The sequence below is a fragment of the Symphalangus syndactylus genome, chromosome 10 (assembly GCF_028878055.3).
Source record: "Symphalangus syndactylus isolate Jambi chromosome 10, NHGRI_mSymSyn1-v2.1_pri, whole genome shotgun sequence".
Classification (NCBI taxonomy): Eukaryota; Metazoa; Chordata; class Mammalia; order Primates; family Hylobatidae; genus Symphalangus; species Symphalangus syndactylus.
This window is the reverse complement of record NC_072432.2, coordinates 113,343,203-113,415,291: the sequence shown is the minus strand read 5'-3', so window position 1 is coordinate 113,415,291 and position 72,089 is coordinate 113,343,203. Positions and strand designations below refer to the sequence as shown.

At 44.0% G+C, this 72,089-nt stretch overlaps 1 long non-coding RNA gene across 1 annotated transcript; it reads right to left on the bottom strand.

Annotated features, from left to right (window-relative positions):
- Nucleotides 1–15,107: 15,107 nt before the first annotated feature.
- On the bottom strand, nt 15,108–56,031 carry LOC134731601 (uncharacterized). The gene is made up of 4 exons (XR_010114016.1): nt 55,898–56,031; nt 53,253–53,299; nt 32,477–32,575; nt 15,108–15,192 (listed from the first exon to the last, which is right to left on the bottom strand). It is a non-coding gene; the product is annotated as an uncharacterized lncRNA (long non-coding RNA).
- Between the last annotated feature and the right edge of the window lie 16,058 nt (nt 56,032–72,089).

Here is a 72,089-nt window from a genome sequence, read left to right as displayed (position 1 = left end):
GCCCTAATGTCAGAGAAGCTCTGGTGGGTGTCTAAATCCTGGTAGAACAACAGTAGCTACCCAGGACCTCTTAATCTTCTGAATGCATATTCTTATGAATCTCATGGCAATGGCACCTAGCCAGTTTGCATAGAACAGGGACTTGCTGGACAAAGCAGCTGTCGTGCTGGTAACAACAAGGAGACTTCATAACGACATCGGAACCAGACAGTGGTGCTCCACAGTGGACAGGCCACAAAAGCCCCGCTGTTGTGTGCTGCTTCCTAGGAGCCTCCAGAAGATGGAATGTCTGGTGACCTGATTTCCTAGCACACGAGCTGTATGTTTGAGACTGGGTCTAGGGAGGTAAAAGGGGATGTGTGGCCTCTGGATGGAAGGTCTGCTCTTGAGGCCAGTGTTTCTCACTGGAGATGATGGGAACCACGAGCATTTGTCTAGGCTTTCATGGAATTGCTGGTCTATTGACTTCACCAATAGAGTAGACAAGCCTCTTTTGCAAGTGTAATGGAAGCACCGTAACCCCCCCCCCCACCCCACCCCACCCCCTTCCTGGGAGGCGGAGGGTCTCACCAGGTGGAAGACCATAACGCAGTGTAAGGAAAGACCTCTTCTTGGAGCAGAAAGCGCTGAGGGGCTCCAGGGTAAAGAGAGGAATGGAGGAGTGGGCACCTGAGCACATCACAGGGTAATTATAGGATTCGCTGAGATCCGCTCACTTGTTTGTCCGTTCATTCATTGATTCTTTCACTCAGCATCTCCTACACCGTGCCACTCTGTGAAAGGTTCCAGGGCCACTGCAGGAACTAACGCAGACACCACAGCCCCCATCCTCATAAAACTCACAGTCCGAATGGGAGCACAGAGAGCCAAGAGGAAAACCACAGCAGACAGTGAAGCCCGTTGAGATGAGGGCAGAAAGGGGACCTGGAGTGGGTAATGCTGCTGCCTACCCCCAAGGGATCCTCATTAGGAAGACACAGTCAAAATTGGGGCTGGAGGAAATGGGGTCATGTGGCCTCTGGATGGGAGGGTTGCACTTGAGGCCAGTGCAGGAATCACTCCTCACTCCCCTCAATTCATTTCTCCAATATCTCTTGACCACATCAGCCATTATTTTTGTCCCCAGCACACTGGCCTCTTTCCTATTCCTCACACACGCCAGGTAACTTGTGACTGGGAGCCTTTGTGCCCGCTGTTCTCTCTGCCTGGAATACGATCCCCCAGACATCAGGGTGGTTTGCCCCCATCTTCCCCAGGTCCTGGCACAAATCTCTCCTCCGTGAGGCTTTCCTGTACAGCCTGTGTCAATTGCAGGGAATAATTAGACATACTGCAATGTGGATGAACTTTGAGGACATCATGCCAGGCGAAAGAAGCCAAACCCGAAAGGATTTATACTGCATGATCCCATTTATAGTACCTGGAGGAGTCGGATTCATAGAAACTGGGAGTGGTGACCCCTAGGGGCTGGAGGAGGTGGAGGGAGGAATGTTACTGTTTCATAGGTAGATTTTTAGTTTGGGATAATGAAAAAGATTCTAGAAATGAATGGTGAGGATGGTTGCATAACAATGTGAATGTGCTTAATGCCACTGCACATGTAAAAATGGTTAAGGTGGGCCTGGGGTGGTGGCTCACGCCTATAATCCCAGCACTTTGGGAGGCCAAGGCAGGTGGCTCACCTGAGGTCAGGCGTTGGAGACCAGCCTGACCAATATGATGAAACCCCATTTCTACTAAAAATATAAAAATTAGTCGGGCATGGTGGTGTGCACCTGTAATCCCAGCTACTTGGGAGGCTGAGACAGGAGAATCACTTGAACCCGGGAGGTGGACATTGCAGTGAGCCAAGATCGTGCCATTGCACTCCAGCCTGAGCAACAAGAGCAAATCTCTGTCTCAAAAAAAAAAAAAAAAAAAAAATGGTTAAGGTGGCAGCCAGGTGCAGTGGTTCACACCTGTAATCCTATCAGTTTGGGAGGCCAAGGCTGGAGGATGACTTGAGGTCACAGGCTCAACACCAGCCTGGGCAGCATAAGGAGACCCTGTTTCTATGGAAAAAAAAATTAATTAGCCAGTCATGGTGGCAGGCTCCTGTAGTTCCAGCTACTTAGGAGGCTGAGGTGGGTGGATCACTGGAGCTCCGGAGATGGAGGCTACAGTGAGCTATGATCACACCACTGCCCTTTAGCCTGGATGATAGAATAAGACCCTGACTTAAAAAAAAATTAAGTTTAAGTGGTAAATTTTTGGTTATGTATATTTTACCACAATAAAAAATGCTGCATAAAAAAGTAATAAGTAGGAGTGAACCTTGCAAAAGGACTGAGTGGATGACAATGTGGAGATGACGGGAAGGAAAGGAGGATGGGTTCCGGCACTGGGAACACCATGAGCCCAGGGCTGGAGGCGAGAGACTGGGCACACCTGGGGCTTTGTTCTGTTCTCTTCTACTCTGGCTAGCCGAGAACAGAGTTGGCCAGGGAAGAAAAGTTTAGGGCAAGAAATGAGGCATAAAATTGAACTGAGGCCAGATCCATAACCTTGCTGTGGAGTGTGGACTTCTTCCTCCATCAAATGGGTAAATGCTGAGAGCATTTATCAAGAATGTGAAATGATCAGAATTACATTATTTAAAGACCACTTAGGCAAATGAGCTGAAGTAGGGCATGAAGAGTGGGGAGGCCAGTGAGGAGGCCTCTGCAGAAGTCGTGGCAAGAGACAGCGGCAGCAGGGACTCATGTGGATCCAGAGAAGGTGGAGACTCAGGTCTGGGCTCAGTAGGTGTTTAGGAGGCAGAATGAATCACCTATGTGATATATCAGACATGAGGTGTGAGATGGGGAGAGGAGCCCATGTTTCTCCCATGGACCTGAGTTACATGGCAACACCATTCCCAGAGCCCAGACAAAGGAGAAAGACAGACACATGGCAGGATCAGTGTTGAAGTCCCAGGGTTGTCATCCCTGGGGAAATGGCTTGTAAGTCTGGTCACAGTGGTGGGTGGTTCTAGGAGAGAGTTACAGGCTGGAGACAAACATTAGAATGACCAATAGAGACAGATAGAGATATGTAATAGAAATAGAGATGGAGATATACAAACAGTGAAGGGAGGCCTGAGATAAATGAGCCCATCCCAGGGGTGGGGGAATAAGCCCTAGACCACGTCTCAGGGATGGGCCTCAGTACAGACCCCCAGGAAAATGGTCAGCTGCAGGTGCACTCATCCCTGCCCAGGTATACAATATTCTCTTATATCCTGCTCCTGCCCTATTCAGTTTGACAGACTCAAAGGCATGCTAGCCTTTGAAACAGGATACTTTCTCTCTTCAGATGAGCAGTTGTCTTAGTTTCCACAGGATGCTATAATAAAATACTAGAGACTGTGTGGTTTAAACAATAGTAATTAATTTCTCATAGTTCTGGAGGCTGGGAAGTCCAAGATCAAGGTGCCAATAAGGTGGGTTTCATTCCGAGGCCTCTTTTCTTGGCTTGTAGGTTGCCATGATCCCTGTGTGTCCATGTGACCTCTTATTTGTGTGAAAAGGAGAGAGATAGAAAGAGAGAGAGTGAGAGAGCTCTTGTGTGTTTGACTCCATCATAAACTCACCCTCAGGGCCTCACTGAAAGCTAATTACCTCTCCAAAGCCCCACCTTCAAATACCATCCTATTAGGGGTTAGGGCTTCAACATAAGCATTTTGGAAGAACACAGTTCTGTTCACAGCATCAGTATTTCCTCTCCCTCTCACATCAGAAGAACTCTTAGTTTTTTTACATTGGTTGAGTTCTTTTCTGTGAAGCAGCTGATGTACTTTCCCACTGAAGTCATCGCTATCCAACACACACTTAGACACCCCATTCTATGCACACAGTGTGTGGACATCCCCAAAACCAAGTACAAGAACATAAAACTATGTTTCTCTAGAGAATCAGGGGAAACACTGGTGGCTCGGGATCCACAGGGTTCCCAGAGTCAAGACATTGTCTCATACAGGGGTCCTCACCCCCAGGCCACAGACCAGTACCAGTCAGTGGCCTGTTAGGAACCAGGCCGCACAGCAGGAGGTGAGTGGCAGGCTAGCGAGCATTACTGCCTGAGCTCCACCTCCTCTCAGATCAGTGGTCGAGTTAAATTCTCATAGGAGCTGAACCCTATTGTGAACTGCACATGCAAAGGATGTAGGCTGTGAGCTTCTTATGAGAACCTAATGCCTGATCTGAGTTGGAACAGTTTCATCCCAAAACCATCCCCCACCCCCCATCCATGGAAAAACTGTCTTCCACAAAACCAGTCCATGGTGCCAAAAAGGTTGGGGACCACTGGTCTTATGGTAGCAAAGTCTAGCAGCCTTGGGTGAGAAGCCAGGGTTGAGAAGATAGAAAAGCTGAGGCAAGAGGAAGAAAGAGCCCTGACCTTGTAGAGACCCAACCACGACTTGAAATCCTAATTCTGCTATTTACACCCTTAATAGCTCCGTGTTCCGGGTTTCTTATGAAAAAATAGGAATCAGCATGTGTCTTAGTCTGTTCAGGCTGCCATAACAAAATACTCTCAACTGGGTGGATTGTAAACAATAAAAATTGTATTCTCACAGTTCTGGAGGATGGGAAGTCCAAGATCCAGGCATCAGCAGATTGGGTGTCTGGTGAGGGCTCACGTCCTCATAGATGACATCTTCTTACTATGTCCCCACATGCCGGAAGGGGCCAGGGGTCTCTCTGAAGCCTTTCATAAGGACACTAATCCCATTCATGAGGTCTCTGCCTCCGTGATCTAATCATCTCCCAGAGTCTGCACCTCTTAATACCATCATCTTGAGGGACAGGACTTCAATATTTGAATTTGGGTGGGGACATAAACATTCAGACCACAGCACTATTGTTTCTTCATATAAACACAATTAGACGTGAATGAGAAAATGGAAGTATATGCAAAAGTGCAGTGCCTGAGCCTTCTCAAGTTCGTTCAGCAATTCATTCAGTAAATATTTGCTGCTCATGTAGCGCCAAGCACCAAGGATGCCCTGATCCAAGCCAGCGTCAACATACTTATGTTCTAGAGAAATTCAATAAGGTTTTTCTAAGAGGCAGGTTCTTGCTCTGTCACCCAGGCTGCAGTGCAGTGGTGCGATCATAGCTCACTGCAGCCTCAAATTCCTGAGCTCAAACGATCCTCCGGCCTCGGCCTCCTGAGTAGTTGGACTAAACATTCTGTACACCACCATGCTCAGCTAACATTTTGTATTATTTTTTGTAGAGGCAGCGTCTTACCATGTTGCCCAGGCTGGTCTCAAACTCCTGGCCTCAAGCGATCTTCCCACCTTGACTTCTCAAAGTGCTGGGATTACAGATATAAGCCATCATGCCCAGCAAAGGTTTTCTTTATCTTCCTTAGAGTGTAAAGAAGTCACTGATTTGTTTCAGCCAGTTTCCATGGTCCCAAATAAAAGTGTGACCTTGGGAGCAATGTGTCATGTACATCTCCTAATCCAACCTTTGCTTTCTGGGTGCTTCAGGGTTGATCCTTACACTGACCCTAGGCTCCAACGAACTCCTTCTCAGCCTCCTTACTATGCAAGAAGGCTGACATTTTTCTGACCACCGTCTGTCCTAGGGCACCCAAATCTCTAACTTCCTGGCCTGTCCCACCTCCTTTCTTCAAAGCCTGACTAGCTGATTGAATTAATCTACTTATTATATTGCAGCCTCCCTGAGGCCAGGGAATTTTGTGCAAGGTATTCACTTCTATTTCCCTAGTATCTAGTTCTGAGCATGAGGCAGGCACCCAAAGAACGCTCAAATCACCGCATGTTCCTCCCATGTCGAGACACTGGATAGCTGAGAACAGCTCAGCTTGTTGAAGGTCTGCCTTCAACAAGAGGATATGTGAACCGAGCTGTCAGTGCTGGGATCGGACCATTAGCCAGAGGTAGTGTGTGGAAAGGGAGCCTCCGACCCCTGCCAGACACAGCTGCTGCTCCTCCTGTGCAAAACACCTGTCTGTGTGCCTGAGCTGAGCCAGCCGTGGTGAAGGCAAAGCAGCACCCATGAGAATCAGAAGGTTTGAAAGGAATCTCTTCTCCCCACGCCTCCTCCTTGCTTCACTTAACCAAAGAAAAATAACCGTGATATGGATAGGAGTCCATGAGGCTCTAAGATGTGCTCTCTGCTTTCCGTATACTTCTCGGGAGACACCATCGTCACTCTCCTGGACAATTAGAGCTCACTCTGGAAGGGCAGGGACTGGAGAGCAGGAGTGAGGCTGACCTTCTGTGCACTGGGTAGAAATCCAGTTCTCCCACCAACTGGCCACGTGTCCTGGAGCAACCCACCACTGCTCTTGGCCTCAGTTTCCTCAAATGTAATGAGAAAGCAAAGGGCTTCTCTGAGAATTAAATGAATGTGATCACATATTTGATGGCGAAGATGAAGTCTGACAGCCAGAATGACACCAGGCTCAATCAGTGTGTGCTTCTGTCCATGTGCCAGGCAGATGGAAAGTGTTCAATCTAGAGGAAGTCTAGAACTATAATTTTTTGCAAAATTATCTTGTTGGTATTTGACCTTGTCTATGCTGCTAGGTCAATAGAATACAGAATCTAGGACAGTCGTGTTTTTGTCCAGCATAGAAGGTATTTAATAAATTCATTAAGGAATTAAATGAATGAACTAACTTTATCTTTTGCTACTCTGTCACCCAGACTCTTAGACGCAGAAACACGGCCTTCTTACTGTTCCACATTCATATCTAGCTCAACTACCACCATGACTCCATTTCCTATGAACCAAACAGTAAGTATCTAATATTCCCCTATGTTGTGTTCAGCACCATTTGGGGGCCCGTGGGAAATAAAAAAGAAAAAGAAAATATAACCCTATCCCCCATGGAATTTATAATATGTTTGGGGTGGGGAATGACATCTACCCAAGATAAATGTCAAGTGGACAGGGTGAGCAGTAAGTGTTGGAGGAGGAGAACTGGGATGAATGAGGTTTCTTGAAGGTTGGAGTATTTGAACTGGGTCTGGAAGGATGTATGGCCTCAGGTTCCCCAAGTAAATATCACCTTAATATGAGACCTTTTCTTCGATCACCCAGTTGCCCCTGACACAGTTGAAGCTTGTAGCCTTTAAATATAAAGCCAAGTGGTGCAATTTAGAATAATACACAAGTTTGAATTGAAGTATTACGGCAGACAATTAATTGCCTGCTCAATATCTGTTGTTGCCCTCTCTTTGACAGAATCTCAAACCTGTTTGAGGGTGGCAATGTGCCCAAGTAAAAACACTCACTTTCCAACTCTATCCCAGGCAAGGATGTCTATGTAACCCAGAACTAGATGATGAGATAAAGCAGAAATTAGCAGGTGGGGCTTTTAAGCAAGGGTAATATTAAAAATAAATAAATAACCACCAATTATAAAAGATGCCAGATATGAACTACGGGTAAATATAGCCCGCTTCCAGGAAAGGAACAGGCTCAGTGTCATGTGCTCTGCCACTTTGCCCTCTCCCTTCTTACTGCCTGGAATGTGATCCGATGCCTGAAGGCACAGCAGCCACCCTGCAATGGAAAATAAAAGCTAAAGATATGAAAGATGATGGAGCAGGAAGAAAGAGAAGGAGTCTGAGCCTTCAGTGGCCTATTTGAGCAGCTGCTCGTGAGGACCACCTATTTCCAAAGCTCATGTTGCACTGCATAAATTGACCTCTTATTTATGAAGGCCTCTCTTAGGTTTTCTGTTGCTTGCACCCGAATGGAATCCTAGACTTCAATGCCATGTTTAAAGTCTAAGAGTGTGACCAGCTTTTAATATACACATAGGAAAAGGATTTGAGTCTTACTTGGTATTTGAGCTGTTCAGCCTCTTGATGCCTAGCTTGTCTCACTAAGAATAATCCCAACCACCAGATGACTACAGAATAGATGACCTGACAGGGTTCAGCATGTACCTAGTTTATGTTGTTACTGCTGCATCTTCTAAGTTCCACTGACAAGTGTGCAGTCTTGTCCAATAAAACAAGAAAGGGTGTAATTTGACTTGTGAGCTGCAGGTTTTCAAGACGAAATATTCTTCTCTACTGTCAAGGTGTGCCGAACCTTGCCTAGAGTGCTGAGAAATTATAACTCAGAACTTTCTTCTTTGGTTAGAAACCTGTTTTCTTCTCCACTTGGTCTTCAGAGGCCAGGAGGTAGCTTGCTTTGACTTACTTGTATTCTGCCCATTCTTTGTGAGTCTGTGTCTCACGGAAACGTCCACACAAATGGAGATAGACCAACCCAGTTATAGAAAAGGAAAAAGACATTTTAGGGGACAGTGGCCAAAGGCATAGACATAGAAAACGTAGGTCTGTGCATATGTGCCACATTTTCTTAATCCAGTCTATCATTGTTGGACATTTGGCTTGGTTCCAAGTCTTTGCTATTGTGAATAGTGCCACAATAAACATACGTGTGCATGTGTCTTTATAGCAGCATGATTTCTAATCCTGGAATACTATGCAGCCATAAAAAATGATGAGTTCATGTCCTTTGTAGGGACATGGATGAAGCTGGAAACAATCATTCTCAGCAAACTATCCCAAGGGCAAAAAACCAAACACCGCATGTTCTCACTCATAGGTGGGAATTGAACAATGAGAACACATGGACACAGGAAGGGGAACATCACACACCAGGGCCTGTTGTGGGGTGGGGGGAGCGGGGAGGGATAGCAATAGGAGATATACCTAATGTTAAATGATGAGTTAATGGGTGCAGCACACCAACATGGCACATGTATACATATGTAACTAACCTGCACGTTGTGCACATGTACCCTAAAACTTAAAGTATAATTTTAAAAAAAAAATAAAACTTAGGTCTGTGCAGGGGAACTTGAGTAGAACAGTCTTGCTAGGGTGAGAAGAACACTTCTAGGATCTTTGAGAAAGAAGCTGAGAAGATAAGCTAGAACTAGATTGTTGGGTGCTAGGCTGAAAAGACTGAGCGTTATCACACAGTAAGGAAAGAAAAAACTTAGAATTGTAGAGTTCTATTCAGGTTTCAAAACATTTTCACCTATTTAAGTCCTCTTGATCTTCAAGATCCCCTCTGAAGTGTGTGTAGCACTAGTTGCTCTATCTTTGCTTGAGGGAAAGAGCTTGGAGAAGTTAAATGAGTTATCCAATGACACACAACTAGAAATAGTAGATTAAGACCCAAATCAGGTCCTTAGCTTCTTAATCCAGTGTTCTTTTCATTCTACCCTGCTGAGAATGGGAATGGCATGACTTTTGTAAGCACGAATTTATGCAGACACCAGGAGGTAAATGTGGAGACGGTGAGACCACACAGTGTGCTTTTCTAATAGTTCAGGGTTAGGTGAAAAGGGCTTGAATTAAACATGTGTCAAGGATGCAATAAAAGAGAGGGAAGAAGACAAGAATTCTGGTCAGGAAGAACCAGCAGTGCAGGAGAAGCTCTCTTACTCAATGTCCACTCAACCAACTCTCCACATATACCAGTATTCTCCCTGCTGTCCTTAAAACAGTTGACATCCATGGCCAAATGATGCTTGTGATGAGTAGAAAACCACCCAGTGTTCCAAGCCTTCTGTTTCCATCAGTTGACTTTGTTCCCAAACTTGTTTATTCCAGTTATTATTGTCATTGCAATGATTTAATTTAATTAAATATTACAAATGTTATTGTTATGTAAACCAAGTCAGATATTCAGAAATAGTCAAAAAAGATGAGTCACTCAAATGAACTGTTCAGATTCCTTTGTAAAGTCTTTAGTTCTTACTCTGCTTTTAAAAAACCTGAAAATCTTAGCTCATGCATTAAAGATATGGGTTACGCAAAAAAGCAGTCACAGAAATACAGCCAGCAGACTCACACTCAAAGAAAGGCCTTGACCCTACATCAAAAGATTGACTTCCTTTCATTAAAATTAAAGGTTTCACAAATGTAAGTAGCATTTCTTAATTGTAATTTAATTCTTTTTCAATTAATTGGCTATTAATTCTGGTCATGTGGCATGAAAGGGTGCTTTTGTAGTTAGAATCACAGAAAGTCGGCTGAAAGGAACCAACCCCAGGGCTTCTTTAACTCTTACACACATCAGAATCTCCTGATGGGCTTGGTAAAATACAAATTGCTAGGTCCTACCCAAGATGTTTGATTCAATGATTGTGAGAAGGGGCCCGATAATTGACTATTCTAACACATTTTCAGGTGAAGTTGATGCTGCTGGTCTGGGGACCACACTTTGAGAACCATGGAACCCATCCATCACTGCAGAGTTCTGAGGTGTGGAGATTTAAAGGGGTTCCCTCATGTACACACAGTGGGCTAACAGGAGAGCCGAAGTTAGCATCAAGATCTTCCCATTGCCTCCTGCTGTCAAAACAAATAATATAACGCTCATGATAGATTACATGTGACCACAATTGCCTTGACACTCTTCCCATCCACAGGTGCGGTCTTTGTCCCTTCCCCTTGACTAGAGGGTGGTTCTGGGATTGCGTCACCAGTAATATAGGGCAGAAATGGTGCTGTGGTTGTTTCCAGACCCAGCCTTGAGAGAGTATCAGGTTCTGCTTACTGTCTCTTGGAATTTTCACTCTGAGAGCTCCGAGCTCCCATTTAAAAGCTCTGACCACCTTGAGGTCACCATGCTGAAAAACCCACGCATAAGCACTCTGGTCAATGGTTCTAGCTGATCTCTCTTTCCAGCCATGCTCAACAAGGAGACAGACACAAAAATGCAGCCACCACATGCTGTCCAGATCTGCATTGTCCAGTGAACACCAGTGAATGCTTCCATGAATGCCATGTGAGACAGAGAAACTATTCGGCCAGGATTCCTGACCTGCAAAATTATAAGGTATAATAGACCAGTTGTTTTAAGCCACTAAGTTTGGGAGTAGTTTGTTACACAGCCATAGATAACTGGAATGATATTGAAAAGACAAAAGCCATTGAGAACCTGAAATTCTATACACAGGCTGAACTTAGAGACAAAAGCAATCTATATGAAACTTAATCATAGGTGACTGATTAGATATAGGTGTCTAGTGAGAGAAAAAGGGAGAATTGCCTGAGTTCTTTTGCCTAGGAGACTGTAAGTACACTGACAACAGGTACCAAAAGAAAGAGTCCAGAGCCAGGGTTAATTAGAGAAGACATAGGTCTAAAGAGGTTCAGATGTGGGCAGTGCAATTGTGAGTTACAATTTTAGACATTTCAGGTCCCCAAGTCAGAAGGCCAAGCCCCCATTTCCATTCCCTGAAGTCTTTCAGGGACCCTCTCAGTTTCCACATCTGATCTTTTACCCTGCTCAATTCCTACCCACACCCTTCCTCCATAAATTCAAATAGCCCTTCTTGTCTGGGTGAGTCATTTCAGCACTTCATCGTGGACTGGTGTGCATTTTAATTTGATGTTTTCATCTGCCTCTCCCCAGCATAATTGTAAACTCATAATGAACACGGTTTGCCTTTTACTTTCTCCTCAATGCTCTACAGTCCTGTGGACACTACTGGTGTCCCTGACACTCAGCTGAGCGGAAACTGTGTAAATTGACTTATGTTCCAATAGCAGCAACTGGCGAGATATGGGTTGGAGGGAGGGCACCCAGGGTTGGGATCTTCTTGATGTTAGTTTCTTGCTTTCTAGCAACTTCAGGGAAGTCAGTCTCTGAAGGGGACCACCTTGAAGAACAATACTCATGTCAGTATAATACATTCTGGGCTGTTTGCAGAAATATCACTCTTATGTGTGGCTATGAACCTACACACTCTGAGAGCTCCGAGCTCCTGTTTAAAAGCTCTGACCACCTTGAGGTCACCATGCTGAAAAACCCACGCATAAAAAACAAAAAAAAAACCTCTAAAAAAAACCACGCATAAAAAAACCTCTAAACCCTTACTGTTTTATCTGTTTGACAATTCAGTTCGATTTCCCTTGTTCTAGTACTCTGAATTGGTATTCTCACCAGAACTACGTCTTCTCCCCACCATGTTGATATTGATGATCCTATAAGATACTAAGAGACCTTCAACCCTATTAAATCGGTCAATCAGCAAATGCTTTTTGATCTTCCTACTCTGTCAAGCAGTGTTCTCTTGAGAAAACAAAAGAAATACAAGGTACCATGGGGGCTGAAAGGAAGAAAGTTCACACACAACTGAGGATCAATCAGGGCATGCTTCCTGGAGGAGGTGGTGTGTGAAGGTGATCTGAAAAAATGAACAGAATTTAGTCAACAGAAGTGTTGGGGGTAGGTGTTCATGGATCTCACAGGGCATTTATCCTCAGATAAAAAGAACGTGAGGTAATACAGGTGGAGGCACACGGGCATGTGCAGAAAAGTCCATTGGTTGGAGTCATCTATGTGATGCCTTAGACACCAGGGCAATGAGTTTGGCTTGAATTTGCTGAACTGTAAGAAGATATTGAGTTTTTAAATTTTGTATTATTTATGTATTTATTTATGTATGTATGTATTTATGTATGTATTTATTTATTTATGTTTGGAGATAGGATCTCGCTGTGTCACCCAGGCTGGAGTGCAATGGCACAGTCATAGGTCACTGCAACGTCAAACTCCTGGGCTCAAGGGATACTCCTATCTCAGCCTCCCAAGTAGATGGGACCACAGGCACATGCATCATACCTGGCTGATTTTCTTTTCAATTCTTTTTTGTTTTGTTTTGCAAAGACAGTATCTTGCTCTGTTGTCCAGGTTGGTCTTGAACTCCTGACCTCAAGTGATCCTCATGTCCTGACCTCTCATAGTGCTGGGATTACAGCTGCGAGCCACCACACCTGGTCAAAAGCTATTGAGTTTTTTGAGAGTGAACAGACAAGATTCCATTCACGTTTTTATATTCTCCGCAGTCCCTAACATTATGCCTTCCATGTGGTCAGCAATTATCAAATATTTGTTGATTGATCAATGAACTGCCAAAGCCATTTGGATGCACTGCTGGAGTCTGTATTTTCCCCAAGACTTGATTCTCCACTTTCTTCTCCCATGTTCAGGCAACATTTATTCTAGGAAATGGCTCTAGCTTTAAAGACAAAGGAGAAGAAAAACTCCCAGTAAAACAGAGATCGTCAAAGCAGAACCATTTCTAAGTGAAATGATTTCTTCCTACCCAAACTTTACCGCAAGGCCCCATTAAAGAGCTGCAGAGCCCCAGCATGGAAGCACTATAAATTACAAGACTCCTGAAATCAGGAACAGAGAGTCACAATTCCCACTGGAGTTTGCTGTGCATTTCTTTTTGCAAAGCATCCAAAGCAGGTTGAAATCCTGGCTGAGGAGCTTGCGGAAAGAAAGAGCTCAGGCAAAGGGCAAAGGCATTAAATAATATACAGATTTTCACAAAAGATCATTTCTGCTTAAATAGCTGACTGGTCACGTTGGTGACCAGGTTTGGCAAGGAAGGAGGCTGGCGCTGCTGACAGTGGAGAGCACGGGGCTGATGCAATCGACGGGGACACAGTGACCGTCGTTTAAATGCCCCAAATTGAAAGTCCAAATTTCTAGGAGGTATAAGGTGAAGACAATTTATCGTAGTTGTATTAACTCTCATAAAAGCACTTCTACCTGCTCTCTGATACAATCATCTATCCAGTGGTATAAGTTAAGATATAAGTTGAGCAGCATAAGTTAAAATTCCAGACATCCCTATACTACTCCAGGAGTGGTTTCCCCACTTTCAAAGTTTCAGAAACCAGCTCTTCCAGGAGAGTCTCTACAATAACAAAGGGCTCATTTCCACCGAATGGAACACCAGCTGGTTTTAGGGAGAGGAGGACTAACAACAGCAGCTAGATCCAGCTGCATGACTTGATTCAGCCTTGCAAATAACTACCTGCCCATTCACCCAAGGCAAACACAGATTTATACTGAATGCTGAGTGAGTGGAAAAGAGTGATGACTCACTTTCACTGTATGACCTTTCTAATTTCACAAGGAGAAAGCAGACAGTTTAAAAGGAAGAGCAATTTGTCTTCTGCTGAATTTTCTTGTATGAAGTCTGAATTCCTCTGACTAATACTCAAGGAACTACCTTCCAAGGCAAGTGTCCCACCACTTGTTAACTGAGTCTACACTTTTTGGCATCCTCTTCTGCCCCCAATACAACACGCCTGCTTCTGTTTCTTTACTCATGATGTTCTCCTCTCTGTTTTCCAAATCCAGCTCTCTCAAGGTCAAAATTCACCTCTTCTATAAAACCTTCAACTATGACTCTTCCCATGAGCTTTCACAGTCTCACCAAAGCAAGGCAGACCACTGTTTGTTTTCCTCTAATTGAGGAGCTTACAATTTTTATTTATCTCTAAATTGTAATCTCCTTAAAGGGGAGATCTGTGACTTTTTATCTATGTGTGACAATTAGCACTGTGGCCTGCAAATGGAGAGCTCAATGGACACTTGTTCATAGCAGGGCCAATCTATGTGTTTAACTTACTAGCTTGCAGAAGCCAGCAGATAGTTGGGGCTCATTTGAAATCCAGCTCATTTGAAGAGTTAAGAGCCTTTAAGCTAACCATGGTCTGACCATCCCCACAATCCCATCTTTTTATATTTTATTTTATTGGTTGTTGTTATCATTGCCATTGCTATTCCTTTATTTGATGAAGAAAAAGAAGACAGAGAAGGAGGAAGAGGAGGAGAAGAAAGAGAAGACCTGACATGTCCTGGGAATTTACTAAATACCATGCACTATTTTCAGCACTTTACCATATTACCTCATTTATTCCTCATTGCAATTATAGCAGAAAGTATTTCCACCTTACTGATGAGGAAACGGAGCCACAGAATATTAGTAACATGCCCAAGATCATTTCACAATGAAGGGTAGAGTTGGGATTTGAGTCCAAGCAATCTGACTCCAGAGCTTGAGCTCTGAGTGGTACCTCGTCCCTCACACCGGGTTTCACCAAGTTTGTGAAGCACATAGAATGACAGGGAAGTCATAACCCTTTCCCTGCAGGCATTAGAAATTATTTAGCACTTTATTTTTTCTAAGTACTTTCACCTGCATTAACTCATTTGCTCTTGCCAAGAGACCTCTGTGGAAGGTAGGTTGAGCATTTCTATACTTACGAATAGATGGGGAAATGGATGCCTTGCCCTAGAGTACAAATGGGTGTGTAGAGCCAGGAAGTCATGGATGCATAATGACAGGAAGCTAGAGGAGAGAGGAGAGCCACAATTAAACAAGTCAGCCATTCATTTTATAGCAAAGCAGTTGAGCTACCAAGACGTGACATGCTTATGATTGTGCAGCAAATGAGTAGAAAAACATGTCTAGACTGGAATTTTGTGACTTCTAGTCCACGGCTTTCCATTGCGGCATCATGGTCCTGAGTGTGATTCCCAAAACAAATGGTGAAAATGACATCCTGGTCAAATGTGTTGGGACCTACTGTGGATCGTGTCTGCCCCTTGGAGAGGCATGATGCATGGGCTTTGAAAAATCATGCAAAGCTGTTCATAAACTAACCAAGGATATTTTTAACACCTTTCATTAATATCGTTTTGCAGAACTAGTATACTATGGAAGTCAACTTGGGAAACAATGCAGAACAGATACATTGGTATATGCACATATAAATAATTACAATTCTTTTCTTTCAGCTCTTGGACCAGATATAAAATGAAAAGAAAAATAGTTCCTCTTCATTCTCCCTTCTTATCTCCTAAACACCCCCTCCCACCACCAAATCTACACATTCCATTCCTCTATCACACAATAAAACATATATAGGAAAAAATTTCAACCCACTTAGATGAAACATGAAACATAATGGAAAATTCACTCTCTAAAGAAAGAACACCTGTACTCCTGCCTACACACACACACACACACACACACACATACATTGGTACCATCCCCACTGTTCCTTTGGGATTTGCTTGTTTATAGAAGATTATATTACTCTGCTCAGGCTGCCATAACAAAATATCACAGACTGGGTAGCTTAAACAACAGATATTTATTTCTTACAGTTCTGGAGGCTGGGAAGTCAGTCAATGATCAAGGTGCCAGCAAGGTAGATTTTATTCTGAGGCCTCTTTTCTTGGCTTGTAGGGGGCCAGCATCTCACTGTGTGCTCACAGGACCTCTCCTTCACGTACCTACAAATCAGGGTCCCACCCTTATGATCATTTAACCTCAATTACTTCTTCCTAGACCCTGTCTTCAAATACAGTCACATCAGGGATTGGGGCTTTGACATAGGAATTTTTTTCAGGAGGAACCTAGTTTTGTTCATAACAACGATAGAGAATGTAATAATAACATCGAAGCAGGTTGTGTAGATGGTGACCCGAGATGATCTCTTAGAGGTAAATAGAATTTGATATTTAAGACTAAAGATAGAAACTTGGGCAAATTATCCACACATTGCTGCCTCACATCCTTTTCACAAGTTGAGGGCTGCAATAAAGGATTTCAATGGATCATAATAGCTACATCTGAAAATGTTAATCCATTATGAGCAGAAACAAGGTGGAAAATGCATATTGAGATATGGACAGCTGGCCTGGTGTGGTGGCTCACACCTGTAATCCCAGGGCTTTGGGAGGCCGAAGTGGGGAGATCATTTGAAGCCAGGAGCTCGAGACCAGCCTGGGCAACACAGCAAGACTCTGTCTCTACAGAAAATAAAATTAGCCAGGTGTGGTGGCCTGCACCTGTAGTCCCAGCTACTGGAGAGGCTGAAGCAAGAGGATTGCTTGAAGCCCAGGAGTTCGAGGTGTCAGTGAGCTATGATCATGCCAGGCATTCCAGCCTGGGCAACAAAGCAAGACCCTGTCTAAAAAAAATAAATAAATAAAAGATAAACAATTGACATCTGTTCCTTTGAGCACCTGTTTGTGGCAGGGGTGGACAAGAAACCAGAAGTGGAATGGAAGGAGGATGAACTCTCCAAGGACAAACCTGCCTTCCAGTGAGGGTTGGGGAGCTGTCTCCCCTGCCCAGGTGCCAACCACACTCTCTTGTCTTCTTGTGGGTGGCCTGAACTAAGCCCAGTGACCACAACTTCTCCATCCATCTTTCCATCTCCCCTCAAACTCCAAGACAGCAGGCAGTGCGAGGACACACGCAGCCTCTCCCCCAGCTTCACCGCCACCCACCCACCTGCAAGTGCAGCCAAGCCAGGCAGAAAGAGGAGGGAAGGGCATGTGAGCTGGGAAAGGGCACAGCTCTCCGGGGGTCTGAGGGTGGCATTCGAGACATTGGTAAGAAGGACCTCACTGATCACTTCCTTCCTCATTATTTCAGGATTATTGTAATTTTATGCAAACACTCCTTCTTCTCCACGCAGCTTCTGACGGCCACAGTTCTTGTTCGGTGCTGGCCCCCAGCAATGCTAATAAACGGCTTCCGGATCATTTTTATTCATTTTGCACATTTCACTCACAGTACTTCATGTGACTTATGTAGCCCCTGCAGCTCATATTTCTATTTGAATTGCAGGGCAAGTAGTGAGTTTTAACATTCCAACTGCACACCCATTCTTCTTTCCCTCAAAATGAAAGATCATTTGAACTTTGAATTGCATTAGCATGACATTTTTCTACTAAATTACCCTGGCTGCACTCAACAGCCTGAAAAGAAACAAACCTCTTTTAACTCTATAGGCTATGTGAGTGAATAAATACCAGAGGAAACGCCAGCAGAGAGGAGGAGGGAACCACAGCCTGGCAAGTCTTGGACACTCCCTGTGCCGTGGAGAGCCCATCTGTGATGCTGGCCTGGCAGACTGGGGGCCACTGCTGTCCCCCTACCATGCCAGGCCATGGCCGGGGCATTTGAATGCATGTAGCAGAAAATGAATGGTTCTCAGCAGCTGTTGCTTTGTGAAAAATGAGGTGTAGCTTCTCATATCATTTTTTAAAAGTAATAATGTTTGCTTTTTCTTGTATTATAATTGCAGGCAATATTCATTGTGGGAAATCTGGAAAGCACAAAAAAGAATAAAGAAAATGAAAACCACCCCTACTCTTGCCATTTAGATAAATGATAACTTTCAGGGATATATTTTTGCAATTCCTTTTGAGGGAGTGGATGAAGTCCTATTTATATATGTGCATAGCATCCTTTTGTTTATCTTGCATAAATTAGGATATATATTTATGATTTGAATCTTTCTCCAACTTGACATTTCCTTGTGAGCATTTTCCCATTTCTTTAAGAATCATGATTTGCAACGATTGTACAATATTTTATCATAGGAGTGGATGCCATTTTTATTGGTATACATTAACGTCACTTCCAAGGTTTGCATTTAAAATGCTGTGATAAACATGTTGTTGCACTTAATGAATATGATAAGTGATCATAGTTACCACTTCCTGAGTTCCTACTATGTGCCAACCATGGTAATAGACTCTTCCCAGAGGGCATAGTATATATTATAGTAATTTAACATATAATCATAATATATATTAACCCTTGTCATTTCCCTTAGAGGTGGTCATTATTCTCCACAATTTATAGGCAAAAAAAAGTGAGGTACAGAGGTTAACTAACTGGTTCAAAGCCATCAGGGAAGAAGGAAACAATTCCCGGATTTGACCCCAGCATTCTCTGAGTCCAGTGTCTGTACTCTTTCACCTACATCCTGGGGTGTTACTACCACGCACTCCCATTTCCTTCTCTGAAAGTTGTAGGAAAAGTTGTCCAAGACCACTTAAATAAAAACCCAGCTCTGCCACAGAAGTCTATGTAGAGTCAGAGTCAGATCTGAGTACCAGGAACTCAGCAGGAGTTTGAGATTTGCCTCAGTACAGGGATTTATTTTCTGGATACATGTTGTGCATGATAAAGATTCTGCTTTGGGCAATTGCAGACACAGGATCCTCAGCTTCTCACTGTCTGCAGCAGGGACCACATTTAGTGAAGGGCATCATAGCCTCTCAGAGCCACTTGGACTGAGTCTTCAGGCCACATGGACTGCTGGTTGCAGGGTGAGCTCCAAGACAAAAATTTAGAGAGAAAAATAAATTGCATCTTCTCAATGCTTGTTAACAAGAAAACTCAGTGATACACTTGACATTTTCTGTTGAAGGAGGTCATATGGACCACCTTGCAGGATGATATATAAATATCATATTCCTACTAAATGAGTTGATGAGGATAAGTGATCTTCAGTATATGACTGGATACATCGCAGTAACTCTGGCAAAGACACATGGATTCATCTGCTTTCATGAAGCTCCATGACAAAGCAGTAGTTCTTAGCCCTGTCCTCCTCTCAAAGATCTGTGTGAGGCAACCTTAGCCTCCGGGTGGAATAGAAACAAGATCCACCAGTCTCTCTACATCTTTACAACCCTATAAATGTGAGGTCTTGATTTGAACTCCATGGCTACACATTCCACACAGTGTGCAGGCACCAGATGTGGCAGATACATTCTAATAATTCACAAACTGCCTGCAGGGCTCCAGGACAGCTTAACTATGCATCAGCCCTGGGTTAGAGCCATTTAGGCTGCCTCTTTATTCCTCTCCCAAATTTTGTAAGATAGGGAGTAACATTTGGTACAGAAACATAAACTTCTCCTGAGCCAGGCAGGGAAACACTCCTTGAAATGCCACTCCACTGCTTTCAGGAGAGAAACATAGCGAGCAGCATGTTTACATGGGAGCAGGGACCTGCAGTGGAACCTCAGCTAGTCATGTGGCCTCAGGTCAGTGAGTGACCTTATCTGAACCTCAGTTTCTTCATCTGCAAAACTACTAGTTCATCTGTTAATTTAATTTTATTCCTTTACTGACTCCTTGCTATGATAACAACAGGCACCATCTGTTGGATGGTATGTGCTAGCATAGTAATAGGTGCTGTTCAAACACCAAGCAATAAAACAGGCACTGTGTCTGCCTTCGTGGAGTTTGCTATCAGGTGGGAATTCACAGAGGAGACATACGTGATCATATGTAAACAAGTGAGTATATAAACACACATCGGGATGAGCACTGTTAGGCAAATGAACAGAATGCAACTCAGAATGCAACACATTGCACTTGGTAAGAATGCATTGGCGAGACTCCATCTCAAAAAAAAAAAAGAAATTAAATTTTATGTACTGATCATATATCCTGTGTCCCATGATTATTTCCTGAACTTTTTCATAGATTCCATAGGATTTTCTTCTTAGATGATTATGGTTGTCTATGAAATAAGACAGGTTTACTTTTTTTTTTTTGAAACAGAGTCTTGGTCTGTTGCCCAGGCTGGAGTGCAGTGGCACGATCTCAGCTCAGTGCAACCTCTGCCTCCTGGGTTCAAGCAATTCTCCTGCCTCAGCCTTCCATGTAGCTGGGATTACAGGCACACACCACCATGCCCAGCTAGTTATTGTATTTTTAGTAGAGACAGGCTTCACCATGTTGCCCAGGCTGGTCTTGAACTCCTGACCTCAAGCAATCCACCCGCCTCAGCCTCTCAAAGTGTTGGGATTACAGGCATAAGCCACCACACCTGGCCAGGTTTACTTCTTCTTTTATGATCTAGGTATGTTTTATTTCTTTTTCTTGCCTTATTGCCTTGACAAATTCTTCAGTACAGTGTTGAATAAAAGTAGTGAACATAAACATCCTTAACTTTTTCACTGATCTTAGGAGGAAGACATTCAGTCTTTCAGTCTTTCATCATTAAATGCAATGTCTGCTGTAGGTTTCTCCTGGACATCTTTTATTAGGTTGAGGAAATACCTTGCCATTCCTAGGTTGCTGAGAGGTTTTTTTTTTTTATCAGAAATAGATGCTAGATTTTGGTAGTGTTTTCTCTGTATTCATCAAGATAATCAGGTGGCTTTTTTCCTTTAAACTAGTCAACATAAAGAATTGCATTGATTGATTTTCAAATGTTAAACCAGCCTTTCTTATTATCATTTATATTTTCCTGCTTCATAATTTTTTGTCAAATGCAAGACACTAAAATATTTACCATGTTTGTGCTGGATATTTTTATGTGCTTATTAAAATTATTGATCTTTGTATTGGGATGCAGTTAAGTTCATTGGAAACAGTTTGATCCTTTTATGTCTTGCTTTTAAGCTTTGTTAAGTGAGACCAGAGTGACATTAGGTCTAGGTCTAATTTTCTCCTATTACTATATCAAACCTTTCTGAGTACTCTACCCAAACTCCGACAAATTATGACTGTTTTCAGTCTGGCTGCTATGAACAAGAACAATTCCCAACACTCTTTGCCCCCTAGAGTATATTCCACTAATTTGGGGAGGTGGTATCTGATCTTTGACAAAACTGACACACACAAGCAGTGGGGAAAAGACACCCTATTTAATAAATGGTGTTGAGAAAACTGGCTAGCCAAATGCAGAAAACTGAAACTGGACCCCTTCCTTACACCTTATACAAAAATCAGCTCAAGATCCAGGAAACAACAGATGCTGGAGAGGTTGTGGAAAAATAGGAACACTTTTACACTGTTGGTGGGAGTGTAAATTAGTTCAACCATTGTGTAAGACAGTGTGGCGATTCCTCAAGGTTCTAGAACTAGAAATACCATTTGACCCAGCAATCCCATTACTGGGCATATACCCAAAGGATTATAAATCATTCTACAATAAAGACGCATGCACCCATATGTTTATTGTGGCACTATTCACAATAGCAAAGACTTGGAACCAACCCAAATGTCCATCAATGACAGACTGGATTAAGAAAATGTGGCACATATACACCATGGAATACTATGCAGCCATAAAAAAGGATGAGTTCATGTCCTTTGCAGGGATATGGATGAAGCTGGAAACCATCATTCTCAGCAAACTATCACAAGATCAAAAAACCAAACACCACATGTTTTCACCAATAAGTGGGAGATGAATAATGAGAACACACGGACACAGGGAGGGGAACATCACATACCAGGGCCTGCGGGGAGTAGGGGACTAGGGGAGGGACAACATTAGGAGAAATATCTAATGTAGGTGATGGGTTGATGGGTGCAGCAAACCACCATGGCATGTGTATACCTATGTAACAAAACTGCACGTTCTGCACATGTAACCCAGAACTTAAAGTATAATAATTTTTAAAAATGAGGGGTGGTATTTTTCTCTGCCCTTGAGTAGTGTGCTCACATATCTGCAACCATCGGTGCTCTGCTGAAGCCTTGAGTGGGACTCTGTAGCCCTCCAGAGTCCTAATCTGACCCTCTTCTCTCGGGCCCTCTGCCCTGCTATTCTAGTCTCCTTGGCCTCCCCAGATTTCCAGTTCCCGCCCCTCAACTCAACCTCTACCCTGTTTCTCCTTCCTTGTGCTACAGCCTGGAAATTTTCTCAAGCTGAGGCAACCCTACAGCAATTGTTGTTGCCCATCTCGCGCAGATCACTGTCACTTGTTGCCTGTTGTCCAATGTGTTGAAAACTTGTTTCATACATGTTGTCCAGTTTGTAGTTGTTTCAGGAGGAAAGGTTAACAATGGGACATTGACTACACAGAAAACATTATAATCAGTCAGTGGCAGACAGAAGCAATGATGGACAATAGAAGGGACAGAGATTATGTGAACACCAACAGAGGAACCACAAGGATGACCAACAGAGAAGAGCCGCCAACCCACCATGAGTAATCACATAAATTCTTCTCTCTTTCCCCCAGCTCAATTCCAACGAATAAGTAAAGGGAAGATGGAGAGAACCACAACAGCCAGTCAGGGTAGCAGATAACAACAGCCCTCCACCCCAAACCACTGGAGTCACGCTTCACCTACAAGGAGATGAGGTGAGGTTTGAATCAAAACTTCAAGCCTTTAAATGGATAGAACTAAAACTCAGCAACCCATGTCATTTTTATTTTTAAATGAACAAAAATTATGAAAGTGGATTTAGATATATTAAGGAAGCCCACTTCCCTGTGGAAAAGAAGGTTTCAAGAAAACACAATTTAGCAGCTATTGAAAATACATAGGTAATTTATGGCTACACTTCAACAAGCTAAGACATCTCAATCAAATCAGTTATACATATACCAGTTCAACTTCTTTGAAAAATAATATGACAATAAATTTATCAAGAGTAATAAAAGTTTACATGCTTTGATCAATAGTGTGCTGGTAAGTCAGCTCTCCATAAACTAAACAAAAATTAGATTTGTAGCGTTTGCTAATTTGTGTGACCTAAATATTTCTACCTCTCACAGCTTATTTTAAGGGAACTTTCTGAACACATAATTGGCAAGAGATTTGCAAAATGAGATCTCACAAGCTGGTATGACCTAGCGCCAACATACACTGCCTTTGATCCTCCTCCTAGACATTAATCCCAAAGAAATAAAATGATTTTTCTGCATCTATTGAGATGGTTGTAAGATCTTTATCCTTCACTCTGTTAACGTGGTGTATGACACTTACTGATTTGCATATGTTGAAACTTCTTTGCATCCCAGGAATAAATGGCACTTAATCATATTGTATGATCCTTTTAATGCGCTGTAGAGTTCAGTATGCTAGTATTTTGTTGAGAAGTTTTGCATCTATGTTCATCAACGATATTGGCCTGTAATTTTCTTTCCTGGTAGTACCCTTATCTGGCTCTGGTATCAGGGTAATGCTGGGCTCATAAAATGAATTTGGAAGTGTTCCCTCCTCTTCAATTTCTGGAAGAGTTTGACAAGGATTGGTATTAATTATTCTTTAAATGCTTGGTAGAATTCACCAGTGAAGCCATGTGTTCCTGGGTCTTTCTTTTTTGGGAGGTTTTTGATTACTAATTCAATCTTCTTAGTCATTAATAGTCTGTTTAAATGTTCTGTTTCTTCATGATTCAGTCTTGGTAGGTTATATGAATTCATTCATTTCCTCTAGGTTATCCAATTTGTTTGTGTATAATTGTTCATAAAAGTCTCTTATGATTCTTTGTATTTCTGTAATATCAGTTGTAATGACTCCTCTTTATTTCTGATTTTGTTTATTTGAATCTTTTCTTTTTTCGTTAGTCTAGCTAGAGGCTTGTCAATTAAATTTTTTTTTTCAAAAAAAAAGCACTTTTATTTATCTTTCCTATCATTTTTCTCATCTCTATATCATTGATTTCTGTTCTGATCTTTGTTATTTCTTTCCTGTTAACTTTGGGTTTTAATATAATGGAACATCCCTTCATGATAAAAACTCTCAACAAATTGGGTATAAAAGGAGTGTACCTCAACATTATAAAGGCCATATGTGGCAAGCCCACAGCTAACATCATACTCAAGGGTAAAAAGCTGAAAATATTTCCTCTAAGATTAGGAACAAGGCAAAGGTGCCCACTCTCATCCCTTCTATTTAACATAGTGCTAGAAATCCTAGACAGAACAGTTTTTTTTTTTTTTTCAGAGACAGGATCTCACCCTGTTGCCTAGGCTGAAGTATAGTGGCATAATCATAGCTCACTGCAGCCTCAAACTCCTGGGCTCAAATGATCCTCCCAAGTAGCTGGGACTACTGGCATGTTCCACTATGCCCAGCTAATTTTTTATTTTTTGTAGAGACGAGATCCGGTATGTTGCCCAGGCTGATCTCGGACTCCTGGCCTTAAGATACCCTTCTGCCTCAGTCTCCCAAAGTCCTGAGATTATAGGCATGAGCCACTGCACCCTGCCTATGCAGAGCAATTAAGCAAGAAAAATAATTGCAAGACATCCAAATCAGAATGGAAGAAGTTAAATTGTCTCTGTTTGCACATGACATAGAAAACCCTAAAGATCCTGCCAAAAAACTGTTATAATTACTAAACGAATTCAGTAAAGTTATAGGATACAAACTCAACATGCAAAAATCAGATGAGTTTGTATACACTAACAATGAAATATCTGAAAAAGAAATTAAGAAAACAATCCCATTTAGAATAGCATCAGAAAGAATAAAATAGGAATAAATTTAGGAGATGAATGACCTGTACACTAAAAGCTATAAAACATTGATGAAAGTAATTGAAGAAGACACAAATAAATGGAAAGATATTCTGTGTTCAAGGATTAAATAAATTAACATTGTTAAAATGTCCATACTATCCAAAGCAATCTACAGATTCAACGTAATTTCTATCAAAATTCTAATGGCTTCTTTCACAGAAATAGAAAAAAAAATTCTAAAATTTATGTGGAACCACAAAAGACCCCAAATCATTAAAGCAATCTTGAGAAAGAATAACAAAGCTGTGGGCATCACATTTCCTGGTTTCAAATTATATTACAAGGTTAGAGTAATCAAAACAGTATGGTACTAGCATGAAAACAGACACATTTACCAACAGAACAGAATAGAGGCCCAGAAGTAAACTCACATACATGGTCAACTAATCTTGGACAAAGGTGCCAAGTCTACGCAATGGAAAAAGGATAGTCTTTTCAATAAATTGTGTTGGGAAACTGGATATTCACATGAAAAAGAATGAAATTGGACCATTTTGCCATAGAAAAAAATCAACTCAAAAATGGAAAAAATATTTCAAAGGCCTGAAACTCCTAGAAGAGAACATAAAGAGAAAGCTCCTTGACATTGGTCTTAACAATGATTTTTGTGAATATGATACCAAAAGTAAAGGCAACGTAAACAAAATTAAACAGGTGGGACTACAACTAATTTAAAAGTTTCTGCACAGCAGAGAAAACAACCAAATGAAAAGGTAATCAATGGAATGGAAGAAAATACTTGCAAATCACATGTGTAATAAGGGGTTAACATCCAAAATGTATAAGGAATTCAAACAACTCAACAGCAAATAATAATAATAATAACCCAAATTTTTAAATGAGCAAAGAAGACATACAAATGGCCAACAGATATATGTTTTTAAATGCTCATAATCACTAATCATCAGGGAAAACCACAATGAGATATCACCTTATACCTGTTAGGATGGTTATATCAAAAAGTCAAAAGATAACAAGTGTTGGTGAGGATGCAGGGAAAAGGGAGCCTTTGTCCACTGTTAGTGGAAATATAAATAGTACATTCATTATGGAAAACAGTTTAGAGGTTGCTCAAAAAATTTAAAATAAAAGTACTGTTTGATCCAACATCCCACTTCTGACATAGCAAAAGGAAATGAAATCATGATCTTGAAGAGTTAGCTGCACTACCGTGTTCTCTGCAGTATTATTCATAATAGCTAAAATATGAAAACAACTTGTGTCTATTGACAGATGAATGAATGAAAGAAATGTAATATATATAACTATATAATAGAATATTATTCAGCCTTTTAAAAAAAGAAAATTCTGCCATTTGCAACAACATGGATGAACCTGGAAGACATTAAGTTAAGTGAAATAAGCCAGACACAGGAAGATAAATACTGAAAAATATCATTTACATGCAATATCTAAAAAGGTCAAACTCATAAAAGCAGAGAGTAGTATGGCAGTTACCGGGGCAGTGGGTAGGGGAAATAAGATGTTTCTGAAAGGGCACAAAATTCCACTTATAAGATGAATGAGTTATGGAGCTATAATATATAACATGTTGACTATAGTTAGTAATACTATATTGTATACTTAAAGTTTGCTAAAAGAGTAGATCTTAAACATTCTCACCACAAAAAAAGTGGGGGAAGCATACCATGGGAGGTAATAGATGTGTTAATTTGCTTGATTGTGGTAACCAGCTCACAAAGTATATGTATACCAAGTCATCACATTGTACACCTTAGACACAACTACAATTTGTCAATCATACCTTCATAAAGTTGGAGAGAAATAAATTATTTAAACAAGAAAAGAGCTATATACACAAAAGCATTACTGTATGGTTGCTTCTGACAGCAAAAAGATGTAAATAATCTCATAGTTTGTTCACCTGCCACATGGAATATTATGCAGCTATTTTAAAAGATAACTAGAAAAAGAATGGAACAATATAAAGAAACACTTGATATAATGTGAAGTGAATAAAGGAGAATAAAAAATGTTATGTTAAGTATGATTACAATGATGTAAAATATGTATGATTATGGCCAAAGCCTCCAGAATACACAAAAATAAAACCTATTTTGTTACAGTCTTGTAATAGGGAGTAATTTGTTATTCTTCTTTCAAAGGAAACTTTGAAGTTGTTATAATAATATATTTTTAAATACAACAAAGCAAAATCAGCAGTAGTTGACTTGACCCATCTCTAAAGGCAAATGCATTTGCAGCACTGGATTAGACAGAGGATATCCAGGCAGTTGCCTGGAACAAAAGCACCACCAGAAATCTGATGAGAAAAACGTTGACCAGAGCTGCTACAATGGAAAGCTCCAGGTTGACACCTTCTCCTCTCCCAACGACAGGCTTAAGGGTTGCTCAAAGGCTTCTAAGGAGGATGACCTGTTTCACAATAGATCTGTTGTTTATCAGAAAGGGCCTGAAAATGTGAGGATCCACTTTAGCAGCACTTGCACCTCTTCTCCAAATAATTGTTGAGAAAATATTCAACAATATTGTTTAAAATGGTGCCAAGTTGCTAGCTTGTCTGGGGCACCCTCTCAGCCCTGAACATACCTCACCAATTTCTTTAATTTCCATTCAAATCAGTAAAAGTTAAGGGAGTCCTAATTCACTGCCAGGCTCTAGCTACACGCTGGAGGCACCGAGGGATAAAGACACAATTCTTGTCTTTAAGAAGCCTTCAACTGCAAGATGGTTATGTAAATAAATAATCTCTGTGCATTGGGTAAGTGCTGCTGCATATAGGAAGCTTATAGTTCCCTTCCCTGGGCCTCTCCCAAAGAGCTTAGGAAGTGCTTGATGGGATCCCTTGGTGCCCTTCAAAAGAAGCCAGTCCCCAAGTCTGTTAACCTCTCAAGCCACCTTCTTCACCTGGGCTCCCTTGCCCTTAGCCAAGATCTTACCATTCCCTGCACGAACTTGTTCCAGGGCAAATGCAGCCTGAAAGACTGCAGCTCACTCAGCCACCATAAGATCTCCAGGCCAGCCCTGCCAGCTGGCAAGAACTTCCCTGCCCTCCCTGCCCTTATCTGTCTCCTCCAAGCAGAGCAGGTGGCAGGAACCTGGCAACAGGGAGAATCCACACCATGTGCAGACCCCAAACTTGCCAGAGAGACCCAGGTGCCTCTTGCCATCCACCGGTGCAATGAGCAGGAAGAGACAGAGAATTAGGGCAGCTTTATGGCTTCTGGAAGCCACTAAGGTTCTCCAGGTGAAAATAACGAAGGAGAAGAGCACAAGTACTGATTTCCAACTCAGAAGCTGGAAGAAGAAAAAAGACCCAGAGTGATGCTCTTGTCTGAAGGCGTTTAGGTCTGAGCTGTGAGACTGAGCTATGATGGTTCTCTTCTTCTCTCCTCTGCACAGCTCAGCCTCAGTCACATGGACATCTGCCCAGCTCTCTGAGGACCTGGAAAAGGGAAGTGAAAAAGAAGGCTCTTTTCCTAAGAACAGAAAACAATGAAGATAACAATTATCCCACGCTAGAAAGCAGCAGAAATTGAGTTCAGAGAGCCCCTCCACCTTGTTCTCTGAGGAGGGACCAAACAAAGCAAGATCTCTGCAGGAACATGGGGAAAACACAGTGGGAAAAGGATAGTCAACAATGGTTGAGTAGATAACAAGGCACATCTTGAACAGTGTCATTCAAATACAGTGAAATCTAATTTCTCAAGTTCCTAAAATGGACGCTTCGCCCTCAGAGGCATGAGAAGATCAATGGCTTATATCACTATCTTGTATTACTTCTTCTCCCAGAAAGTTCACACAACAGAAAGACTACAGAATGTTTAGATACAGCCAGTTGCACAGAGTGCCCTGTGGAGCCCGATCCTTTCCGGTCTGAACTGCAAGGAAACCAAAGAAACAAAAAATCAGTCCCAGCAAACTCGTGTGTACTCTCTCGACTGAAGGTGACTGGTGTCGCAAATGGTTACGTTACCTATGCTTGCACTGAGCTTGGTAAACCAAAAGAAGAACTCACTGGAAGGTACTTACAAAACATTCAGGCCTGGGTAAATAGGTTTTAATTAGATGGAAGAGAAAGCAAAACTAGTTCCCATGGGAACCAGCTTTTATCTGTCTAGGAGACCTGAAGTCAGGGACACCAATCCTAATGGCTTTGAATGGTCTTAAACGGTACTACCAATGTAAAAATAAGTGATCTCCTGAATAGAAACAGACGTATTTACATCTGAGCCATAACACAAGTATTTTGTAGCTGCCGTTCCACAATAAGCAAGACATTCTCTGGAGGTTATTTCAAGTAAATCAAAAGATCGCCCCCGCTTCCTCCCACTCCTGTCCAACTGTGAGATCACACATTGTCGTACCAGTGTAAGGTGTGTGATCTCTTCAAGTGATTGCTATATTGTTTTGCATATTTGAAATAGAAAACATTCAACTTCTAGGTCAGGAATTAAACATAATAATCATTCTTAACACTTAACTGAGTTCTTACCACGTGCTGTATGCTTTGCATCCATTCTCTTAATTCATTCTTCTGGATACCCTACAAGTACGTGCTGTGATTATCTTCCATTTTACAGATGGAGAACTAAGTCTCAATAACCTGCCCAAGGTTTCACAGCTGATAAGCTGTGGAGCTGCCACTTATGACTGCGTGTATCTTGGTTCCTAGAAGCCATCAATATCTCCCATTGCCTAAATAATTCCCCACATTTATTTTCACTATTCCTCTTCCATTCTTATGCCAGAAGGTCATTGAGTTTCAACCTAATTTCTTTGTTAAATTCAACAATAATATATAAAATGTTTTCTCTGTATTCCTGGCTTTGGTTTAGTTACAATATAGTGAGAAGACAAATAGCACATTTAAAAGTTTCATCCACTTTTCCTCATTTGAAAAGAATATTGGACCATTGGGGTCAACGTATAGGTGGTTTTTCTGATTGATAGATCCATGCTGTAGGCAAGTAATACCTATCAGTAGCCAAGAGGAAAGGCAGGCATCTACAGAAATCTATTCTTTGCTATGGTATCCATAAGTCATGGCTAAAAATGTCAGGTACCCAAGATACTAGCCTGCTTGGATTTCTAGAAGATCCTGTCTTCTGACATCCTTAAGCCTTCCTTAGGAAGTAGGCTAGATCCAGGCCTCCCTTTATGTGACTAGAACTGGTCTTTAACAGTTCCCATTTTAGCTTTGATCACCACCACTCCCATCACACCTTACTGCCCCAAATTTCTACCACATATACTTTGAGGCTGCCCCATCTTTGCATTTATTCATGCATGCAACAACACTTATTATGGCTCCATTACATGACAAATTAATGATGTTAGTCCCTACTCTCAAGTAGCAGCAATAAATGAATGTAAAAGTAAAAATCCCTAAATATTATGACAGAAAGGATTCAGGCAATTATAAGGTGAGTACAAAAACACATTCATGGGCTGGGCACAGTGGCTCATGCCTGTAATCCCAGCACTTTGGGAGCCCGCAGTGGGCAGATCACGGGGTCAACAGTTTGAGATCAGCCTGGCCAATATGGTGAAACTCCATCTCTACTAAAAATACAAAAATTAGCCAGGTGTGGTGGCACACACCTGTAATCCCAGCAACTCAGGAGGCTGAGGCAGGAGAATTGCTTGAACCCAGGAGGCGGAGGTTGCAGTGAGCCAAGATTTTGCGACTGCACTCCAGCCTGGGTGACAGAGTGAGACTCTGTCTCAAAAAAAAAAAAAAAAATCACATTTAGGTTTACATAACTAAATAGTACTAGTTCTACGAGTGTTTGCTGTTTATAGGAAGACTGAAACAAAGAAGACTATCTTTAAACTAAGGGGAAGAATTATTCATAGAACAATGACTTGGGTATCACTGAATTGTGGACATGATTTGGAAGATACCCAAGTATTTGCTCCCAGGAACAGACAGCATTTAAAACGTAAAAGACGGCCGGGCGCGGTGGCTCACGCTTGTAATCCCAGCACTTTGGGAGGCCGAGGTGGGCGGATCATGAGGTCAGGAGATCGAGACCACGGTGAAACCCCGTCTCTACTAAAAATACAAAAAATTAGCCGGGCCTGGTGGAGGGCACCTGTAGTCCCAGCTACTCGGGAGGCTGAGGCAGGAGAATGGTGTAAACCTGGGAGGCGGAGCTTGCAGTGAGCCAAGATTGCGCCACTGCACTACAGCCTGGGAGACAGAGCAAGACTCCGTCTCAAAAAAAAAACGTAAAAGACTACCTTCCTTTGCAATAAAGTCTAGCCCTAACAGTCAAAAATATTTTCATTCTCTCTATCTCTCTCTACAAGCCTGAGAAAAATATTCAATATCCAACGGAGGAACAAGAAAGGCGTTTTTTCCCCGGGTCAAAAGAAAAGGTCTCTTGTGTCCCCAAGGCTCGGAGCACCAGTCTCCCTGTGGCTCTATCCCCCATGATGGCCGCCTCTCAAACCCTGTTCTCCCTGGTGTCATGGCCTTTTTCCCAGACTCTACTTCCAGGCCCAGGTGCTTGTTCTTTGGCCATCAAAAGTGAGTTGAGCCCCAAAGAGCTGCTTCAGTAATTGGCCTGAGCAGCACACCACCTGTGGCCTGTGTAGATTTTGCAGTCCATCTTGCACCCACCCTCTACTTTTCAGGCCTCTCATTTGGAAGTGATTTCTGAGCCTCCCCTTCGTGTGCTCTGGGGCCCAGGAGTTGGCGGGGCGGAGAAGCACCAGCAGCCAGACATCCCTTTTTCCGTATCCATATGCCACCAGCCTGCCTCCTCTCCCTGCCTTCCCTCTGAGTCTCTAGCTGCGCTCCTGCTCAGTCCACACTGACCTCCCTTGCCAGCCCCACTTCCCTCCCCCACTCCATACTTCATCGTTCCATGTTTATGAGCATTTTCATCTGAAAGGGGGAATTTTTTTTAAATCTCCTGAGTTGGAAACACGGCCGATTGTAACTATAGTGATGCATCAATCACGTCGCAATAATTGCACAGCACAGGGTTTCCTGTTAGAGCTGAGCTACCTGCCAGAAAATGGCAGCAATCAGGCTATTGGCAGCAGACAATCAGGCATCATTTGTAATTCTTTATGGCTGCATGTTTCCCGGTCCAGGAATTGGATGCTAATCAATCAGTTGTCATGACAACCCAGCATCACACAGCTATCAATACAGAAAAAAAAGAATGAGAGAAATTATAAAGGTAGTGAGTGCCACAGTCCCTTGAAGGGTGAGTCAGGTGACCTCACTAGGTGCCAACCCATGAAAAGCAGGACCAAGAAAGAGCCAGAGACCCCAAGAGTGAAACCTCATCACTGGTCTGGGTAAGAGCTATTGTCTTGGCCGCAGGGTAATACTAGCAGGTGGGTGATTTGGGGGTCATCTCACCGTCCTTGGACGCCGGCTGTGCTCCTGGCTCCTAGGGCCAGGCAATATACAGGCAGTTTGAGGGGGAAGAAAGTCAAGTGATGAAGGAGAGAGAGAGATTGATTAATTATCCAAACAGTGAGCAAATGTTTATGGAGCGCCCACTAGGTGCGAGGAGCTTCGTGAGGCAAATTCTTACCATCTGATCTGGGCCACTCAACATGTAGACAGCAAAACCCAACCTGGACCTTCAGCCACATTTGTTGCACCATATGAACAATTCAGCCTTGAAGTGAACCTGCAGAGGAGGTCAGAAAACAAGGAACCACTAGGGTAATCAGAATGGTGCAGGGAATAGTTCAAAACCATATGCCAGGACTGGGCTACACATGCTCACCTGTCCTGTTTTAATAAATTCAAACAACATGGGAGGTATATTTTATTTCTATTTTACAGCTGAGGAAACTTCAACATAGAATCATTGCCTAAGCTGTCCAATGTCACACAGCTCAGAAGGACTGGGGTGAGACTCAACTATTGCTCACACCTGGTCTTCCCCCAGTGCCATGAGGAATGTTGCAGCTCAGTGTAACCCTAGGGAAGTCATTTCATTTCTCACGTCCTCAATTTTCTTTTCTGTAAAATGGGGATAAGAACTCTTTTGAAGAGTGGCAATGCTTAAACGAAACAGTGTGTGCTGGGCACAGTGGCTCGTGCCTATAATCCCAGCACTTTGGGAGGCCAAGGCAGGAGGATTGCTTGAGCTCAGGAGTTTGAGACCAGCCTGGGCAACATAGTGAGACCCCATTTCCATGAAAAAATAAAAATTAAAAATTAAAAAAAAAAAACAGTGTCCACAAATTATCTGAGGAAAGTTCCTGACACCGAGTGGCTTCTTCTTTCTTTCTTTCTTTTCTCAACTCTGCCAGGGTACCCTAGATCTAGTCTGCACAGTCCTCTTGAGGGGGGTTAAGAGTTCGTTCTGAAAAGATTTCTAAGCTTTCCAAATAGCCCACCAGAACTAGCTGAGGATTCGTTGGTTTCCACATCCTTAGTCCCTGGCCCCATATTCCTTCCCTATCTCAACCATTTGGGTGGACTTGAATGAGAAAGACAAATAGTTCCTCCCCAACATAACCTGCCCAGCTCCCAGTGCCATGCCCATTTTCTCTCCATCAGGGCAATAGCATCATGATGCTCCTCTGGCAATTACTGACAAGACACTGTGTCATTATAAAAATGACACTGGAAGCACCATGAATATGAATCTAGTGATAAGCTGATTAATTTACCAAACTGTTCTTGTTAAAGTAATTGCATACTTCAAGCCAATTTTCAAACCTAGGTCACAGGGGGTTTGTGTTATGATCCACAGCTTTCTTGCCAAACTCTCTGAACGTGGGTGCAACATTTCATGGCCTGGGAAGAGGCTTCCATATGCAGGAGGTTGTTCTTCCTATAGTAGAAAAAAGGATGGGCCTTGGATTCTATTCTTATTTCTGCCACTAATTATTGGTTCTATTATCTTGTACCAGTAATTCCTTCTCTTTGAACTCCTCATCTGTATTGAGACCACTTCCTCAACACTCTACTATATATTCATAAGAGAACACTAGTATACACATATTTTCAGATATAAATAGGTGACAGGGATATGTGTCCAGCAGTGAAATGGTCAAAAACAAGTTGGAAAAGCATCGGGAGAAGCCATGTTTTTCAGGTTTCCTTACTTGATGAATTCCAGGAAACTTTAATAGGCCATTGTAAGGCGGAATCTCAAATGCAGTGGTTTCCATGTTTGCTTGACCTCTGAATCTGTTTTGTTGTCACCAAGTGTCTCTAAAGGCTTGTGTTCCAAGGATCAAACTTTAGAAACCACTGAATTAAAGGCGGTCTGAAGAAGCGCTTTTTGCAGCAGCAACAAGCTAGAAACAATCTGGGTGTCCACTGCTTGTTGAAACCAAAATCCTCTCCCCTCCAGGAATACTGGATGGCCTTATAAAGAACAGGGCAGATCTAAGGTAGGAGGCGGGGACTCAACTCTGGAGGCAGGGCTCAAACTTGGGGCCAGATTGAAGACTAGCTAAAATAAGGAAATGGGAAAAACACCTCTCCACAAGACATGCCCACCAGCGCCATGTCAGTTAACCTTTGCCATGGCGAGACCTAGAAGTTCTTGCCCCTTTCCACGGCAACAACCTGGAAGTAACGCCCTTTTTCTAAAAAATTTTGAATAATCCACCCCTTAATTTGCATGTGATTAAAAATGAGTATTAGTATGACTGCAGAACTGACCCTGACCTACTACTGTGGGCACACTGCCGATGGGGTAACCCTGCTCCACAAAGAATAGTACGTCTGCTTCTGCTGTTCACTGCCACTTCAAGAAAAGTTGCTGTCTAACACCACTGGCTTTCCCTGGGTGAAGCCAAAAGCCCTCCTGGGCTAAGTCCCAGTTTTGGGGCTCACCTGCCCTGCAACAGATCCATAAGTGCTAGTGTGGAAAATCTCCAACTTGCATCATTAAACACAGAAAGCAAGATGCAAATTTTACAGAATGTCTACATATGTGTATGTGTGTGTGCTTAAGTGCAGGTGGAAGTGAGTTGATACAGAGATCGTATGAATGCATGATTTTGCACAGAAAATTTCTCAGGAGATACATAAGAAACTCATTACAGGGGATTCCTTAGGAAGGTGCACTAAAGGTGAGGTTAAAGGACATTTCTGCTTTTCATTTTATACCACTAAATACCATTGGAATTCATTTTTACCGGGTCATACTGGTTTTATAATTTAAAAAGAAAGGTTAAATTTTTTAAAGGTCTCTAGAAATGCTTTTAAGTCAAGTTCTATAATTTGATGGTTTCTTGAACCCCAAATTAAGGCAAAATTAAGCCTATTTTCTTGATTTTAAAAAATGGCCAAAACGTCACATGCTTAGGTCCCTCGGAGTACCAACTCGTATTTTTCCAGCAAGCCACCACATGCAGAGTTTCATGAATAAACACCCTGAGGAGGAAAGGATCCATCTCCCTGGTGGCCCACACTTATGGGCTGGATCTGTGTCTCAAAAAGGCCATAAAATCCAGCCGGAAGAATGAAGATGAATCTTTGAGTCTCATCGTAGGCAAACATTAACAGGCAAACCACGACTAAGCACGGACTCTCAGAATCCAAAAACATCTGAGCTGGAAAGAACCTGAGAGTTTAGCTAATCCATCTGCCTCATTCTACAGGGGAGAAATATGAGACTGAGATCCAGAGGGTTGAAACGGAAGATCAAACAACCAATCCCAAACCTGGGACTCTTGATTCCACATCCAGGAGTATTTCTACCATGCAATTCTGTCTTTTTAAAACAGTGGAGGCTGGGCACGGTGGCTCACGCCTGTAATCCCAGCACTTTGCGAGGTCGAGACCGGTGGATCACCTATAATCCAAAGTTCGTCTACAGCCTGACCTACAGAGAGAAACCCCGTCTCTACTAAAAATACCAAAAAAAAAAAAAAATTAGCCAGGCGTGGTGGTGCATGCCTATAATCCCAGCTACTCGGGAGGCTGAGGCAAGAGAATCGCTTGAACCTGGCAGGCACAGGTTGCGGTGAGCCGAGATCGCGCCATTGTGATCTTGTTGCCTGGGCAACAAGAGCGAAACTCCGTCTCAAAAAAAAAAAAAAAAAAAAAAAACAGTGGAGGTTACTTCCTTTTACTAGCCAGCTGGAGATAAAATGATATTCCTAGCTCCAAGAATGGCCAAAGCAAGACACAGTGAGCTGAGGAAACAAAGCCTAACCAGGAGAAGAGATAGCCAAAGATGGGGAGAAAAGCCAACCTGCTTTTCTGTTTTTGTTTTTGTAGAGATGGGGTCTCGCTCTGTCTCCCAGGCTGCTGGAGTGCAGTGGTGCCATCCTAGCTCACTGCAGCCTGAACCTCCTGGCCTGGGATCAAGCGATCCTCCTGCCTCAGCCTCCCAAGTAACTAGGACTACAGGTATATAGCACAATGCCCAGCTAAATTTTTCTTTTCTTTTTTTTTTTTTTTTTGAGACAGAGTCTCACTCTGTCACCCAGGTTGGAGTACAGTGGCGCGATCTCGGCTCACTGCAAGCTCCGCCTCCCGGGTTCACGCCATTCTCTTTCCTCAGCCTCTCAGAGTAGCTGGGACTACAGGCGCCCGCCACCACGCCCAGCTAATTTTTTGTATTTTTAGTAGAGACGGGGTTTCACCATGGTCTCGATCTCCTGACCTCGTGATCCGCCCGCCTCGGCCTCCCAAAGTGCTGGGATTACAAGAGTGAGCCACCGCGCCCGGCCCTAAATTTTTTTTAATTTTTATAAAGATGGGGTCTTTCTTTATTACCCAGGCTGGTCTTGAATTCCTGGCGATCCTCTTCCCTCGACCTCCCAAAGTGCTAGGATTACAGACTTGAGCCACCATGCCTGGACAAGAAGACCAATCTATTTAACTAACTTAGCTAATGCTCCAATTGATAAAAATCTTAGGGAGAGGGTACCAAAGGAGAGTACATGGATACAAATCAAAGAGCAAGACAAATTTGTACCAACTGAGGAAAGAAATTGGTGAGTGCTGTTTTGCTTGTTGCCTTTTGTACCAATTCTGCATAACTGGGAGGAACCACCTTCCCAGCTGGTACCCAGGATATAAACGTAATTGTAATTGGGAAGCACAAGGATCAGTCACGTAGATGAAGAATGAGCTTTTCCACGTAAGTAAATGGCCCGAAAGATGCAGGCTGTTTTCTCAATGGTAGAACTTCTATGTATTTTCACAATTTTTATGGAAGTCTTTATTAAAAGCACTATATGCTTCCCCACATTATTAAACAGAATATGCTGCACACCAGTTAACCTTTTTCCTCAGGTTTTTGGTTTGTTTGTTTGCACATTGAGAAAGTAAATTGTCTTACTGAGTTTTTGTACAGAGGGGCCCTTGAAACCGTTGAGACCTAAGGAACTCCTGCTCCTTTGTTTTCTGTTTCTTACATCTGTGTATAAGTTTTACAAAGTGCTATTACCATCTAAAACAATCCATTATTCTTTTTTAGTACACAAGGAGTTGTTTTTGCCACAAGTAAGTTGGTTGTTTTTGTATCAAACAAATAAAAGAAGAAGTAGGGAAAAATGAGAAAATAGCACTCTGGCACTTGTTTCTCATTTGATAGGAGCCCAGAAGTATTGGGGGATTGTTATTACTCCCATTTTACAGATGAGAAAACTGAGTCCCAGAGAGGTTTAATGGACCTGTCCAAGGCCTCCAAGGGAGTGAGGGGAAGAATAAGAGTGTGAGCCTGGGTGCTCTGATTCCTGGGCCCCCACACCCTCCAACAGCAATGCGAGCCCCTGGCAAGTGCTGCCTCCCCTAAGCGCTGAGCTCACTATGTTCTTCACCAAAACCCAGTCTGTCTCTCCCATCCTCGCCCCATGGTCATTATACCTGTTCCTAGCAACCTCTGCTCCCTTCTTCTGTTTGTTTGTTTGGTTAGTTGGTTGGTTGGTTGGTTTTGCTTTTGAGACAGGGGCTCACTCTATCGCCCAGGCCTGAGTGCAGGGGCCTGATCACGATTCACTGCAACCTTGACCTCCCTAGCTCAGGTGTCCTTCCACCTCAGCCTCCCAGGGAGCTGGGACCACAGGTGTGCACCATCACACCTGGCTAATTTTTATAACTTTTATAGAGAAAGGGTTTCATCATGTTGCCCAGGCTGGTCTTGGACTCCTGGGCTCAAGTGATCCACCCGCCTCAGCCTCCCAAAGTGCTGGGATTACAGGCATGAGCCACCGCACCAGGGGCTCTGCTGTCTTCTAATCTGCTGTTTTCTGCTGTTTCTATGCATTATGGTCTGAAAGGCCAAACATAAGATCTCTCTGAAGCATGCTACAGAAGAGGAAACAAGTGTCCCTCAAATGAAGCATGAGTGCCTCAGCCCACGGTCACCCAGCGATACTGCCTCCTCAAAAGCCACTTCCCTTCCTTTCTCATTCCTACAGGCATCCCAAGAAATTGATACACATACAGTCTGCACATCTGCAGCTAGAGTACACACAAACAAGACCAACCGAGAGTGTATTCCTGCTGTGAAGATCTTGGCCAGTGTAAGAGAGTGAAGAAAGAAAGAAGTGGAGCAAGAAGATGAGATTGGGAGGCACTTTAGTTTCCAAGATTAAGCCCAAAGAGCAGTGGTGACTTTAATGAGGGCATGAGCAGGCAGCATGGAGGGGTGCATTGAACTCTGGTGTTTCCCCTATATCTTCATCAGACTCCTAGGCTACCCCTAGCCAAGATGAAATGCAAGCACAAACAGTGGGCTTGCTATAAAACGTGAGTTTCTAGAAGGCTTTTAGTTGGCCTTTCGAAATACTGCCACCCCTAAGCCTCTCTTATATAAAAATTCTGGAATTCACCAGCATTGAGATTTCCCAGTCAGTCACTGGCTTTCCAGCCATTCTTGGATAGGGTCCTCCCCAATGACAAGTCAAGATACCATGACAGACTGGGCACAGTGGTGCACGCTTGTAATCCCAGCACTTTTGGAGGCCGAGGCTGGAGAATTGCTTGAGCTCAGGACTTTGACACCAGTCTGGGCAACATAGTAAACTTTGTCTTTACTAAAATTAGCCAGACATGGTGACTCAGGCCTGTAGTCCCAGCTACTTGGAGGAGACTGAGGCAGGAGGATGGCTTGAGCCCAGGAAGTGAAGGCTGCAGTGAGCCTTCACTCCAGCCTGGGCGACAGGGCAAGACCCTGTCCCAAAAAAAAAAAATGATACCATGACAGATTAAAGGATCAAAGATGCCCAGAGGCTTCCCAATGATGAAAGGAGATCATTTCCTCTCTTGCCCCCATGCTGTCAGCCTGCTGAGGCCAGGTCTCCAGGGAAATCACATCAGAACCTATGGAGGCCAATCCAATCCTGCTTTGTGGCCCAAGTCGTAGACATCAGTCCACACCAGCATGGACACACAAACTCCCACCTGCCCTTCAGCTCAGGGCCCAGTGCCTGTGAGAACCAGGAGACAGTGCTGCCCAGAGGTGGCTGTCTCCAGGCTGCAGCTCTCGGCTGCCATTCGACTTTTCACAAGGGGTAGGTAGCTAATAGGAGAATGCCTGTGTGCTGTTCAGTTAAAAAAAATAAAATGACCCATAAGGCTGGTAATAACCATCCCTGTGAAGAGATATGAGTGACACTAAAGCCGTCATGCTAAGAAAAAGGAATGATTGCTGTTATCTTCTCGTGCTCCCCCCACTGGCAGGAAGCTCAAACATGCATGGTCATTGACTCTGGGCTCAGCTGCAGCTGGTCAGAGAAAGAATGGAGCTGACAGAGTTGGATTTATTTCAGTTCAGTCAAGCACGCTGGGTGCCCACAATGTGCCCAGCCCTGTCTCAGACAATGTAGCAAACTGGCCCCCAAGCCAATGCGCTTCAGAACTACCCAGGGAACCGTTATACAAAGACAGACCCTAGGGCTCCACTTCTGCATATCCAGAATCAGAAATCTGTGATTTTTTTTTTAACTCCCCAGGTGATTCTGTTGCAGCTTGTCCAGGGCCTGGCATTTGGAAACCACCGCAGTAAGGAATGTAATAAAAGCATAAAATACAGTTTGTCCTTAAGGAGCTTACCATGCAAGCAAAGAGATAAGACTCATTCAAATGAAGCAAATTTAATTATTTCCTCATCTGTGTTCGAATAGTGCTTTTATACCTATCTCTATTACAGCTTTCGTTACCTTGGTTTGGAAATATTTATTAGTCTCTCTCCTTTACAAGCATTCTGTGAACTGTTTGAAGGTAGGGGCTATGTTTATTCATCTTGGATACATTCAGTCACATGGTCTTTTAACCATTCATGCATTCTTTTATTTAAACAAATATTGAGTCCAGCCAGGCACTGTTCTGGGCTCTGGCAGTGTGGCAGAAAGCAAAACTGACCAGTCTCTCACTGTCCTAGAACTTACATTCTAGTGAAGGGAGAAGGATTGGGAGAAACAAAATAAATGAATAAGACAAGTGCCATAAAGAAAATAAAGTAATGAGAAAGAGATTAACAAGGAGGCCAATATTTGATAGTAAGGTCACAGGAGGCTTCTCTAAGTTGGTGACCTTTGAGCTAAATCCCAAATGATAACATAGAGTTTATGGCATAAACAACTGGAAAGGGAATCCCTGGCAGAGACAGCAAGTGCAGAGGCTCAAAGGTTGCAACCAACTTTGCTTCATGCTGAAGCAATGGAGAGAAGGCCAAGGAGGTGGAACTTAGAGACTGACAGGGAGAGAAGCAGGAGACGGGACCAGAAAGGTGGGCAGAGGCCAAGTGACATGCACCCTCATAAGCCATGGGTAAGGATAGTTCTATTTTATTTTCTATTTCTATTTCTATTTCTATTTGATTCCAATTGCAATAGGACAAACACCACTGGAGGATTTTAACCAAGGTGATTAACCAACATGATCTGATTTCCTCCCTTCAAGAATCACCGTCTGTGGGGAATGCATTACATCGGGGCAATAGTGGAAGTGAGGTGATTCCAAAATCTGGACTGGAGATGCTGGGTGAGGCAGAAGAAGTGGAGAAGAGGCCAGGCACAGCACATATCTTGGAAGCATCTCTCAGCCCGATTGACAGATTGGTCCTGGAGAGAGAGAAGTCATCAGGGATGACTCCTAGATTGATGAATAAGCCCAACGCATGAAACATAATAATAAGCACTCAATGAATGATTACTGAACAATTGGATAAATGAGTATAAAACAATTCAACATCAGCATCTCAAACATAATTATATTCCAACGTGTCTGGTGCAGACAAAAGTGCTCTGGGTCATGAAGAAAGATGTCAGTGTGGATTCAAATTGCCTAGAGGCGGGATTTGAATTCTGACTCAGAAGTTAAGTAGCATTGGGTTACAGAAGCAGACAGAAAGGGGCATTCTAAACCACAACATAAAAATGAGCCTGGCATGGCTTTGTGTGTGGTTTTTTGTTTGTTTGCTTGCTTTCTTGTTTGCTTTGATCTTTTTGGCTCTAGGTGGTTTTTTTTTTCAGGGATGGGAGCTTCAGGAGAAGGGTTGAGACAACGACGCTGGCAAAGCAGAGGATAGAGATGCACTTGGATGAATATGAAAACCGGAGAGGAATATGAAGCACCTTGAAAGCCAGGCAGCAGTTTGGATTCAAAAAGCAATAGACATCCATCACAGGCCCTTGTCTAGGGAAGCAGCACACCGTGGGTGATTTACGTCCTGAATTTGGAATGGTCTGGGGCTGGAGGTGGGAGCCGCAACACAGACAGACAACAGATAAGATAGAATTACAGTAATCCAGGCACTAGTTTCATCGAACTACCCTCCTTGAAGAAAATCTACAACGCCACAGGCCTGGGCTCCAACTAGGAAGAAATACCATTGCGCCAGAGGCTCTCACAGCTGGCCAGAGGGGACAGGGCTGGAGAACAGGTTGGGACGCAGGATGTGGGAAGGAGCAAGTAGCTCTGAGCCAACCAAGCAGCCCTTACTGAGGCTTGGAGAGGACACCCAAGAGTCATCAGTTACAGGTAGGTGCCCTGGAGCAATTTGTGTAATTTCTGTCTCTTTCAAACAGATTCCAAATTAAATCAGAATTCCTGGTCCTTCCCAAGGCATTTGCAGCTGCAGTGAGGGGGTCACATCTAGGGGAGCATCCTATCCTCCCTGGCAATCAGGGACTTAAAGACCAGCCATGACCTAACCCCAACCTGGCAGCCCTTGCCGGGAGTGAGAGAGGTGCTCTGTAGAGGATGGAAGCAGAGGTCCTTTTTCCACCCCCCATATTCGAGATCCTGCTAGAACCTGGCCCTTTCCCAGGTTCTCTCTGTCTGTCTCTGTCTCTGTCTCTCTCTCTCTATATATATATATATATATATATAAATTATATAATATATAATAAGTATATATATAAAATATATATATATGAGAAAAGGCTAGGTTCTAGCAGCACCTCAAATATGAGGGAAAATGTGTGTGTGTGTCTGTGTGTGTGTGTGTGTGTGTGTATGATATATATATCTCTCTCACACACAAATCTGTGAGTTTCAGGGCCCCCATCCCCACCTCCAATCCCCAGCAGGTCAGTAAATGACCATCTGTTACCTGGAAGCTGGAGGCAACAGAAAAGGGCAACAGATGATGGAGTCAGGGCTCCAGAATGAAAAGGAATTGATGGAGTGACAGAGAATGGCAGCAGCAGCCTCTGGTGGACACTCGCTGTCTTACAGCCGGAAGCTTCAGGCTGCTCCAGTCCGGGAAATGAGGATGCCGGCCCCACAGCCAGGAGACAGCAATACAAGCTAAATCTGCAAGGAGGCTGGGATGGTTCTAAAAGGCAGCCATTTAGAACTCATCAGAAATGATTCATAGACGGGCTGCACCAGGGCCGCCTGGCTCAGTCAAGGAGCAGTGGGTCTTTCCTGAGGTGCACACACAGATGACAGCTTCTGCCCCCCTAATTTTTATTCTGAAGTATAACAAGAAGTATCAAGGATGCAGTCCATTGACAAAAAAAGGGACCTAGCATGTTCCTTCTTACTTCAGGCTCCTTCACTGTATCGTCCTTCACCCCAAGAACGCCACACATACACCTGCACAGACAGACACACCAGTCAGTCAACAGATATTAATTGGGCATCTACTGTGCCTCTGGCATGATGCTAAGACCTAGGGACACAGATGACTACGACAGGGTCCCTGACCTCCAGGGGAAGATCAAGCCCTGTAGAGTTGGGTCCATTAGAGAAGTTTTCCCAAGGCTAACATATTGGAGCTGTATCTTGAATAAGGGTTTTTTCTCAATCAAATAACAATGATAAAGAAATTCCAGGAAGAAGAAATAGCACATAAGGGGGCAGGACATCCTGAAGGAGTCTAGGGAAAGGTCCAGGATGCTCAGAGGTTCTGTATGGCCAGCAGCAATAGCAGAGAAGATGAAAATGCCCTGGTCAGTTGGCAACAGATTATAAAAGGCCTCTGCTAAGGAGGCTGAGCTGCAGAGAGAGAAAGAGATTCAATCAACAGTTCATTGGAAACAAATAGATGTTGATATCTGGTGACTGAGGACCCAGGAATGCCTAATCTTACCCAGCAAATCACTTGTCCTCTCCATCAGGTCTTCAAGAGAGCATGCACACACCAATAGCATGACTATCAGTTTTGCAAGCCCTATAGACTCCAAATCAGGAACATCTGGCTTAGAATTGAAGACCCACGTGTGATCTTTTGTTCTCTCTGCTCCCAAACCTAAATTAAGAGAAAGAAGGGCATCGTGTGACCATCAGGATCTGTCTTCACACTCCTAACCTACCCCTTCCATGGAAAGAGCTGTGGCCACACTGCCCTCTTGAGACAGGAAGAAGAGGAGCACCAAACCCAGGTGCCAAGGACCAATTAGTGCCATGACTTTGGAAATTCAACATTTCAGTGGTTTAAAACTGCACTCCAGTTTCTCCCTGTGACCTGTCTCAACCAGTGAGGTCGCTGAGAGAACCGTAGATCTCATCAGGGTTCTTTCTTCATCATGGGAGCCTGGGCTACCTTTCGCTTTTCCCAATTTTCAAAAAGTGTACATACAAGATGCACGGCAATATGACTGCACTTCCCCACAACCCAACACAGCTTCAAAATATAGAAAACAAAACTGAAGCATTAGCTTTTCCCAAACAAAAGCCAGTTCCCACTTTGTCCGCCAGTCATGAAATACAGCCAAGTGGTAAATATTAGGGAAAAAGGAAAAGTGACGGGAGAAACTGGCTATTGAGCTGACCAGGCCACCATATGCAAATTTTATAGAAACTCAAGGCTTTGATAGGACTGCTGGGCCTAAGGCAGATGGCAAAAGAGGCCCTCCAGAAAAGGGACCTTCAGCACAGTGACCAGATCCACTAGCATGTGGAGGTAGGGCGGTGGGGTGGCTGTGAATGAATGCTGGTATATTAGACTAGCAATTTCCAGGATCATCTCCAGGGGCCAAATGAGAACACTTCCCTTGAGCCTTTTAGTGCTGGAACATTGATTAAGCTTCATTTTCCCAATTGCAGTTCAAACATTTTCTTCTATCACCAAGCTTCTCACTGAAGCAAGGCCTGACTTTCCCAAATAATGATGTAACAAATCAAATAGCACTTCTCCTGAAATCTCCCCCGGTTCTTCCAGCTGTAAACAGCCTCTCCACACTTAGCACTTCTCTAATCCTTCTCTGTGCCTTTCTTGTAATTGCATATACATATAATTTCTCTTCTCTTAGAAGATTATAAACTCCTTGAAGACAGAAGCAAAGAACAACTAAAATTGGGAGTCTTTTTCTTCTTTATATGGGAAGGAGAAACTCCATGGAGCTCTGTTTTGAACTCCAGGGTTAGGTTCATAGCTCCCACAACTCTCAGCATAACCACAGCTAACCTTGGGGATGAGACACAAATGGCAGAGCCAGGCAGGCACACAGGCAGAGTAGGAAGTGGCTTGGGTGGTATTCTTTGGGGAATGCAAGGAATTTTCCAACTGTGCTCCCAAACCTCCCACCCTCAAAACACAGCACAATATCTGAAATTCCATCACTATTAATACATTCCTTTCAGTCTTTGAGATTTCTCTCTCATATTAGTCCATTTTCACCCTGCTATAAAGATCTTCCCTGAGACTGAGTAATTTTTAAAGGAAAGCAGTTTAATTGACTCACAGTTCTGCATGGCTGGGAAGCCTCAGGAAACTTACAATCATGGCAGAAGGGGAAACAGGCACCTTCTTCACAGGTGGCAGGAGGGAGAAGAACGAAGGACGAACTTCCAAACACTTGTAAAACCATCGTATCCCATGAGAACTCACTCACTATCATGAGAACAGCATGGGGGAAACTGCCCCCATGATCCAATCACCTCCCTCCCTCCACATGTGGGGATTACAGGTCCCTCCCTCAAGAGGTGGGAATTACAATTCAAGATGAGATTTGGGTGGGGACACAGAACCAAATCATATCATCTCTTTTGCAGTTCCCTCTTGAATAAGCACTAATTACCCCATAAAAGGAGAATATCTTAAGCTCTAGCCATGCAATGCCTTGGCAAGGGATTCCTCGGCCCCAGTGATAAGTAAAGTTTTACAGGACTATGAGAATGCCAGCCTGAAGGTAGGTATTTGAGCATGTAAAAATCCCTAGGGATAAGGTTTGTTGTTTGGTTTTAACCTACCCTTATAACCTCGACACCCATTATGGTGCCTGGAACATAGAAGGTGCTCAATAAATGTTTGCCAAAAAGTGAATGAGTGAACGATGAAGGAAAAGTCCAGAAGACAGTGATATTCCCCTGGAAAAGGTCAAAAAGCCAGAAAAAAATTCGCTGGGGTTAGAATTTGTTCCCTTTTTTAAGAGACAAGGTCTTGCTCTGTTGCCTAAGCTGGAGTGCAGTGGTACAATCATAGTTCACTGAAGCCTCACACTCCTGGGCTCAAGCAATCCTCCCACCTCAGCCTCCCAAGTAGCTAGGGACTACAGGCATGCACCACCATGCCTGTCTATTTGTTTTTATTTTTTTGTAGAGATGAGGGGGGCTTGTCTCACTTTGTTAACCAGGCTTGTCTTGAACTCCTGGCCTCAAGTGATTCTCCTACCTTGGCCTCCCAAAATGCTAAGATTACAGGTGTGAGCCACTGCACCCAGCCCTTTACTCTTCTTGTCTGACCTCTACAGTGTCTTTGACTGCATAACAAATACTCAGTAAATTTACCAGAACTGGTATATCTGTAAACCAAAAAAGTATCTGGAATAGGTCTCAATCAATTTAAAAGTTTATTTTGCCATGATTATGAATCATGACCAGCGACACAGCATCAGGAAGTCCTGAGAATATGTCCCCAAGGCAGTTAGGCTACAGCTTGGTTTTATATGTCCTCGGGAGACATAAGACATCCATCAATACACTGGTTCTGTTGGGAAAGACAGGACAACTCAAAGGATTGGGGAACTTACAGGTCATAGGTGGATTCAAAGATTTTCTGATTGGCACTTGGCTGAAAGAGTTAAATTATTGTCTAAAGACCTTGAATCAATTGAAAGAAGCGTCTGGGTTAAGGTAAGAGGTTGTAGAGACCAAGGTTCTTATTATGTAGATGAATTCTCGTAAGTGGCATCCTTAGAGGCAATAGGTGGCAAATATTTCCTTTTCAGAAGTTTAAAATGTGCTAAACTCTCAGTCAATCTCTTCAGAATCAGAAAAAGACCTGGAAAGTACGGGGATTCGCTTTATAATGTAAATTTTCCCCACAAGAGACAGCTTTGCAGGGCCATTTCAAATTATCTCCAATAAATATATTTTGGAGTAAATACTTTGGTTTCTTTCACTTTGGAGTAAATACTTTGGTTTCTTTGGCCTTGTTATCTCTCATATGATGTTATACTAGAGTCGGGTTGGAATTTTGGATCTTGTTGCTACAAACAGTCTGTTCCATCAGTTTTAGGATCTCTGTTTTAATATTAATGCTGGTCAGTTGTGTCTAAACTCCAAAAGGGAGAGGATATAATGAAGCATGTCTGACCGCCAAGCCTCCTGCTTCCCATCATGCCCTGAACTAGTTTTTCAGGTTTATTGGGGTCCCCTTGGCTGAGAGGAGAGTCCATTCCATCAGTTGGGGAGGCTTAGAATTTTATTTTCGGTCCACATATCCTCGTTCTTAACAGCTTTGCGGGATGACTCTGTGGCTTGGCCCAGGAGTAGCCCTCCCTCGTTGTCAAAAATCAGCCTCACCACCAGGGGGCAATGCAGACCAAAGACCAGGGTTTTCTTGTACAAACCCGTGATGCCTAACAGCAGGGGGCCCCCAAATGCCATTTGCACCCCAAAGGCAGCATTCCCTCTGCATATTTGTTAACATCAAAATCTCATCTAAGCATCTTTGCTTCTTGGACTTACATCTGAGGTAATGGTTAAAAAGCCATCCTAAAATCAATAAAAACAGTGGCCTATATTTGGGAGAAAAATATATATAATAATAATAATTTCTGCTGTTGTTACTGCATTCACTGTTAGAAAAATTCTTTATTGTATTTGTCTAGGCAACTGAAGTATGATCCCTGAGGAGCCTGAAGCATCCCACAGATGATTCATATTTAATTGATAATTAATATGCAGTGAGTGATGCATAATATCTATGAAATGCACATGAGTCTTTTCTCAGGAACAACTAGCACTAGACTAAAATCTCGTATTTGGAATCCAAATGGTCAGGATTTTAGCTAAGCTCTTCATTGTTCAGTTGTAAAAACAAAACAAAACAGAAACAAAAACAAACAAACAAAAAAACTGGTCCAAAATGGGAAAGAGACATGCCCAAGCTAAGGAAGGAAGCGAAAAGGAAATATGTAATATCTGTTGATCCAGGCACTGTATCTCATTAAGCACATATGGAACACTGAACTTATTCCATCTCTACCAGGCTATAATTAGCACCCATTTTCTCACATGAGGAAGTAGACTTAGGAAATTACAACACTCTTTGCTTTATTTCACTAGTGCTTTCATTCAACATTGATTGAGCTCTTATTTGGGGCCAGCTACTATGCTGAGCTGTAGGGATAGGGAGACTGTATGACCTCAGGTGAGTGAGGCAGAGGCACACAGACATTACCACGACTGAGTATAGTGAGTATTATTCTATAGCCTCAGTTCTCCATTAAGCCATAGCTTGATATTGTACTGCATTTTGCTGCCTGCACTATATCATCACCTCCCTCCTTCCCAGGGCAGGTTCTGTGCTGTATCCTCTTCGTTTCTCCAGTGTTTAGTATCTTGTACTCCAATAATGACTGGTTGACCAAATGGATGGAAGGAAGGAAGGAAGGGTGGGTGGGTGGGTGGGTGGATGGATGGATGGATGGATGATGGATGGATGGTTGGTTGGATGGTGGATGGACAAATGAATGGATCAATGAATAAATGAACAGATGAATGAATTCTGGCCACTGTGGGTCAAAAAGGGAAAGAAGTGAGACATTGTAAGACTTTCTTCATTACTATATTCTTATTATCTGTGCAGATATTTGATCTGCTTAGCATGTTGTGAACCCCTTGAACTTTCCTGTATTTTTCTACTGCTGGCACATGTTAGGCAGCTTCCAGGTGCTTAGTAAAAGCTTGTGGAATGAGTGGTATTTTTCCATGTTTGACTTCATTCTCTCTAGTTTCATTGACAAGTTTGGCGGGGGACGGTGAGGTTCTTCGGCCTTTCATGCAAAGAGGAAGACTAAGCCCCAGAAAGATGAAGTGTCTGGGGGTCTAAAATATCTAGAACTCTGAGATTTGGAGATCCCAGACACTGGGACAAATCCATGAGAGAGCCTGTGGCCTTTACAAGAAGTACCTGGAAGTCCCAGCCCTGAGGAGGGAGGAGGAGAGCCTCCCAACTGTGTCTGGAGGAAAGCCCCAGGCCTGAACCTTTGAGCTACAGGTGTCTGTACCCCCATTTGCCAAAGGGGATTGTGGGAGCTGGGGCTGGCTGCTCTGGAAGAGAGCAGGGAGAAGGAGGCAGGAACGAGGGCTGGAGTCCTTTCAATAGAGGAGCGAGGAGGGGGTTGGTGGAACAGCAGGTGCATCTCCAACCCAGACAGCTCAGAGCACTCTGCCCTCCTTACTGCCCCAGGCCTGCGGGGTTAGTGAGGGACCACCTGAAACTCAAGGCCCAGGGTCGGGCCTCCAGGAGGCCAGAGTCAAACCCTGGGTGTCTGCAGTGCTGCATTTTACCCAGGTTTTGAAAGGAATATGCTTAGTTTGAGGAGGCACCCCCTTCTCTGTGCCTCTGTTTTCTAATCATTGCAATGGCGTTATGGCGAAGAATGAGTGAGTCACTGCTTGAAAACACCTGACAGTGGCCAGGTACATACTAGGTGCTCATTAAATATGTTCCCCTCCCTCCCTTTTCACTGTTTCCTGATGTGGCACCTTAGTTTCCTCATGAGTGAAATAGGAATGACAGTCCCCACGCCAGCTTTGTCTTAGGGATCTTATGAAAAATGATAATAAAATTGATGTAAAAGCACTATAAAGTCTACAGATAAAATGTGAAAGCGAGGTCAAACGAACAAATGAGGGCCTCAGGATAGAACATGCCAAGGAAAGCAAGTCTCTAAGGTAAAAATCTGGGGGAGAAAAACCTCCTTCAGTTTCACCCAATTTGGCCTGTCCACAATAGCCTCTTTACTGGCTGCTGCCAAACCCTCTCACTATTCCCTCCAGGTGTTAGGAAGGCTCCTCCTGCCGCCGACTCCCCCTCCTCCTCCTCCTTCTCTTCCTCCTCCTCCTGCCCCTTTTCCATCTCCTCCTCTTCCTCCTCCTTTCCCTCCTCCTCCTTTCCCTTCTCCTATCCCTCCTCCTCCTGCCCCTTTTCCATCTCCTCCTCTTCCTCCTCCTTTCCCTCCTCCTCCTTTCCCTTCTCCTTTCCCTCCTCCTCCTTTCCCTTCTCCTTTCCCTCCTCCTCCTTTCCCTTCTCCTCCTTTCCCTCCTCCTCTTCTTCCTCCTCCTCTTTTCCTTCCTCTTCTTACCCCTCCTCCTCCTCTTCTTTCCCCTCCTCCCCTTTCTCCTCCACCATTTCCTCCTCCTCCTCTTCCCCCTCCTCCTCCTTCTCCTTTTCTTCCTTCTCCTCCCCTTCCTTCCCTTCCTTCTTCTCCTCCTCCTCTTTCCCCTCCTCCTTCCCCACTTCCCCTCCTCCTTCCCCACTTCCCCTCCTCCTTCCCCACTCCCCCTCCTCCTCCTCCTCTTCCTTCTCCTCCTCCTTTTCCTCTTCCTCCTCCTCCTCTTCCTTCTCCTCCTCCTTTTCCTCTTCCTCCTCCATCTCCTCCTCCTACATCCCCTCTGCTCTGATTCCAGTGTTCACCAGCACAGGCATGTTGCTTCCACCTGTCCTTGGGAGAGGACTGAGGTTGCTGTCACTGCCACTGGACAGAGGCGAGAAGAACAAGCCCAGTGGCCCCCTAGCGTCCTGTAAACATGCCCAGAATAGAACCCACTCAAATAGCAGCTGTTTCATGAAGCTATCCTAGAAAAGCTCACTTGGCCGAGCCAACTCCTCCCTGTGGGTGATGGGAAAGTGGAAAGAGACTGGACTTGAAGGTGGGAAGGGTCAGCTGAAGGCCAGGTCTACATCTGAATCTAGAATGCTGTGTGACCTTGAATAAGTTCCTGAATGCCCTCGAAAACAATTTTTTCTCACATCCAAGGTGATGCTTGGCTTTGAGGATTAAATAAAACAATTAGGGCATGGTGGCCTGTGCCTGTGGTCCTAGCTACTTGGGAGGCTGAGGTGGGAGGATCACTTGAATCCAGGAGGTCGAAGCTGCAGTGAGCTATGACTGCACCACTGCACTCCAGCCTGGGCAACAGAGTGAGACCCTGTCTCAAAAAAATAAATCTATCTACCCACCTATCTATATCTATATATCCATGTCCAGATCTATAAATATATAGGTATAGACTAGATGTAGATATAAGTTATAGACAAAGAAATAGAGAGACAATGAGCATGAGAACAATCCCTCCTGCCCCTGTGGGCATGCCTTTGAACATGACTTATTTTGGCTGCACCCATCAAGTAATGGAGTCTATTGTCCCTTTCCTTGAATCTTGGCTGGCCCTGGGACTTGCTTTCACAACCAGAAATGGCAACTAGAATGTGGCAGAGGTGCCACTGTGTGTCTTCCTAGTCCAGGTCTCAACAGGACCTGCAGCTTCCACTCTTCTTCTCCTAAATCAGAACTCTTCCACTGCTGTGTGATGAAGCCTGGGCTGGCCTTCTTGAGGATGGGAGATCTTGAAAGGGAGAGGCATGGAAAACTGTCAACACCAAGCACCAGATGCATCCATGAGGCCACCTTAGACCAAGGGGCCCAGCTGAGCCACGCCAGGAATACCCCCCTGTTAGTGACCTCTGGAGAAAGTATCTTCCATGGCACCATCTGCTCACCTTCTATTTCCTGCAGGGATGTTTGTCCAAAGCTGAGCCCTGCCCAGAGTGTGGAACTGCAGACTTGTGAGAAAATAAAATCGTTGTTGTTTTAAGCTACCAAGCTTTGGGAGTGGTTGGTACAAAGAAAAGATTATCATACGTGCATAGGTATATTTGTGTGTTGTGTGTATGTGTGTGTGCATAATTGAATATGTGCATATTAGCATCAGGATTAATGAAGTGAACAATTGAATTAGTGAATGAGTTCAAAGCTTTAATATGCTCGACTTTTAGATTTTTGCTTTCTGAGCCATTTGGCATAGAATTTGTTTGGTGAAGTTAACTTTATTCTTTCCTTTCTCTCAACAAGAGAGAAAATTAAGAAGGATCTGAAAGAAACTTACATAGTGCTTAGCAATGTCAAGGGTGTAGAGGAAGGCCCACTCTGCCAGTTTTTCTTGGATGCACCAAAATAAAAGTAAATCATCAGAGTTGCTGACAAGAATGTCTTAACTTGACCGGGAGCAGTGGCTCACGCCTGTAATCCCACTACTTTGGGAGGCTGAGGCAAGAGGATCACTTGAGGCCAGAAGTTTGAGACCAGCCCTGGCAACATAGTGAGACTCCATCTCTACAAAAATAGAAAAATTAGCTGGGCATGGTAGTGCAAGCCTGCAGTCCCAACTACTCGGAAGGCTGAGGTGGGAGGATCACTTGAGCCTGGAAGGTTGCAGCTGCAGTGAGCTATGATCACACCACTGCATTCCAGCCTGGGTGACTACAGAATGAGACCCTATCTCAAAAATATGTATGTGTGTGTGTGTGTGTGTGTGTGTATACACACACATACGTATATATATACACATACATATATATACACATACATATATATATACATACATATATATATACACGTACATATATATATATATATATATATATTTTTTTAACTCTTTTGACTATGGATGCTGAGTGCCTCTGGGGCAGAAAATCAGACTCAGAGAAGGGAGATGAGACCACTGGATCATACTGTAAGGCAAGAAAGCCAGAGACAGAACAGAGGCACCACTGCTGCATTTTGGGGACTGGCCTGGGACACCTGGGCCACACTGTGTGCCTGATGGGTCTCAAGTGACCTGGCTAGCACACTTCACCTGGAATTCATAGGAGATGATGTTTTGTAAGATAATCCTGAGTCAGCCTCAGAAATAGCTATGGAAAAAGATGACTTTTCACCTTGATGTGAGTCTGATTGGACAGAGCAAGGAGCAGTCGCATCTGTTCTCTCTGCACTCCATCTATGGCCACAACTTTCCTGATGACCATCATGACCAGCCATTATGGAGGGTCCGTCTTCCCAGCCCCCTTACACTGCAGCCATTAGTTATCTCACTGTCTTATTTTAAATTGGAAGAAAGCAGGGCCCAGAGTGGTGAGTTAAATTGCCTAATGTCCCACAGTGAGGAAGTTCAAGAACTAAACCAGGCTGGGCACAGTGGCTCACACCTGTAAACCCAGCACTTTGGGAGGCCAAGGCAGGTGGATCACTTGAGCTCAGGAGTTCGAGACCAGCCTGGCCAACATGGTGAAATCCCACTTCTACTAAAAAACAAAAATTAGCCGGGTGTGGTAGCATATGCCTGTAATCCCAGCTACTCGGGAGGCTGAGGCAGAAGAATCACTTCAACCTGGGAGGTGGAAGTTGCAGTGAGCCGAGATCTTGCCACTGCACTCCAGGCTGGGCAACAGAGTGCGACTCCATGAGAAAAAAAAAAAAAAAAAAAAGGAACTAAACCAAAATGTATCTGCTTCCCAAACTCCCAGCCTCTTTCATCACCCCGGCACCATCTTCCCTCTCCTGCCAGGGTCTTCTCCCAAAGCTGAGGATGAGGGAGGGAAGGACTTTGCACAGAAGGCCACGCAAGGCACACGGCCTGTTGTGAAAACTAACCCGGCTGGGAGCAAGGCCATCCTCATATAGCTGCTTATCACTCACCTTGGATAGGATCTGCTTTGGTTCCACTTCCTCCCAATGCTTTTCCACTAGAAAATTGAGAAATTGTATAATTGCAGTGAATAAACATACAGAAAGGGCTACAGAAGCTTGGAGTTTCTTTCTGAAGCCTCATAAGATACTAATCATTTCCATCTGTCCTCCCAAATTAAAAGCAGCCAGACGACCGCTTCACATTAGGCATTTCTACAAGGGAGCATAAGACATGGTCTCCACTATAAAGGAGCTTAACCTCTAGTCACATAAATACACACAAAACTAACAATGCTGAGCTTTGCTGTACCAACGTAATACAACAAGAATAAGAAAAGAAAGATCCCGGCCTGGTGCGGTAGCTCACACCCATAATCCCAGCACTTTGGGAGGCCAAGGCAGGAGGATCTCTTGAGGCCAGGAGTTCAGACCAGCCTGGCCAGCATAGCAAAATCTCATCTTTAAAAATATATTTTATAATAGCTGGGTGTAGTGGTGTGCACCTGTAATCCCAGCTATTCAGGAGGCTGAGGCAGGAGGATCACTTAAGCCCCAGAGTTTGAGGCTGTAGTGAACTATGATCATGCCACTGTACTCCAGCCTGGGTGATAGAGCCAGAACTTGTCTCAGAAAAGAAGAAAGAAGGAAAGAAGGAAAGAAGGAAAGGAAGGAAGGAAGGAAGGAAGGAAGGAAGGAAGGAAGGAAGGAAGGAAGGAAGGAGAGAGAAAAAGAAAAAGAAAGAAGAAAGAGAAGGAAGGAAAGACAGAAAGATCCTTGAGGAGAAAGAATTTTTTTTTTTCAGATGGCATCTCGCTCTGTCACTCAATAAGGAGAAAGAATATTTTACAAAACAGGGAATTTGAGCCGGGTCTTGAAGGAAAATGTGTTTGGGCCAGAGAAGGAAAGGTGGTTCTGGCAGTGGGAACAGCATGGGCAAAGACTGGGTGGGAGGGATGAGCATCTTCTGCAGAGGGCAGTGAGGAGACAGACCACTCTGGGGACTGGGAGGCAGAGAACCGAATAGCCCCGTGGTGAGCTGGAAAGCCGGAGGTCAGGGAAAGGGAGACATCTGCTACCCCAGGCCCATCCATCTCACTTTCCAAAAGACAGAGGCACATCCCTCTACCCACGCAAGACCCACAGACAGACGTAGGCATGTGCGCCCCCTACTCTGTTTGCTCCTGTCAGAAACCAACCTGCGAGATGATTGTGGATTCCAGAGGAGGGTGGGGAGGGCCAGGATAGCAGATTGCAGAGGCTCTAATTACATATCTTTGAGGTGGAAATTTAGTAAAACCACAGACTTGGAACCACATAAAAGTGCATAAAACAGCCTCATCCATTCATTATGCAAAGGAATTGCTCATTTATGGAGTTTGGATTACAGTAGAGAGCTTATAAAGCAGAAAGATGGTGCTTTATAGAATCCATAAGCAGCAGCATGCTAGCTTCACAGAGGCACACCTGTTGGAGGCATCCTAACAAAGGCACCTAGTGGCTCCCCATCCACCGAGGGGTGGCCCCACAGTGCCACTGCCACCCCTACCTCCAGGAGTGATGAGAAAGGGCAAAGTTCAAGAGAAGCTTGGGGAGAGGACAACTGCCTGTCATAGTTCTGGGATCACAGGGAAAGAGGTCTGAAGAGCCATTTATGATGAGAAAAAATTAATGTAGATGTTGGGGTCATATTGGGGGCAAAGGACTTAGAAAACTATGATGAGGTCAGGCATGGTGGTTCCTGCCTGTAATCCCAGCACTTTGGGAGGATAAGATGAGGGAACTGCTTGAGTCCAGGAGTTTACGACATGCCTGGGCAACACAGCAAGACCCCATCTCTACAAAAAAATTAAAAGTTAGTCAGGCATCATGCATCATGGTGCACACCTGTAGCCCCAGCCACTCAGGAGGCTGAGGCGGGAGGATCGCTTGAGCCAGGAGATCGAGGCTGCAGTGAGTTGTGATTGTGACATGCACTCTGGAGCCTGGGTAATAGAGGAAGACCCTATCTCAAAAAAAAAAAAAAAAAAAGAAAGAAAGAAAAGAAAAGAATAGAAAGAAAAAGAAAGAAATAAATTTTCTGAGACCAGGATCCCCTATTGAAGGAGTTGGGGGGAAAAACCTGAATCTAATTTTGCCTTAATTTTTACATTTTATCACCTACTTTCCTTTTCCTTCATATTAAAATTTCTTTAGAGATGATTAAGTCACTAAAACAGAATTTCCCAAAGTGTGTCCTTATGAAACACTAGTTTACAAAGGGAAAACTGGTGGTCCAATACATTGAGGAAATTTCAAATTAAATCTAACCTTCTCAGAATTTATAGTGAACATCATTAACATGGTAAAAGCTCTGAGAGGTCTTGTAATAAAGAAACTTAAATTTGTTTAACTTGGTATTTCTAAAATTTAAGTAACGAAAAAGTCTGGGGTTTTGTTTTTATTCGCAAAACATCTATTATCATCCAGAGGAACAAGTGGTTTTCTCAAAAAGGCTTTGGGAAATACTGATTTTTTTGGCTGTTTTTTCAGTTTCTGCCTTTGGAAGTAAATTTTAGAAACCTTCTAGTCATTCAAGACCTATTGCTCAATCCTTTTGTTTTAGTCCAGCATGTGGAGTTCTGTCCTAATCGCTTATATAGGGTTGTATTACTTACTCATAAGGAGACTTGATTACCAGGTTTCTAGATGGAACCAGGGGACTCTGCAAACGCAGGCTTTCTGGGACTTGGAAAGTCATGTCCTGGTGCCCAGAGAGGGAAATGAATCAAGCTGCTCTGGTCAGTGACACTCAGTCATACCTGGGTACCAAAGGGAAGACGCATGAGCGTGGCATGTTAAAAACAATGGTAGGACTGGGCGCGGTGGCACACGCCTGTAATCCCAGCACTTTGGGAGGCCAAGGCCAGTGAATCACGAGGTGAGGAGATTGAGACCATCCTGGCTAACACGGTGAAACTCCACCTCTACTAAAAATACAAAAAATTAGCCAGGTGTGGTGGCACAAGCCTGTAATCCCAGCTACCTGGGAGGCTGAGGCAGGAGAATCACTTGAACCCGGGAGGCAGAGATTGCAGTGAGCTGAGATTGCGCCACTATACTCCAGCCTGGGTGACAGTGCGAGACTCCATCTCAAAAAAAAAAAAAAGGTAAACCTGAAGACAGCCCCAAAGCCCATCAACAGACAAATGTATAAACTAACTGTGGTACATCCATACAATGGAATGCCACTCCTAAACTAAAACAGAATAAACTATCAGTACAGACACCACCAGGAATGAATTTCAAAATCACTATGCTGAGTAAAATACTCCAGACAACAGCAACAAAAAAGAATATAGATCATATGATTCATGTATATAAAATTCTGAGAAATGCAAACTAGGCCAGGTACAGTGGCACTTTGGGAGGCCCAGGAGGGAGGATTGCTTGAGCTCAGGAGTTCGAGACCAGCCTAGGCAACATAATGAGACTTCATCTCAAAAGGGGTATCTTGCTTTTGAGACGCTGTCTTGCTCTGTCACCCAGGCTGGAGTGGAGTGGCACAATTTTGGCTCACTGCAACCTCCACCTCCCAGGTTCAAGCAATTCTCATGCCTCAGCCTCCTGGGTAGCTGGGATTACAGGCGTCTGCCACCACACCTGGCTAATTTTTGTATTTTTTTAGTAGAGACGGGGTTTCACCGTGTTGGCCAAGCTGGTCTCAAGCTCCCGATCCCAAATGATCCTCCCGCCTTAACCTCCCAAAGTACTGGGATTACAGGTGTGAGCCACCGCACCCAGCCAAAAAATTTGTTTTAATTAACCAGGTATGGTGGTGCGGACCTGTAGTTCCAGCTACTTGAGGCTGAAGTGGCAGGGTTGCTCAAGCCCAGGAGGTCACAGCTGCCGTGAGCCATGATCATGCTGCTGCACTCCAGCCTGGGTGACAAAGCAAGACCCTGTCTCGAATAAAAACTAAAAATAAGAAAGCAAACTAAAGTAGTCTGCAGCGACAGAAAGCACGTCAGTGGTTGCATGGGGATGGGATTAAAGGGAGAGAAAGATTCTAAAGGGACACTAGGAAGTCTTTGGGGGTGGATGATGAAACTGTCTGGCATCTCACTTGTGATAGTTTCATGGGTGTATACATAAGTCAAAACTCAGTAGATGGCCCTTTAATGTTGTACCACCATTACATGGCATATTATGGGTACCATTTATTATCCATAAGCAATATCTCAAAAAAACACCAAAAATAAAATTGGAAATTTTTCTCTGAAAAAGAATGATAGGAAATTGTGCCTGGCTTGCCTCTCAATAATGATTTCTAAATCATCAGGCTTTGTAAGCAAATGAGTGAATGTGCTCAACTCCTTGATGGGCTCCATTTCTAGACATTGTCTTCTGTATCCTTTTCTCAACCACGTAGGCAGAGATAACTATTCATCTTTGTTTATTTTCTCATCAAAGGAAAGGACTTGAAAGAATTTCATCTGATTCCTAGAAATCGTAAGGATGCAGAAGAAGGAAGCTTTCCATTATTCATTGGCTTTTCTTGGATCATGAAGTTCTGCCAAAGTTTGTGTGGTCTAGGGGACTAACAAAGCTGGATCTCTCTGTCCAAGCCTGGGCTCATCCTCACTGGCTGTATGTCCTTGACTTGGTCATTTACTCTCTCTATGTCTTTGGAGAATCCGACACTTCAGAGATGTAATCATTTGTGGGTTTTCGTTTGTTTTGTTTTGTTTTGTTTTTTTGAGACTGGATCTGGCTATGTTGCCCAGCAAGCTGGCCTCAAATTCCTGGCCTCAAACAATTCTCCTGCCTCAATCTCCTGAATAGCTGGGATTGCAGGTGTGAGCCACTGCACCTGGCTATAAGAGATTTAAAGGATTAAAATAACAGCTTTCTTTCTTTCTTTCTTTCTTTCTTTCTTTTTTTTTTTTTCGAGATGGAGTTTCACTCTTGTTGCCCAGGCTGGAGGGCAATGGCTCGATCTCGACTCACTGCAACCTCCGCCTCCTGGGTTCAAGCAATTCTCCTGCCTCAGCCTCCTGAGTTGCTGGGATTACAGGCATGCATCACCATGTCCGGCTAATTTTGTATTTTTAGTAAAGACAGGGTTTCACCATGTTGGCCAGGCTGGTCTTGAACTCCTGACCTCAGATGATCCGCCCACCTCGGCCTCCCAAACTGCTGAGATTACAGGCATGAGCCACTGCGCCTGGCCAAGAGAACAGCTCTCTTTGAGAAAACAGAGGCAAGAAATGAGTTTCTTCAGTCCTAAAATGAAAAGGTGGGCAAGTTCCTTCTTATTCTGACCTTTTATGATTCTTCAAATTTTTCTGTGCTGGTGAGAATGGCAGGTGAGCTCTCTAAATAAATACATACAAGTTTGAGAGAAGAGGAAAGATGGAGACCAAAAAGGGAGAATTGCCTATATTGAACGCCAAGATCCTGGTTTTCTGTTGTTTTGTTTTTGCTTTTGTTTTTTGAGGCGGGGTCTTGCTCTGTCGCCAAAGCTGGAGTGCAGTAACACAATCTCGCTCACTGCAACCTCCACCTCCCTGGTTCAAACAATTCTCCCACCTCAGCCTCCTCAGCAGCTGGGACTACCGGCATGCTCCACCATGCCCAGCTAAATTTTGTTGCTTTTGGTAGAGACGGGGTTTCACCATGTTGGCCAGGCTGGTCTTGAACTCCTGACCTCAGGTGATCTGCCCACCTCAGCTTCCCAAAGTGCTGGGATTACAGGCGTGAGCCACCGCTGCTGGCTGAGTCTGGTCTTTGAAGTTAGTCAGCTTCATCACTGGATGAATCTCTGGCAAGTCATCTGACTGAGCTAATTCACAGCTCTGAGTCTCATCTGCAAGCTGGAGTTCTTAGTAACTACCATATTTACTCTCAGGAGTAAAGTTTTTCAATTTGTAAAAATTTCCAACACAATGTCCAGCCTACAGAAGGTCCTGCCTTCTATATCCGCTTCTAGACCATATGGGCAGAGATAACTATTCATCTTTGTTTATTTTCTCATCGAAGGAAAGGACTTGAAAGAATCCCATCTGAAATTCAAAACATTAGTTCCTTCCTCTCCTTCCAGAGACAAATTGCTTATTAAACATTTTGCCCTAGAAGTTCACGACAAATACAGGGCCAAAGAACCCCAAATCCTCAGACTTGATTCAACGGCAAAACCTAAGCCCTCTCCAAATGACAAGGCGCCCAGACCTCGATTGTTGCTTAACTGAGCCACTTATCACCTCAGTCACTTATGACTGAGCCTCAGTGACCCACTGCCTCTGAGAGTGGCCCCACAAAGGAAGCAGGCCCTTCTCCCTCAGCCCTGAGGCTCTTCATTCCCTCCCACCTTTCCAGACTCAGGAAGTGCTGCTTCTGCCACTTCAATCTCTGTTTCCACCACCCCACCTCATCTTCCACCTGACTTCCTTTCCCTCCTTTCCCTCTTTGCTTTTTAGGGGACTGGCCAGGTCTAAAGCACCTTCAGAGATCAAGGTGGTGAAAGTAGGTGGACAATGTCAAATGAGGAGACAGGGCTTTCTGTGTCCCAGTAAGTTAAGAATAGCAGAGCTGGAAGCCTTCTTAGGGTCTATATTGGTTTCCTGTGCCTACCGTACTAAAAACTGGGTGACTTAAAATAACAGGAATTTATTCTCTAACTGTTCAGGAGGCTAGCAGTCCAAAATCAAGGTATCAGGAGGGACTTGTTCTATCTGAAACTTCTAGGAGACCATACCTTCTTGCCTCTTCCAGCTTCTGGTAGATGGGAGTCCTTGGTGTCCGTTGACTATAGACTCATCACTCCAGTCTCTGCCTCGGTCATCACATGGCATTCTCCCTGTGGGTCTTTCTGTCTCTGAATTTCCATGTGCCCTTTTCTTTTAAAGACACCAGTCATAGTGGATTATGACTCACTCCAATCCAATATGAACCCATCTTCACCTGATTACATCTGCAAGGAACTTATTTCCAAATAAGAACACATTCTGAGGTTCTGGATGGACATGTATTTTGCCAGGACACCCTTTAACCCTTTACCCAGTGCAGACTCCTCCATGTTTAATTCACCTGAGGACAGTAAGCCCTATAGATTAAGCGACTTAGCCAGGCATGGTGGCTCACACCTGTAATCCCAGCACTTTGGGAGGCCGAGGTGGGTGGATCATTTGAAGTCAGTAGTTCCAGACCAGACTGACCAACATGACGAAACCTTGTCTCTACTGAAAATACAAAATTAGCTGTGTGTGGTGGCATATGCCTGTAATCCCAGCTGGGGCAGGAGAATCACTTGAACCCAGGAGGCAGAGGTTGCAGTGAGCTGAGATCACGCCACTGCACTCCAGCCTGGGTGAGACATGGCGAGACTCAGTCCCCCCCCCAAAAAAAAAAAAAAAAAAAATTTAAGTGACTTGGCCTTTACGTGCCCAATTAATGGCAGAGCTAACACTAGAGTCAGGCCTTTTGCTCCCATATCCAAGGTGATTTTTAGAGCGTCAATCATTTTCTAAAGAGCATAAATTTGACAATAAACTCAGGGTGGGGGCAAAGCGATGATTTTTGTTTGGGAAGCTTCCTGTGCTGAACTAGGCTTATAATGGTATTAGCTACTGTTTACCAGGCTTTAGAGGCATAATCTCTAATCTCCACAACAATTGTCACACCCAGAGAGCTTCCTACAGGGCAGCCATACTGCCTAGCACTTAAATGTATACAGTAGTCTCCCCTTATCTTCGGTTCCTTTTTTTTTTTGAGACAGAGTCTCACACTGTCGCCCAGGCTGGAGTACAGTGTTGCTATCCTGGCACTACAAGCTCCAGCTCCTGGATTCACACCATTCTCCTGCCTCAGCCTCCCGAGTAGCTGGGACTACAGGCGCCTGCCAACACACCTGGCTAATTTTTTTGTATTTTTAATAGAGACAGGGTTTCACCATGTTAGCCAGGATGGTCTTGATCTCCTGACCTCATGATCCACCCACCTCGGCCTCCAAAAGTGATGGGATTACAGGCGTAAGCCACTGCGCCTGGCCTTCGGTTCCATTTTTTCCATTTCAGTTACTGCAGAAAACATTTTGTTTTCCATGGTTTCAATGTAGTCAATCGCTGTCTGAAAATAATTAAGATATTTTGAGAGAATACATTCACATAAATTTTATTACATTATATTATTATAATTTTTTTCTTATCAGTTGTTAATCTCTTACTGTGCCTAATTTATAAATTAGACTTTATTATACCTACATATGTATAGGAAAAAACATAGTATATATATAGGGTTCTATACTATTCAAGGTCTCAGGCATCCAATGGGGGTCTTGGAACATGCCCCCAAAGATAAGGGGCCGCCTGCTGTATTAACTTATTTAGTTCTCTGAATAAGCCAAGTTCTGTCTGAACCCAAAGGGTGTGACCTTCCTCCAGCACCAACCTGCCTTAAATAAGAACTTAGAGTGAAAATGGCACTTTAGGCAAACCCTCCCTGACTCCCTCTAACTGCCTATGAATGATTTAAAGGTAGGAGAACTTTGAAAATGTCCACCTAGGCCAAGAATGGGATAACCACAAAAGACAGTTGTCTATCCAGAAGCCAGCTGGCAGCCAATTAGCTGGGAACCTCCCTAAGCCAAATCTTTAGATGTGCCTACAGATTGAGACAAGGCATGGGCCATTAAGCCCATTCCAGCTGATTGCTGTGATTTCTGGCCAAGGATAGCCAACAGATGTGCACCAGCAGCCTCCACGGGTCCGTGTGCAGATGTTGGGCAAATCTCCCCAGCATGACGCAGCTCTGAGACAAGGAGGGACCCAGAGAGAGAGAGAGCAGCTCCAGCTACTCGTGTGAACGGCTCAGATATTTAAGGCCTGCTGGTTGGAACCCCGTGGCACTGGCTCACCACTCATTACATGCTGGGGAACTGTGGGCAGTAATTAAGGATTACCCAATGGCATCAATTAGTACCAACGAGAAGGATCAGTTGGACCTGTTGACTCTTCAAGGGGGAATACAGAGGAGGGGAAGGCCATCTCTCACCAGGCATTTGCAGAGAAGAAACACTTGGGGAGGTCATAGAGAACAAAAAAAAAGCAGTGGAATGTCCTTTGCCTCTGCCACTCCCTTTGTAATGATAGTTCTTATTTGAGACAAGGCACACGTGAGCAATTTGGAATCTGGACAGGATTTATTTTGAGGACACACCCTGTGTTTCTGGACCAGATTTTTTTTTTTAAACAGGGTCTTGCTGTGTCACCCAGGCTGGAGTGCAGCACTGCTATCATAGCTCACTGTAGCCTGGGACTCCTGGGCTCAAGCCATCCTCCTGCTTCAGATTCCCAAGTAGCTGCTGGGACTATAGGTACATGCCACCACTAACTTTTTAAAAAAAATTTTATAGAGACAGGATCTCACTATGTTGCCCAGGCTGGTCTTGAACCCCTGGCATCAGGTGATCCTCCTGCCTCAGTCTTCCCAAGTGCTGGGATTACAGGTGTGAGCCACCACACCAAGACTGGACCAGATTTTTAGAGGAGTCTGAACTCACTGCCACTCTTGGCTGCTTTGCTCATTAAGAAAATGGATGTGCTCCTTTTCATTTGTAAGCATACTGAGGAAGCAGCAAAGAGCACCAACTCAGAGCCTTGAGACCTGTGGCCCCACGACAGCTCCATCATGGCCTTGCTACATGACTTTGGATAAACCAACAACCCAGCCATGTGAAACTGGAAAAGTCATCACAAAACTCCGACAGTGAATGACAGTCTTGGGCCATGAAGTTTTTTGCAAATCTGGTCAAAGCAATGTACCCAAGGACCCCCAGGAAAATGCCCATAGAAGCAATAATGTTCGCAGATGACCTCAGAAGTTTTTGTGGCCCTCTACCAAGTCCATAGACCCCAAAATTGAAAGCGCCTGCCCACAGGAGCCTGACAGCAGCTGCTCAGGGCTCAGCTAACACACCTTGAGAAAAAACCTATCAATGTCACCAAGACCATTGTCAGCAGATTGAAAGTGAGAAAATGTGTTATCTGTTATATCTATCATCATCATCATCATAAAACTAATACTGCACATGGTGTAAATATTTTTCACACAGTGTTTGAGGGTAATCTGCTCCCTCATCGCCGGCAGCACTTTCCTGATCATGTTCTAAACTGTAGCTTGTTCTTCCATATGTTCCCTTCTACTTCTGTCTTTCAGAAATTCACCAGAATCTCTGGGCACAGAGGGCCACCCCTGCTGTTCTCAGCACAGTTATGAATTGATTTCCTTTTTATATCTTTGCTGTCATGTCAGTGGGATTTAGGAGGCAAGGGAGGCAAACATGCAAACTCAGGCTTGAGCCAGAAGTTGCTAATTTCTTTTAGATTATGTAAAGGACTTGTCTTCTCCATCCCAGAAGGCTGGGATGGGAGGCACTACCTAGGCTTGCTTCTGTAGTTCCATGTCTGACCATCTACCTCGTTGCCCATCAGCAGCCCCTGAGCGCCAGCATCCATGCAAGGCACTATCCCAGGCATTGTGGCCCGGCGAAGAAGTAGGGGAAGGACCGGTCTCAGTTGATGCAGCTTCAGCAGGAATGTCATGACTGACAGGGTACCATTCCCAGAAATCTGCATGTCCCTCCTGTGGCCAGAGGACTGGTGCACTCACCTGAGAGGCTGCACTGTCTCTGTTCTTTGGATAGGTGTAAGCACTCATTTTATGTTCAGGTATGTGTGTTCGGACCCAAGAGGCAGCACAGCACAGAGGTCAAGAAAGTAGACTCCAGGACACTCACCAGCTGTGTGACTTCGAACAAATTCCCTAAGCTTTCTGTGCCTCAGGGTCACCAACTGTAAAATAGAGACAATAATACTCACGTATGGCTGCATATGAAATGTGTAGAACAGCAGCTAGTAAGCATAGTAAGTGCTCAATAAATGAGAGTTATTTGAGAATGGGGATAACAGGGTGTTATAGACTTAATGCTTGTGTCCCCCTAGAATTCATATGTTGAAGCTCTTAACCCCCAGTGTGATGGTATTTGGAGGTGGGACTTTGGGAAGTAATTAGGTTTCGTTGAAGCCATGAGGGTGGGGCTGCCATAATAGGATTAGTCCCCTTGTAAGAAGAGGAAGAGAGACCAAAGCTCACTTTCTCTCCATCATGCAAGGACACAGTAAGAAGGCAGCTATCTGCAAGCCAGGAAGAACCAAATCTGTGGGCATCTTGATCTTGGACTTCCCAGTCTTTAGAAATGTAAGCAGTAAATGTCTGTTGTTTGAGCCACCTAATCTGTGGTATTTTGTTATAGGAGCCCACATTGACTGATACAAGGTGGGGTATATTAGAGTTCTCGAGAGAAACAGAACCAATAGGATATGTGTATCACATGTTTAGATAGAAAGAGATTTATTTTAAGGAATTGGCTCCCACAATTGTGTTGGCTGGAAAGTCTGAATTTTACAGAGCAGGCTGGCAGACTGGAGACCCAGGGAAGAGTTAAGGTTGCAGGTCAAGTCCAAAAGTGGTCTCCAGGAGGAATTCTCTCTTTCTTGGGAGACCTCAGTCTGTCTTCTCTTAAGGCTTTCAACTGACTGGATGAGGCCCACCACCTTATGGACAGTAATCTGTTTTACTCTAAGTCTACTGTTTTAAATGTTAATCTCATCTAAAAATTACACTCACAGAAGCATCTAGTCTGTTGTTTCACCAATTATCTAGGGACCATGGCATAGCTAAGTTGAGACCTAAGATCAGCCATCACAGTGGGTGACCAAAGGTTCACGGGGCACATCCGGTACACCTCCATGGCAGGCTTGACCTCTTTTTAACTTAATTACCTACTTAAAGGCTCAATCTCCAAATACAGTCACATTCTCAGGTACTAGGGATTTGAACATTTAGATTTGGAAGAGACACAATTCAGCCCCAAACAGGGACCCATTGGTCTCAAGGGTCTTTCCATATACTTAAAGTGCCACAAGGGCCAGCGCTGTCTCTGGAGCCAGGGCCCCTGTGTCTAGCTCTGCCAAAGGTAACTGAAGACGGCTGCACAGGCCTGTGTCATTAGCACACACAGAACAGCAGGGATTGTCAAAGCCATATGGCAGACACCTGCTATGAGGGCAAGTACAGACCTGGAGCAAGTGTGTCCTGGATGGCATCCAGCAGGCTTCTCTGAAGGCCCTCCCATCCTAATCATTATGCTTTCCACTTGGAGCTTTGCCTGCACTTTCTTCTTTGGTTCTTATGGCCACCCGTCAAGAAGGCTGGATGAGGATCACCATGCCCATTTCACAGAGGCCTGATGAAAGTTAGAGGCAACACAACAAATAAGGACGGAGTCTGGACTAGAACTTAGCTTTTTTGACCCTGCTTCAGGGTGCTTTTCCACTACACCAAGCTTTCCTCAAAGCCCACACATTGGGTCACACTGTGGCGTCCCCTTTGACAAGGTGACCAAAGGAATGAAGAAGTAGGATATTATGATCTCAAGCAAGTCAGCTTAGCCATCTGAGCCTTGGTTTGTTGATATGCAAAATGACACAAGGAGGCCAGAGGTTTCTAAATGATGGAAACCTCATCTCTTCCCTCCTAATATATCCCTGACCTAGCCTGTCATGTAGAAAGCATTCAGCAAACGCTTGTTGAACTGAATGGGTAATAGGGGGCTGCGTTAGTCTGCTTGGGATGCCATAAGAAAGCATTCGACTGAGTGCCTTCAACAACAGAATGGACGCTCTTACAATTCTGGAGGCTGGAAGTCCAAGATTGAGGTGTTAGCAGGATTGGTTTCTTCTGAGGTCTCTCTCTCCTTGGCTTACAGATGGCCATCTTCTCCCTTTGCCTTCCCACAGTCTTCCCTCTGGTGTGTATCCTTACCCTGATCTCCCCTTCTTAGAAGGGCATCAGGCATCTTGAATTAGGGCCTGCCCTGCTGACCACATTTTAACTAAATTACCTATTTAAAGGCCCAGTATCCAAATAGAGTCACATTCTGAGGTATTAGGGATTAGAACACATAGATTTGAAATGGACACAATTCAACCCCAAACAGGGACCCACTGATCTCAAGGATCTTTCCAGCTTTGACATTTGATTTCTCTGATGGTGAATCAGGAACTTTGGCTAGGCCTTTCTCCCTGCAATGAATGGTTCCTGGTGAGAATGAGCCGATTGGAGGACTGCAGATACAGATTGGTGTCAGTCTCCAAACATGGCTGGATTGGGCCTGGATGGTGTGACTGGGTAGAGCATCCATGCAGTGGAACAATCCTCAGTGATAGCTTTGGATTTGTGTCCCCATCCAAATCTCATGTTAAATTGCAATCCCCAATGTTGGAGGAGGGGCCTGATGGGAGGTGACCAGGTCATGGGGGTGGATTTCTCCCTTGCTGTTCTCATGATAGTGAGTTCTCATGAGATCTGGTTGTTTAAAAGTGTGTAGCACCTCCCGCTTCTCTCTCTCTTCCTCCTTCTCTGGCCATGTAAGATGTGCCTGCTTCACCTTCACTTCCACCATGATTGTAAGTTTCCTGAGGCCTTCCCAGCCATGCGGATCTGCGAGTCAATTAAACCTCTTTTCCTTATAAATTACCCAGTCCCAGGTAGTTCTTTATACCAATGCAAGAATAGACTAATATACTCAGCAATCACAAGGAATGAACTACGCATGCACACCACAATTTGGATGGATCTCAAAGGGATGTGCTGTTCTTTGCCAGTGGCAATCACAGTAAGGATGATACAGACACAAATTTAATGGACATGAAATTTTTTACCAATTAAATGGATATGTTGTTTGCTTTCACTTTTTATTATAAATAGAAAATTGTTTTCTAAAACTAAAATATTTGAATTGTCAAAGTAATATACCGAGTGAGGGAAGCTGACCAAAAAAAAACTACATACCCTATAATTCTATTTCTTTTTTTGTTTTGCTTTGTTTTTGTTGGTTTGTTTGTTTTTGGAGATAGGGTCTTACTCTGTCATCCAGGCTGGACTGCAATGGCACAATCATAGCTCACTGCAGCCTTAAATTCCTAGGCTCAAGCAATCCTCCTGCCTCAGCCTCCCAAGTAGCTAGGACTATAGGTGTGCACCACCATGCCCAATTAATGTTTTATTTATTTTTTGTAGAGATTAGGTCTCTATGTTGCCCAAGCTGGTCTTGAATTCCTAGCCTCAAGGAATCCTTCCACCTTGGCCTCCCGAAGTCCTGGGATTACAGGCATGAGTCACCATGCCAGGCATGTATGATTTCCTATATGTACATCCTAGAAACTGCCAACCAATCTAGAGAGACAGAAAGCAGGTGGGTGGTCACCTGGGGAAGAGGATGTAGGAGGGATGGGCAGAGGGTCACCAAACTGAACGACGAAGCTTCGGCGGTGATGGACATGGTCACAGTTGTGATTGTGGTGATGGTTTCACAGGTGTATGCAAGTGTCAAAACATATGGAGGAACACACTTTAAACATGTTAATTACACCCAAACACGTTAATTACACCCAAACACGTTAATTACACCTGACACTTTGCAAAAGAAGACATTTATGCAGCCAACAAACATGAAAAAAAAAAAGCTCATCATCATCACTGGTCATTAGAGAAATGCAAATCAAAACCACAATGAGATACCATCATGCCAGTTAGAATGGCGATCATTAAAAAGTCAGGAAACAACAGATGCCGGAGAGAATGTGGAGAAATAGGAATGCGTTCACACTGTTGGTGGGAATGTAAATTACTTCGACCATTGTGGAAGACAGTGTGGTGATTCCTCAAGGATCTAGAACCAGAAGTACCATCTGATCTCACAATCCCATTACTGGATATATACCCAAAGGATTATAAATCAATCTACTATAAAGACACATGCACACATATGTTTACTGCAGCACTATTCACAATAGCAAAGACTTGGAACCAACCCAAATGCCCATCGATAATAGACTGGATAAAGAAAATGTGGCACATATACACCATGGAATACTATGCAGCCATAAAGAATGAGTTCATATCCTTTGCAGGGACAAGTATGAGTTCATGTCCTTTGCAGGGACATGGATGAAGCTGGAAACCATCATTCTCAGCAAACTAACACAGGAACAGAAAACCAAACACCGCATGTTCTCACTTATAAGTGGGAGTTGAACAATGAGAACATAAGAGCGCAGGGAGGTGAACATCACACGCTGGGGCCTGTCAGGGAGTGGGGGGCAAGGGGAGGGATAGCATTAGGAGAAATACCTAATATAGATGACAGGTTGATGGCTGCAGCAAACCACCATGGCACATGTATACCTATGTAACAAACCTGCACATTCTGCACATGTATCCCAGAACCCGAGTATAATTTAAAAAAAAATGAAAATCATCACACACACACAAAAAAAAGAACGTCTGGAGGAAGGGCAATTAATTTATCAGGTGATAAGTCTTTATCAGGTGATAAGTCTTACAACTCAAGGCCTGCTGAGAGAAATGCCAGACAGATAAGAAACAATTTGCCAGTAGATCGCTGAGAGGTTCCTGACACCCAGGAGGCCCAGGTGACTGAGGAGGGGCAGCAAGCAGGCAGAGTGGATGAAGTCCACACACAGAGCACCTGCGACCCAGGTTCCTCCCTGCCCCATCCGCAGGTGTGCCTGCTCCTCCAAGATTGGACTAAGGACAAAATGACCCAGCCTGAAGTCCCCAAGGGCTGGACTCAGGTATCTAGACTGAGGAAAATCCCTCTGATACCCACTGTCCTTTCCTCCATGACACTCAACCAGCTGAGTACGGCCCCTAAACCAGCTCACAGGCTTCAAATACGGGCTCCAGCTATGACCAAAGGAAAGTGTCTTAACATGCATGCTCTGAGTCCTCCACAAAGTAGGGATAGTAATACGAATAGCTCCTGGCTACAAGACTTCGGCGACATCCACTTAGGGCATTGCCTGGCACCTTGGAAGGATCTGTAGCTGCTGGCACTTCCGTCTTAAGAGATCTATACAGAGGAGACGACTTTTACGTTTGTTTTTCTTTCCAGTCCTGTTGAACTGCATGTTCTCTGGTAGGTCTTCAGACCATGGGGTTTATTTGTGTCTGTCCTCAGGATATATTCCTAGCTTCTGAATTTAAATCTATGTTCCATGCAGTCTCCTGAACTCTGTGGAAATGCCATCTCAAGGAACTGGCCACAAATCTTCTGAGAAATTGAATTTCTCTCTCCCCTTCACTCCCCTTACCACTATCCCTGCCAAGTTTTTCCCACGAACATCCACATCTCCAACCCACATCTAAAGCACAATATCCCACTGAGGGTAGGATTCCCATCCCCAGGCCCCTGTGGAGGGGGCAGAGCAGCTAGCTCTGCTGGGTGCACTTCTCAGTTTCTTTTCATCAGCATATCTGATGTCCAGTTGTATTTTGAGTACTTCACTTTCATGCAGTTCATTATTTGGTTTTAACCTAAAAGATTTGCAGGAAGATCTTTGTTTTCATGAAACCCACTATCATCTGCAAATTAGAAACAGTTGCTGTCAAGTACTCAGCTCTGAATGTGTGTGCATTCAACAGGGTGTGATGGTTGGTCAAGGGGGTTAATGATTGCCTTTCACGAAACTGTAAACACCACCCCTCTGTCTAGCAAATGGCCCAGCTCTAGCTTGTGTGGCCAATGGATGGGGAGAGGAGAGAGGAAAGGGAAAAGGAGGAGGTGATGCCCCGTGATAGGTCCCCAGCAAACTTTTCCCTTGGCCCTCACCCCATGCCATCCCAAAGCTCTTCCTCATGATGACACAGGATTGTTTATTTTGGGAAAATGTGAGAGGGAGGGGCTGAACGGTGTGAGGTGGGTAAGATGCTTGCATCATACTGCCTGGGTTTGAATCCTGGTTCTGCTCCATAGTAGCCACTGACCTTCAGTAAGACACTTCTTGACTTCCCTGGGCATCAGTTTTCTCATCTGTAAAATGGTGCCATGAATAGTACCTGTCTCATAAAATTGTTATAAATTGTATGTGGGATAAATTATCTAGTCCAAAATTTTAAATTTAGGGACCAGTTGGAGAGTCTAAGCAGACAGACAGACAGAGAGAGAGAGTCAGAGAGACAGAGAGACAGAGAGAGAGATCACTTACCCAAGGGCAAAGTGCTAATTGTAGCCTGGGGACTAAATCCAAATCTCCAGGCTCCCAGTTCACAACACGTCCCCCCACCAGAGCATGAATGGCCCTAAGCACACTCTATTAAAATGCAAATGTTCCCCAGGAGGTTTAACTCCAAGTTATTAGCACCTTAATGTGAGGGATGTGAATTGGGTTAACATGCTTCTTTTTTCTTTTAATTGAACTCAATCTGGTTCAAAAGGAGTACAGAAGGGGAGTAGAAGGGGGGACATTGAGCCCATGATTTTGGCAGGGCTCTAATACTGCATCTTGCCTCAGGAAAAAGGCATCCCCTTGCCCACTATCAGGGAACAAGGTGGAGATTCAGGCTCCAGGATCAGGCACACAATGAAAAGCACTGCTCCCGAATATTTGGCATCTGAGAAAGAAACTGGGATCCAAAACTGGACTTTTAGGTGGGCCTGGGTGTTGCCCATGCAGAAGGAGAAGCCTGGGTGCCCAAGCAGAAGGAGACAGAGAGCACTCCAGAGTCCCCAGCAGCTGTCCTGGAAATGAGATGGCAAGGGCAAGACAAGGCGTGAATTCTCTACTCAATTACTCACTCATTCAGCCACATATTGTGATTGTCAGAGGCGTGTAAACCAGAGCAACTTCATCTTAAGCAGGGGCTGGGTAAAATGAGTCTGAGACCTACCGGGCTGCATTCCCAGACACGTAAGGCATTCTAAGTCCCAGGATGAGATAGGAGGTTGGCACAAGATACAGGTCATAAAGACCTTGCTGATAAAACAGTTTGCAGTAAAGAAGACGGTCAAACCCCACCAAAACCAAGATGGTGACGAAAGTGACCTCTGGTCATCCTCACTGCCACACCACCACCAGCACCATGACAGTTTACAAATGCCATAGCAACATCAGGAAGTTACCCTATATGCTTTAAAAGGTGGAGGCATGAATAATTCACCCCTTGTTTATCATGTAATCAAGAAGTAACTACAAAAATGAGCAACCAGCAGCCCTCGGTGCTGCTGTCTCTATGGAGTAGCCGTTCTTATATTCCTCCACTTTCTTAATAAACTTAATAAACGTAATAAAAGGATCAGGACCCCTTTCCTGTAACATAAGCATCTGCTCTATGCCAGAAACGAACGGCGGTCTGAGACCTCAGGGAATGGACACTCTCACATTCCTTAAGCACCGGCAGTCTTGTGAGCTGCTAATGGTGGAAAAGTGATGTCTAATCCAGGCATTGAAGCCTCAACCCAACAACCAAGATGTAGCCCAAAAAATCCAGTGGCAATCCTGTGGTCCCCTCCTTCAAGGAAGGTGAGGCTACAGTTAAGTCGTTGAAGTTCCTCAGCTTCGCCACTCCTTTGAGAGAAAATACAAATAATAGTTTTTTTTGTTTTGTTTTTCTTCTTCATCTTCTAAGTTTAGACCTGCTTCTCTGAGATCCTTACATAGGGAATAGTGGACTAGAGAAAATACAAGAAGGGAAATATCTTGTCAAAGAGGGATGCCATCTTTTCATTATTCAACTCATATTTGCAAGGACTTACTATGGCTTTAAAATAATATCTCATTTGATCCTCATGAATTCTATGAAGGATAAAGATTACAAAGGGTGTGTTTGTTACCCAAGGCCTATATAAGGGGCAGAACTGGGAATTGAAGCCAGCTTAAGCTGATCCCAAAGCACAGGCTCTTCCTGTGTGTGTCTTCACACTGCCTTTCCATGGCGCCCCTCATCCCC